The sequence below is a fragment of the Copadichromis virginalis genome, linkage group LG23 (genome assembly GCF_057382275.1).
Source record: "Copadichromis virginalis isolate Kocher_CV1m ecotype Utaka linkage group LG23, C_Virginalis_male_GT1.1, whole genome shotgun sequence".
NCBI classification, from domain to species: Eukaryota; Metazoa; Chordata; class Actinopteri; order Cichliformes; family Cichlidae; genus Copadichromis; species Copadichromis virginalis.
The window spans coordinates 14,872,045-14,944,133 of record NC_140639.1 but is presented as its reverse complement, the minus strand read 5'-3'; the positions used below and the strand labels follow the sequence as shown (position 1 = coordinate 14,944,133).

General features: G+C 40.0%; 3 protein-coding genes across 8 annotated transcripts; 1 reads left to right on the top strand and 2 right to left on the bottom strand.

Annotated features, from left to right (window-relative positions):
- Positions 1-16,298: 16,298 nt before the first annotated feature.
- Positions 16,299-22,837, bottom strand: lrrc8db (leucine rich repeat containing 8 VRAC subunit Db). 2 transcript variants are annotated; one of them, XM_085447766.1, is made up of 2 exons: positions 21,632-22,837; positions 16,299-20,535 (listed from the first exon to the last, which is right to left on the bottom strand). In XM_085447766.1, exon 2 carries the CDS (start codon positions 20,531-20,533, stop codon positions 17,978-17,980), a length of 2,556 nt encoding a protein of 851 aa, XP_085303892.1. In that variant the 5' UTR covers positions 20,534-20,535; positions 21,632-22,837; the 3' UTR covers positions 16,299-17,977. The 2 variants fall into 2 exon arrangements, with proteins under 2 accessions (XP_085303892.1, XP_085303891.1); XM_085447765.1 differs by lacking the exon at positions 21,632-22,837 and adding an exon at positions 20,668-21,604.
- A 75-nt stretch (positions 22,838-22,912) lies between these two features.
- lrrc8c (leucine rich repeat containing 8 VRAC subunit C) lies at positions 22,913-34,288 on the bottom strand. The gene is made up of 3 exons (XM_085447767.1): positions 34,141-34,288; positions 30,352-30,494; positions 22,913-25,896 (listed from the first exon to the last, which is right to left on the bottom strand). The coding sequence occupies exons 2-3, from the start codon at positions 30,487-30,489 to the stop codon at positions 23,650-23,652; spliced, it is 2,385 nt and encodes a 794-aa protein (XP_085303893.1). The 5' UTR covers positions 30,490-30,494; positions 34,141-34,288; the 3' UTR covers positions 22,913-23,649.
- Positions 34,289-38,605: 4,317 nt separating this feature from the next.
- Positions 38,606-48,189, top strand: LOC146680488 (kynurenine--oxoglutarate transaminase 3-like). Of its 5 annotated transcripts, none has more exons than XM_085448675.1 (14): positions 38,606-38,699; positions 39,838-39,928; positions 40,210-40,271; positions 40,440-40,584; positions 40,708-40,857; positions 40,957-41,043; positions 41,296-41,418; positions 41,516-41,636; positions 41,887-41,963; positions 42,049-42,138; positions 42,212-42,398; positions 46,984-47,057; positions 47,156-47,242; positions 47,348-48,189. In XM_085448675.1, the coding sequence occupies exons 2-14, from the start codon at positions 39,839-39,841 to the stop codon at positions 47,402-47,404; spliced, it is 1,350 nt and encodes a 449-aa protein (XP_085304801.1). In that variant the 5' UTR covers positions 38,606-38,699; position 39,838; the 3' UTR covers positions 47,405-48,189. The 5 variants fall into 5 exon arrangements, with proteins under 5 accessions (XP_085304801.1, XP_085304806.1, XP_085304802.1 ...); XM_085448680.1 differs by having other exon boundaries at positions 38,612-38,688; XM_085448676.1 differs by having other exon boundaries at positions 38,682-38,746.
- The last annotated feature ends 23,900 nt before the right edge of the window (positions 48,190-72,089 follow it).

Sequence of the window (72,089 nt, the reverse complement as noted above, 5' to 3'; positions counted from 1 at the left end):
ATCATCCCAAGTTTTTGGTTGAGGCTGTAATGTTGCTTGATTGATGATGAGATACAGAAGCTATACAATGCTGAATGAAAGGGCTGTCCTATATTATACATTCCCATTACATTAGTTGTGGTGATGCATTTAAACAACAGCAAAGCAACATGACTGACACCAGACACCATTACAAACAAAAGTCCCAGCTGATGTGTTTCAAGCTTTCCATCTAGAAGAAAGATAAACTTTGAACAGTGTAAAATAATTCTAGTAGGAAGCAGTATAAAGTCGTGATAGTTATTATGAGAACACCTACCATCGAAAAACATATGAAAAAGTTAATATTTTAATCTTACATAATGTTGCAATAGTCCATTTACTCCATGGAAAAACCTCTCATTTTGACCCCATCTTTAAAAATTTCGTTTTTTTCAAAGAAGAAGGTGATATTCACTCATTCCATGTTTTATTTTGGACTTCCCTTATACACATAGGACCTAAACATATTGGAGTTTTAATTTATCAATAATGCAGTAATAATCGTTTCTTATTGTGTAATAATGTCTGCACAGGCAATTGGCTGTGTGCACTGCCCATGTCTGTATAGATTCACTGCTAATTGGGTAACAGCAAAAGAAAGCAAAGTACTTTAAAAACTGTTGCCCACTTTTTCACACCATTGCACACAATTTCAAAGAAACCGTCTAAAAAGTTGCACAACATTTTCAGGTTTTAACATTCTCCAGATGTGTGCACATTCATATATATATATATATATATATATATATATATATATATATATATATATATATATGGAGAGAGAGAGAGAGAGATACCAGACAAAAAATATCATGCTATGTTTAAAAAAAAAGGTTAATCTCTGATTTAATAAGGTTATTTGCTTTAAAATATTCTAACAAACAGTAAGAGAATTAAAAGAAAATGGTATTATTAAAATTGAGTTTAAAAGTGTGCACACTTTTCCCATTTTTAACCTTTTGCTATTGAATATAATGAATTTAAAGAGGTTTTTTGTGGTTATTGTTATAATTACAGCTGCACTTTAAAGTCTTTAAACAGCGGCATTATGGGAAAGAAAAAATATTGGAGGATAATGAAGTTTGAAATAGAAATACATATAATGTGAAATAAGGCTAAAAAACACACTAGCTTTGTCTGTATGTCTGATTGATTAGACCAAGTTGAAGAAAAGGACGGATAAATATTGTATAAACGAATTTATTGTGTAATGTGAGCAATCAAATTAATTAAGGGGTCCACAGCTGTTGGAGGCGAATAAGGCCATAAATTTTTCAGTGCTACCACTTCTCCCTAAGATTTTACAATAAATATTTCTGGAGGTCTTGGATGAATTTTTCATGGCTGAGTGGGGGAGATGAAAGGCGAATGAGGGATCCAGGGGACGGGAGCTCTCTGCTGCTGACACACCACAGAGAGGTGCATCGGCTCCAATCTTTATCAATGAAACCCAACCGGCAGTATTGCTTTAATTACCCTCCTTTGTCAAGCATTCCACTATCAATAAAGAAAGGCTGGGCCGCGCGGACGGCTAAAGGAGGAGCAGGAGGGGGAGGAAGAGGATGAGAGGGGGTGATATCATGAGTTCCTCTTGTTTTCTTGCCCTCCCACTTTAAGAGAGGAAATGATGTAACTGAGCAGTGATTGAACAGACAAACCTAGACCACCTCGTCATGCCACTGCAATACAACTGCAACCTTTTTGTTTTGGTGAGATTTCCTTGCGGTCATTTAAATCCCAGCAGTGTGGTGTCAAAAACAGCAGCAACAACTTTAATTCAAGTCACAATCATTTATTTATCTATGATATCTTTACAGGAGACAAATCAATAAAGCATGCAATTGCCATATATAGTATACTGCTGTATACTCACTGTATACTTTATACCATAAATGAGTAACAGATGCCATTGATTTTCATGCTGTTGTCTAGGCATGAGGTATAGCCTGGATGAATAAATCAGAACTGGGCACAACTTGTATCTTCCCCCTCATTTGGTATTCAGCGAGGCTCCAGAGGTAACTAATTCAGGGGAGACATCTGTTTGGTGGGCAATACACCAGCAATATTCCACCTGGAATCGCATCCATAAACAGCATCCTCATTTTCCCCCTGAACTAAAATACGCAGAGCAGCATGTGGCGGTAGTGGCAACAGTGTAGATTATATCCATGTATGCCCAGGGTATGACACTTATACCAGGTTTTTTAAAAAAACAACAAAAAACCCATAGATTTTGAACATCTTTATGTGGAAGTAAAGGGGATGTCTGGTATCCAAGAACAGCAATTGGTGTTATTTATTATCATAAGTAACTACATTACAAATAGTACAGTACCTGCTGGAAATATGTTAAATCTTGTAGACTTTAGGTCATGAATATTTTTTCATAGTTTGAGCTTGGTGTCTTAGTCCCTGTTATGGGAAACTGCATTATTTGCTTACTTGGGGCTAAGTACGTGTTAGCAAACAATAGCCCTTTGTATGAGGCTATCAAGGAGAGAAACGTTAGCATTTTTTAGAGGCAACTTGAGTGAAAGATTCTTCAGTTATCTAGACTGCATATAAAAGATAGACAGAGCTGCCATGATAGCACCCTTTCATTTGTGGACAACCATGAGGCTTGGTTAGCAAGGTTCATCCATAAACTCTATGGTCACATCAAACAGATATAGATAAGTGCTAATTAGTGCTAAAAGGGCAACATTCAGTGCTAGAATGATACAAGTTCTGTAATCAGAAGTGAAGTAAATGTTGGATGGGCTATCACGGTTAACCCCGGTGTGAGCCTTTTAATCGTAGGGCAAAAATAATACAAACAAGAGGTCCAGATTAGTGACTCTTTTCCCAAGGTGATGCACATCAGATAGCTAGCAGTGCCTTCCTATTATTCAAAGCAACCATACCCCTCACTAATGTATAGCTTTGAGTCTCAATAAAATTTAACTAGGTGACCCAGGATATATGCATGTTGATTTGGTAAAGTTGGACATTTTAACATGGGAGACTATGGAGATTAACTCCTTTTTGGAGCGAGCCTCAAGCGGCCATAGCAGTAAATTAATGCTCTCTGTGTGAAGTTTGGATTTCCAAATACTTTCTAACACATACCAGTGTATGGAAATTATATGCCAATAAGGTGTTCTGTGTTCTACTTGCAATGGTGTTTTCTCTCCTATTAATAGAAAAGAAAGCAGGCTTACAGGCAGCTTCTTTCAGTAGCGAGGAGGACCGATTGTTTAATTCTGTTATATTCTCACCAATCAATGCATTCACTTCAAAGCGATGGGAAACGCTTGCATCCAAAGTAGATTGATCAGTTCTAATACAAGTCATTAACATACAAGTTGTTAACAAGTGAGGCCTCTGTACTGTATCTAGGAATCAAGAGAGTCATCGATAAAGCCAATTTAAGACTTTTAGCGTCTTAAAAGCGTGAGTACGCACTCCTCCACTCCACAACAGGATCAACCACTGTTAAACCGTTTTCTTCCTCTCTCGCTCTCCGTTTTTCTGTCTGTCCTTCGCTCACTCACTCAGCCTCAGCCACTTAGCTTGAAGCCTGTACTACTGCATGAGACCACTGGTATACTTTACTGATGTTAAATTTATAAGCCAAACTGAGGGGAAAGTATTAAACAACCTTGTGAATAGCCGGGGTGTGCTTTAACCGAGGCGGCGTATCTTTTTCATCAACAAAAATAACTCTTCAAAGGCAGTAAAAGCATGCTTAGAAAGTAAAAGGCCATTTTAGCAGACGAGTCCAGCAGTGGGAGGAGTGAAAACAGAAACAATTTAGTTCCTGATAGCCCCCCACACCCCCACTCCAGTCCTCCCTCCACTCCCTGCCATCCACAAACCCTGACCGCAGCACTAGCAACGCGGCACATATCCCACCCCTTAAAAAGCTAAATCAAGGCTTTGAAAAACATGCAGTGTCTTTAATAATTCAAGCATTGGTGGGTTTGAATAGCCTCTTTAGCATGGAAATATACAGACTCCTGATATAAGATCAGTCCCTCAGGGGGCTCCCTCACCATCTTACTGCATTGCGCCCTTTCTTAACTGCAACTACCTGTCTGATTACATTAAACAGAAAAATGTAAGATACGGGATTGTACGGAGTGTACCAGCAGTTTGAAAAATATATATTTTTAATGGGTGTACATAATTTTTTTTAAAGGAAAGCATTCTGAACTTGTATAACACTCTGAATGCATGAATCAAGCTCAAAGTTTTGCAGTAAGGCAATTATTGCAGTTGACTAGCATTTTTACTGGGGTTGTGGACTAACACAGGGTTGTAAATATTTAACTATCTTTGCACCCAATGCACATTCATATTTCATCAGGTTTCTCTCAGTTTATTCTCAAAGCAAAGTGTTGGACTGCATAATTATTTCAGTTTAGCCATTTTTTTCAACCTATTACTTCTATAAATACAGGAATTTGAGTTAAAGCTCCTCAGAGGGCTAATTTAAGAAAAGCATGCATTAATTAATACAACCTAGATGGAAAGGAAGAAATCCCTAAGTAAGTAAGCTGTTGGCAGATATCAAGGATGAGTTTTGCCTTCAAAGGAAATGGGGATGGATTTGAGAGGATGCAGAGGTTTAATCAATACTGTTGACTCTGGAGGTTGGCAGGTGTGGTTGGTGTGTAACTCTCAACAGAAGCATTTCCATCATCCAGGAAGAAAAACTCAACGTGGCCACTGCGGAAATCTACTCCCAACTTCCTAAGCCCCTCGGATGCCATTCAAAGTGTTTAATCTTAGTGTTTAATTTTGCCATTTTGCTGTGCGAAAACACGGTAAACTTGTTTATTCATATTCATTTTTGTCTTTGTCTTTACTGCAGTCACGTCAGGGTACAGACGAGCATGTGACCTTAAACCTTTTGTTGCACGCTTCCATTTGTGTGTATGTCCATTCTCACATCCGATGTGTGGAATAATGAAATAAATATCGAACTCTTAAATATTTTAGTGCATTCTAGGAGTAAAGTGGAAGTGTTTTTCTGACAGACCTTGCCTGCATCCCCACGCCCCCTCCTCTCTATTTCTCTTCACAAATGCATTGTGTGCACCGGCCGGCCCAATCCATCATTCAGCGTCTGGCGGGAGAAAAAGCACTTTCCCAGGGTGGGTGTTTTCTAGTTCTGCCAGCGCTGCTGTTTCAGTGGGCACCCCTGAGACCTCGCTGATGGACACTCTGGTCATCACTGGCAGGGTGCTTTGGGACTCTCTTCAACCTCGCATCCCTCCCTCTGCTTTCCCCCCTAGTCCCCCTTCTCTCTCTACCTCAGCCTGTTCCACTCACCTCGTGTTTTCACCAGCACCTTCCTTTGTCCCAGCAGTGTTGTGCACTCCCTTTTTGACAATGATGACTATTGTACCTGTCTGAATTCTCTCTTGCAAAGTGGTTCGGCCTTCAGAGACCAGCCACACTTTGTTCGAGGGCTCGGGCCTCTCAGGATGAGATTTTGACCGCATGAAAACAAATAAGCTATAATAATGTTAGCGGGGAGGTAAAGAACCCCATTTCACCACGTAATTGAAGTACTGTTTAATCAATCATTGCGTTTAAGTAGATGGTTCCATTCTGGAGGGATTCTCAGTGGTACAGCCGAGGTTCTGTACTCAACATCTCTCTCTCAGTGTCTCCCGTTCAGCCTCATTTTGCATCACAACCAGGCAGAATGCATAAAAAGAAGGTTTTGTGCATGCATGTGCTCAGAACAATTATGTAGAAATAAATCTATTCAAATTGAAGTCTGCTCCAGTTTTACTCCGACAAACTGAGATTTGATTTCCAAAATGCTCACTCGTCTCTTCTACACAAAGAAGCCAGCGGGGAGAGGGTGCAATCGCTGGAGAAAAGTGGGCTGGAAGGCAAATCTAGGTGATGCGTATGTTAGAGTGCCCCTGGGTCTTCCATGGGTAGGTAGGATCTGACAAAAGAGATCTGTACAGCAAAAAAATCCTCCACTCTGCTAGAGCATGGGAAATTAAGCCCAGATAAAGATTCTCTCTTAAACATACTCCCTTCTCTCTTTTCATCCCTCTTTTTCCCCCCTCCCTCTGCAGTGGCAGAAGAAATTACCCATTGTACCATTAGATAAACCCAAACAGCCCTCTCCGTAAGACCTCCAGTTCCTTGTGCAGTCCCAGCTTGGCGTCCCTCGGGTGTTTGTTCAAAAGGAAAACTCCGCGGTGCCTCCGGGGGATGTTTAACTCATTGCAGTGGCAAGTATTTAGAGAAAACTCAACAAGTTTGAGGCTGTCAAAGCTAGAATCCAACTGTCAGGCTGAATTATGTCTCCAAGGCGTCTGATGTGAGGTAATGACCAATTGCATCATTTTGACAAACCCACCATCGATGAGAACTAGGGCAGACGGCGATTGCTTTTGCACAAGTGTTTCATTTGAATTTGAACTGCTGCTGCTAAGTGCATTAAATGATGCTGATTAACTAAGATTACGGCTGCAGCAGGGATGTGATTTCTGTTTTGATACGGAGCATAAATTGAGGCAGAGCAAACAGTTTTTTGAGTGGCTGATGAATAATTGAAAGTCAGCAGAGGGTACATCAATAAAGTGGTAATGAGGCGTATTTGTGTGAAATTTCTAATTCTCAAACTCTGTCCCTCTTCTAGCAGTCTAGTACTTCCATTATTACTGCTACTGTAACTGCTGCTACAGCAAATTATGACTGCTTATTGTTAGTGTTGTTATTAATTGCTACCTGTCTCTCGTGTCCGTGAGGTATTTTTAAAAAACATTCTATGTTTTCATATCTTTTCAAGACTAACCCAAAATAAATTGCAATAATTTAAATATCTTATGCAAGGTAGCTGTTTCTTCCATAATTAACTATCTCACATTTTCATTATCACAAATTAATTATTTCACCGTGCCATGGATATTATTCATCAAATGTAGGATATTTTGGACCTTAACCACTAATTCCCACTATTCCCAAACACTGTTTCATGCCCTGTGCCCATTTCTACCCCCCCAAAATAATGGTGCCGACTGCGGTTGCATACCTGCAATGATGCGTATCTATTTAAATAAATCCAAAATATATCCTGAATCCTACTTTGGTATCAGTTTTTCATCATATCGGTTGTCATGTCATGTTACTATCTCATCCTAAAACAGAATATTTCCAAACCCCAGCCTACACCCTCACCCCTATTGTTACTATCATTAATTGACACATGGTTCCTGTCGTGTCATGCAGCCATTTTATCCAGTGCTGAATTATTCTTGAACCTTGTCCTAGACTCTCTAACATATCCCTAAATCTGACAAGTGATGTCTCAGTAGAGGTATTTTTTCATGCCCAGTACCTGTTTCACCCCCAAATAGAAGAAATTTTAGTTCTTAACCAGGGTTAGTATTATGATTGTAATCATGATTTTTGTCATGTCATACACCCATTTTTTTTTTATCATGACTTCTCCCAGTCTTCTATCCTGTTATTATTAGTAATAATATTTTTTAAAGCTTATAACAGAGCTGTTTTGTCATGCCGTTTAACTATCTTAATCAAAAACAGAGCTGCCACATTGCTTCAGCTATTTGAGCTGAACTTGTGCCGATTCAGATGCATTTTGTCCTTTGATATTGTCCGGTATATAATTTGTGTTCATGTAATTTAAAAGCTAATCCAGGAGTGAGTATTGAAAGCTAGCCTAGGCAGTAAATGCTGCAGCATTTCTTGTTCATGCAACATAATTCTGTCAATAAAGATATTTTCTAAAATATATAAATTGCAGATATCTTATTTTCACATACACCAAAGCTATTTTGTTGTTATAGATTTCATTCAAAACAGATTCTATCCTAAACCCGACCCCTATTACTATATTTGTAGTAGCAATGATAGTAGCATCAGTACAATTAAACCTGTTTCTTTTTCAGTTTACACAACCATTTCATTCAGACTACATTTCTTTATTGTAACCCTAAGTCTGGCTTAAGGGTTAAGGAGCTATTACAAAATTAAAATAGACACTAACCTTTAGGTACACAAAGCACTTCAGATTCTCTGTGTTACGTCTGACTGGCAGGCTTTCAAAAAGTGAGCCTGTGGTGCCCTCTATCTTTGAGTGAAAGTAGAAAAGAAAGGATTACTGGTCAAATGGAAGCAATTATTTCTTGACAGTTTAATTCGGTTGCAGTCATTTGCACTTCACTTAAATTTTTATGACAAGCAGGCACTAATCTACGATTAATATTAAACCGAATAAGAGATTATTTTCCCCACAAAGAGGTTTCTATGTATAACTATGTATAACTGATGCTGAATAATTTGCTTTGAGAAAATGACAAAAGCAACACTTTGAATGTTTTTATTTACAACAGTGTCTACGGGTCACTTTCTTTGGAGTAAAACTGTTCCTTTGTTCTGCCTTTTTCTAACACAGTTGTGGCATGTTGTGTCCACCTGGAGTACTGTTGACCTTCTGCGAGGCAGCTAGCTAGTTAAAGAAGTCCATTTTCAAGGCTGTTCTTGCTCATATCAAAACTCCATTATAGATTTTACCTCCAGGGGAACCCAGGGCTCACAAGGTCCTTGGCAATTTTACCTGAGGAAGAAGCTAAAAGGATTTGAATCTCCAAGGATGGGTGAGGAGGAGGAGGGTGTGAGGACGAGAGTGAGGGTGGGATGCGCACCCCAGGACCCGAGCCCCTAATCTTTCTCTGCCAAGCAGGGAGCAAAGCAGAGCAAAAATGGAGATTTGGAGATGGTTCAGTGACACTGAACCCTGAACATCAGGGCCTCCAGAATTGGTGGAGGAGGCAGACAAACCTTGGAAAAACAAGAGGTGGAAAAGAAGAGCTGAGAGATTGTTGTCGAGGGATTGCCAGGGGAGCTGGTTTCTGCTCCCAGAAACAGAGCATCCAATACATTTAACATATATGAAAGAACAACAGCTCTCTCCTCACACCATCCTTAAGTATGTGTACTAACAAGACAGATGGAGGCCAAAGATGCAGACAGATCACATCAGGACATCTGTCACTTTATGGCAACAGCCTCCTTAATAAGTGACAAGGCTTCCTCACCCGTGGGCAGATGATGGGGGGAGGCGGGGGTTAGTGTCTGAGCAGTGGCTGTGGAAAGCAGCCGTCAAAGTCATGCAGTGCCCCCTTTTTTTTTAAACAACTTGTTCCAATTACAGCCAATCACATGCGATATGTGCCCTTGATTATCATCCTGGGCAATAGACATCAAAGCTGCCTTCTATGGGTGCTGACATGTGGCTGTGCAGTAATTAGTGGACTTCACTGGAGAGAGTTTCATCACCAAATGTTTTCAATATACTGAATGTCTTAATTTGCAGGGAGGAGGGGGGATAGAGGGGTGCATTCATGTTGGGAGAAAATAATGCCCCACAGAAATAATTAAAGCATAATTACAGCTCATCAGCTGTGCAAGTGCTCACAAAGTGCCGTCGCTGAAGATCTGCCGCTTTCCTCGGGCTATCAGACAAGGAGCAGGCCACATTCACATCCAAAACTCACAGCACAGCCCCAGTTGGACCAAATAGATCCTTGTGTCTTATTACCAGAAATACCACCAGGAAAATGACATAACAACCCAAATTCAAATTAATTTATCTTGCTGTTACACTGGTGCTTATTATCCTCAATAAACACCTGCTATTGCTGAGAATATGTTGTCTGCCAAGGACAAACCAGGCAGCATGCATCAAACCAGGAAGCCCAGAATGCATAGCAGGTCGTTAAAGCAATAACTTGTCTCCTCGGCTGACGTGTCAAACTCTATGCTCTGTGCAAGACGGAGATGCACAGATTGAGGAGCCAGTCAACCTTTTAAATTGACATCATGTTAGCTCTGTCCCCAGGATGAAGCATGGCTATGTCCCGTGATGACCACTTCATACAAATATGGCTGGCAGTGCAGTCATGTAAGGAGCAAAGTGCACGCTATGTGTTTGTGACGAGTACTAAGGCCATTGCTTGATCCCAAGGAAGTAATGAAGGCGGGACTGTAGGCCATGTGTTTTCTCCATCCACCTGATGGCAGACTTATAACAACCCGGGTGTCAGGCCGACTTAAAGTCATGCATCCTCTCTCTGCTGCTGCGCTCAGAGTTATCGTGACATATGTTTACCCCTCCCAGCCCAGAGCTGAGGATCCAAATGGCACAATGGTTGCCTTCAAGTCTGCTCTGATGATGTTACCCGCCCTCTATGTAAATCTGTGTTCATGTGTGAGTGTGTTTGTTTGCATGTGTGCATGATCTGTACGAATGCCAGGATAAAAACAGATCGCCCTCTAGAGGTGAAATACATGCAGAATGAACCATAAAATCACCATAATGATGCTGCTTCAAAAAAGAACATAATGGTAAACTGAAACTCTGCTGTTAAAATGAAAATTTACATATAACACATAATATGTTGTAATAACATGTTTATTATACATTATTTACATACATTTTTACGTTTTTAGTATATGCATCATAACATAATAAGTCGATGAGCACACCAAGAAACAGTTAAATCACAAATCACAACAATAGTCACCCCAAGAACCTTTATATTGTAAGGAAAATGCCCTACAATAATAAAGAGAGAACCCCAACATTCAGAAAACCCCCTATGAGCAAGCACTTGGTGACAGTGGAAAGGAAAAACTCAATTTTAACAGGAAGTAAACTCCAGCAGAACCAGGCTCAGGAAGGGGCGGCCATCTGCCATAATCGGTTGAGGGTGAGGCGAGTAAGACAGGACAAAAGACAAACTATGGTAGCGAGCAAGGAATGAATAATAACTAATGATTTAATGCAGAATGTGGTATAAATACAGAAGAAAAACTCATTGCGGCACACCATTAGAAGCAGCCGATGCCTTCTGTTTACTAAATCCAAATTAGGACGTGGTTCCACAGAAGTGGGGCCTGAAAGCTGAACTGAAAATATGTGTTAATTTACCTGTTATTGGTTTAGTTAAATAAATGCATTCAGCTTATATCTAATTACCTGTTATGGCATCAAACATTCAGGAACTTTTTGTAAAGAATGTTGTATAGTACATATATGACAAATGCAAGAAAAACAAAACGCCCCTTTGTCATCATGTAATAACCCCTTAGTGATTCACTATATCTATATTATATCATTCAAGAGCATGCTGTTAAACAGTGTCACCAGTTAGTAAAGGTATTAACTGGGACAGTGACCAGCTTTCAGCAAGAACCTGTGTTGTTTTCTGTTTCAGTTTTGATTAGTGATACAATGCTTCACATTGGTATCGATATTAATACTGATATTGGTATCAGTCCATTACATGACAAAATTACAAGTTTGGATATCAGAAGTAAAACGGTATAATCAAACAAAGATCAGGGTAATCAAAGATAATCAAATAAACTTTGAATGCACTAATGGAAGCTGCATCTCAGGCACAGAATATAAATGATGCTTGGAGCACAGATGTCTAACTCATAAACCATAAATAAAAGCTGGATGTTACACAGAGAGATTTTCTGATTACTTGAAGCCTCAAAGACAGTATCTCTATCATTATGTTTTAAAGTCAGGTGTGATTAAATGGTAAATGGCCTGTATTTATATAGCGCTTTACTCAGTCCCTAAGGACCCCAAAGCGCTTTACACAACATTCAGTCATCCACCCATTCACACACACTGGTGATGGCAAGCTACATTGCAGCCACAGCTGCCCTGGGACGCACTGACAGAGGCGAGACTGCCGGACACTGGTGCCACCGGGCCCTCTGACCACCACCAGCAACAGGTGAAGTGTCTTGCCCAAGGACACGACGAAGGAGACTGTCGAAGCCGGGGCTCGAACCAGCAACCTTCCGATTACAAGACGAACTGCCAACTCTTTGAGGGCTTTGAGGGCCCCACTGCATGGTCATAGGCCTGCACTAAACCCTACTTTACGATCTTGGGAATCATAATTTACAAATTAAAAATAATGCTGGATTGAGTAAGAGTTGAAACTAGTGACTGAGACCATGAACTCATCAGGATACTATTTACTTTACTGTACAGTCAGCCTGTGTTGGTCATTAGAAAGAACATTTGTTTAGGGCACTTTCACGTTGCTATCACTTTTCAGACCCAAACGATGCAATCATGTTTATTTCTATTTTCACAGTCTATAGTTGTGTCCACACACAACTATATCAACAGCTTAGCTCTTTAAGGGAGGGGGGAAACAATGTATTGATTGTGTATTTGCATTTGCAGATGTTCAAGGTTGTGATATCAGTACCAACAGACATGAAAAGGGGGGTGTCGAGCCAGCTGTAGTATAAATAAACCTTCATATATCAACATATATCCACAATGGGATGCTTCCTCATCTGAAGGTTTTTTTTTAAATATTTTTAGTTATATTGTAGGAGGCTATATTTTTGGATTTATATTCCATATACTACCCTGTAGCATTGCCCTGCTTTCATGACTTTTTGGAACTGACACAAGTTGCACATCTTAAGTAGAAAGCAAAATTAGGCAATTAATTTTGTATGCCTTAAACATGAGAGTCGTGCCTTATTGGTGCTCTAGAAAGACAAGCTGAATGTCAGGAAAAATAAAACTTAAAAATATAACATGTATAAGATAAAACTGCATATTAATATAAAATAATAAAATGGGCATGGAGCATTGTCATCGTAGCACAATGATCTGTGGCAGTGTGACATGATATAGTTCTGTGATATAAGAAGGTCTGTTTAACAGAGATGCTGAACTCATTTAGCTGGACCACCTACAATCCTATTTAATTTCAACTGGACTGGACCAGGAAAATACTGAATGATGACTTCTAAAGTTTGTTTTTAACCCTCTTAATCAGGGGCGCCACTAAGGGGGGCCCAAAACTTGCTGGCCCTACCAGTGCCGCCCAGTTACACAATTTAGAGATGATAAATGACACAGTTTTTGTTATTTATTAGTAAATTAAGTGCAAATCACTACAGTTTAATTTAACTGGTCCATGTTATTGTCTGATAAACATCTTAGAATAATAAGATAAGATGGATGTTTGAAAGCATATCCAATGTAGTAAATACTACTTGGAAAACAAAAACACACGTAGGAACAAATTATTTCCACAAGGGGGCAACACTACACAAGAAATGTATTATTATGTAGTTTCAGAAAGTCTTCCACATTTACAATGTTTCTTTATAGTATGAAGTGTATCACGTTTGACACCAAATTAAATATTACAGATAGATAGATAGATAGATAGATAGATAGATAGATAGATAGATAGATAGATAGATAGATAGATAGATAGATAGATCTATTTCATTACAGTTTTTTCTGAATGCTTAAACCCTAACTGTGATTCCTGTAGCACAATCTCTAAAACTATTCAGACTTATAGCAAAACCACTCACTGAGTGTGCAAAACTAAAAGCACAAAAACTGCTTTGCACTCAGTTTGCAATTTTGTAACACACACTTTGCAAAACTGTAGGCACAATTCACTGCACAACACTCAATTACCAAATTTCCAACACACTCCTAGCAAAAGTATACACATGTATGGCTATCATTAACACTAATTTGCCAACTGTCTGGCACACTTTCACATGTGAAAACTTTTTTAGATAATTAGTTCACTTTGCAATCAGCCTAAGCACTATAATACAGGTAAGCTGTGTGTGCGGAGTACAATGGAGGGAGCAGAAAGAGTGAGAAGTAGAGGAGGCCGAGGAAGAGGACGTGGAGGTGAAGAAGTAGGATGAAGAGGACGACAAGGACAAGGAGGAGCAAGAGGTTGACGAGGAGGGGGCAGAGGAAGATGAGGAGGGGGGAGAGGAAGGGTAGGAAGAGTAAGAAATAGAATTGCTGATGACATCAGAGCTACAATAGTGGACCATGTAATCAACCGTGGAATGACCCTGAGGGTAGCTGGCCAACGGGTCCAGCCTAACTCGAGCCGCTACACTGTAGCAAGCACCATAAGGACATCTTGAAATGAGAATCGGTTAGTACAGTCACTTCGCACAAAGATTTGTAGCACTGCCATATGCCAATGAGAAACACACCAATACCATTGATGTAAAAATACGGAAATTGTTATTTTACAGAATTGCTAGATGACCAGATGCTGGGGCAGAGGAAGCATGTTCACTGCAGACCAAGTAACCCATATAGTCATTATGGCGATTGCAAATAATCCTATACTTGGAAATAAACACTTGTGTTTGTTTTGATGTGTGTGAATAAACACCGGTACTTGAAGTTTGGATTCCTCTATGCTTATGGATCTATGACAGAAGTAGCTCAAACTGACATAGCCTACCTTGTGCACAGAGGAAGCAAAAGCCAGATGTGTTTTGTATTCATACCATCAGTGTGCAGTTGGCGCATTGTGTGCTTAGTAGATGATGGCTTGTGTGTACTGTTTGATACGGAAACACCATTTTTACGAAGGTGTGAAGAGTTAATCTAGCTGTGTTTGCTTTTGCAAGAGAACTACAATGTTTTGATGATTGGGTGACAGGTTTTCTTATTTGTGTGAAGAGTTTTGCAAAATTAGCCAATAGTTACAATAAATGTGCTTACAGTTTTTACCGAATGCCTAAACACTAACTGTGAATCCTGTAGCACAATTTCTAAAACTAGTCAGACTTATAGCAAAACCACTCACTGAGTGTGCAAAACTAAAAGCACAAAAACTGCTTTGCACTCAGTTTGCAATTTTGTAACACACACTTTGCAAGACTGTAGGCACAATTCACTGCACAACACTCAATTTCCAAATTTCCAACACACTCCTAGCAAAAGTATACACATGTATGGCTATCATTAACACTAATTTGCCAACTGTCTGGCACACTTTCACATGTGAAAACTTTCTTAGATAATTAGTTCACTTTGCAATCAGCCTAAGCACTATAATACAGGTAAGCTGTGTGTGCGGAGTACAATGGTGGGAGCAGAAAGAGTGAGAAGTAGAGGAGGCCGAGGAAGAGGACGTGGAGGTGAAGAAGTAGGATGAAGAGGACGACAAGGACAAGGAGGAGCAAGAGGAAGACGAGGAGGGGGGAGAGGAAGATGAGGAGGGGGCAGAGGAAGCATGTTCACTGCAGACCACGTAACCCATATAGTCATTATGGCGATTGCAAATAATCCTATACTTGGAAATAAACACTTGTGTTTGTTTTGATGTGTTTGACTAAACACCAGTACTTGAAGTTTGGATCCCTCCATGCTTATGGATCTATGACAGAAGTATGAGCTCAAACTGACATAGCCTACCTTGTGCACAGGGAAGGCAAACGCCAGATGTGTTTTGTATTCATACCATCGGTGTGCAGTTGGCGCATTGTGTGCTTAGTAGATGATGGCTTGTGTGTACTGTTTGATACGGAAACACCATTTTTACGAAGGTGTGAAGAGTTAATCTAGCTGTGTTTGCTTTTGCAAGAGAACTACAATGTTTTGATGATTGGGTGACAGGTTTTCTTATTTGTGTGAAGAGTTTTGCAAAATTAGCCAATAGTTACAAAAAATGTGCTTAAGCAATCAGAAAAAACTGTAAGCAATCAGAAAAAACTGTAATTTCATCCTGGATAGCTTTGGCATGTTCTTCCTGTTATGAATCCTCTCCGCCTTAGCTTCCTCCCACAGTCCAAAAATATGTCTATTAGGTTAAATGCTCATTCTAAATGGGCTGTAGGTATGAATTTGAATGTGTGAGACTCTTTCTGTGTTGACCCTGCAATAAACTGGTGATGAATGTAGTACAGGGGTGGCCAATTCCAGGCCTCGAGGGCCGGTGTCCTGCAGGTTTTAGTTCTCACCTTGTGTCAACACACCTGAATCACATGATTAGTTCGTTACCAGGCCTCTGGAGAACTTCAGGACATGTTGAGGAGCTAAATTAGCCATTTAAATCAGCTGTGTTGGTTCAAGGACACATATAAAACTTGCAGGGACACCGGCCCTCGAGGCCTGGAGTTGCCCACCCCTGATGTAGTACATAGGCATTACTGGTTTTAACAGAAACTCTGTTAAAAAGCAGAAGGTTGTCAGGTAAAATGTGACTGTTGCATTTTTTCATGTAGCCCAGGTGTGTGCAGGTGTCTGGTAAAACAACATGTCAGCAGTTTTCTTACTGGTGGATGAGGAGAAAAACCTGTTCTGGCTAAGCAAAGAACAAACAAACAAAAAGAACAGTGAGATATGAGACATCAAGGCTTTCACAACACAAATATACAGAATAATTTCACATTTTTGTGCATAAAAGTATTGCAGTGCAATTTTATTATAATTTCTAGCATTTCATAATAGCAATAATAACTGTATAGCATTCCTTTATTATGTAACATAGCGCATTTTAGAAACAGGTTTACAAAGTGCTGTGCAGAAAAACACAGAAAACACAATGTAAGTACACAAAAAATACATGAGAAATATACTGATCAGAACAGTACAACATAACTAGACATAACAGTTAAAGTAAAAACAATAATTAAACAAAGCATCTTTGTGATTTGGCTGAAAGGAATATGGTGTCTATTGATTAAAAAAGAAAAAAAAAGATTAAAGACTGAAGCAGTAGCAAAAGAGGTTAATGGAAATTTCAACATATAGGTGTACATCTTCAAAATGCACGATAAGCCTAAAGAAGGTGGAATACGCTTAATGAGAATATACAGTTAATTGTGGTTTATTGGTTAGTGGTAGTACATGAGGAGGGTGAATAACAGTGAAGGTAAAGACTCAGCTTGTTGTGCATGAGAAGTGAGGTTCCTGACACTAACAGTTTTGAAATGTTTATAATAACAATATAGATGAAGTTGAGATTTTTAAAGGATTCAAATCACATCCTCATTTACAGTCTCCATGATAGATTTGGTTTTGTAGTTTTAAGCACATCTCTGTAATTGTAACTGAAATGCATTGAAAAAAATCCAAAAAGCGATGCCACTTCCCATACACGGCACCCTGTTATCGCTCGTACAGATTCGATTTGAAAGTAGAGATAAAGTGCTTGATAAAAACAGTAAAACCAGTGAGCTCTGTTTATTATCCAGGAAAATGACAACATTGCTTCTGGAAAGAGATGCTTCTGTTAACTTTAAGTATTAAATATAAAATGTTTGTTAAAAGGGAAAACAGCAAAAACAACAGAAAATAAATAAGGCACACACAAAAACAAAGAAACTAACGTTATCTGATTAAAGTGCTGCCATTTTTGAGAAATAATACTTTTTTTGTGAGAGTTACATGAAAAGATTGATAGAACGTATTCATGCTAAATATAGAGCTACAGTTAGCTGAGCTCAACATTAAAGATTAAAAATACAGAGAAACCACTTTATTTTGTTCAACAAACAAGCTGAATACTGTATGCTACTTATTTAACTTTAAATATGCATGGATTTAATTTCATGGTCAGTTCACAGATTGTAGCGGTTTCCCCATTTTTCCAATCTTTTTGCTAAGCTACGCTAAGCTAATCATCTCCAGGTTGCAGCTTTATACTTCATTGTCAGATCTGGCTGGAGATACATGCAGGCATCAATCCTTTTAATCTCACTCTTTACACAAAATACTCATAATAAAGTTAATCTTAAAAAAACTAACAAATTAAGTCACAGCAGTAAAAGGGGTACACTTTCAATAATATATTTTTTCCCATTAATCTACTATAGATGTTTGTGAATACTATGATTAAGAAGTATAAGGTGTTTGAGGTGCTGCTATGCATTTACAGTAACTAAAAATAAAAGGAAAGGGGAAAAAATCAAGACAAGACACAAGCCATGACATTTCCAGTGGTACCAACCCTGTATTTGCTATGTTTACTGTGTATAACCCTAAAAGCCCAACATGTGCACTAGCTGTTTTCTAGCACTAATGCACTTAAAAAACAAAGACTTGAGAGAAAATGGCCAACATTTGATGTCATATAGGATGTAACTACCGTCCATCACTTAAACATTTACATCCATTAGCAAAAGAAACACTGGTTTCCTGATTGATGCTCTCTTTTACTTCAATTGGAAGTGAGTCAAAGAGATGATCCTCCACAATCAGGCAGCTCCTGCGAAGGAGGGAACACTGACCGAGCTGAGCTGGGAGACGCTCCAGACAGTTTCCCTTCAATTCCAGATGTGTGAGCTGAGAAAGTTGGCCAATTTTCTCTGGAACAGAGGAGATACAGTTGTGGCCAAAGCATAAAGTCCTTAGTTTGGTGCATTTGAACAGTTGCTTGGGAAGTGCCTCGACTTTGTTACCGGTAATGGCAAAGTATAGGAGGTTCTGGAGAAAGCCCACCTCTGGTGGGATTACCACTATAGAATTATGGCTAACATCGAGGTGCCGCAACTTGAGAAGTGTGAATAATGGTGAAGGCAGAGATTCCAGCTTGTTGTGTGAGAGATAGAGCGACTCCAGGTTTTTAACATGGCTGATTGACAGTGGAATAGTGATGATCTTATTGTGCCAAAGTTTGAGACACGTTAGTCTTTTCAGGTGCTGAAAGCTGATGACCTCTTCAATGGTGCGAATGTTGTTGGATTTGAGATCAAGTTCCTGAAGGTTGTTCAAACTGAAGATGGCGTGAGGGATTCGTTCCAGTTCACAGTTATGCAGTTCCAGTTCTGCAAGGTTCATCATTTTCTTCAAACTGTTCAGCACTAAGAGCTTTGTACCATCATTATGAATAACCAACTTTAACAGATGTGGTGACAGATCGGTTATGTTTGTAGGGATCTTTGTCAGGTTGCTTTTGAGGTGCAGAATCTTTAGGTGCCTGAGATCTCGCAGAGACTCAAGTCCAATCAGTTTGTTGTTTTCGGAGTTCAGGTTACCCACCAAATAGAGTTCCCTTAAATTTTTCAACATGTATACCCAGCTAGGAATCTCTGCAACATCTGTGAATTTGACATGAAGGCATCGGAGGTGATCACGAAGGAAAATGAAAGCTGTCTGCTCAACTTTGGCAGGACAGTGGTAGAAGTGCAGGTCCTGAAGGTTTATCATTTGTGAGATCTTCGCTGTTATTTTGGCTTCTGGGATTAATTCTAGTTTCAGAATTTCCAAGTCAGTGAGATCAAACACAGCATCCGGAACTCCAGATAGCATGAAAAGATGAAGTTCCAACTTATCTTGAGGATTGCGCGTCACATGCTGGCGTAACTTGTCAAAGGTCCATTCATGGTTCAGGCTGATTTCGCGAAGTTTATTCTCACTCACCTCAGAGAGAAAAACCCCAAAACGCTTTGAATACAGCTGGTCGTATTGATCAACCATGTGGAGGAGGAATGCAAAGTCATTTTTAACATCAGGAATGTCACTGAAGCTGCTCTCCTCTCTGACCTTTTCAAAGGAATACTCTTTGAGTGGTCGCCGAAAAAGCCAGAACAGTGTGTATATGCAGATCACGCCATAAACGCATATGAGAGCAATATAACTAACAAGGAGCTTGTTTAACATAAATGCCATGTTATGTGTACAATGGAACTTGGTATATCCAGTCAAATGCTTTATTTCAGGCTCACACACATGGTCAAAATCTATATAAGCAACAAACGTCATTGTGTAGCACAGGATCAGAATAAATTTCACAGTTTTGATAACTGTCTGTATGGCATAGAGTCTATAAATCAAATCACTGTCTTCCACATGAGCACGGAATTTCCGAACTTTCTCAAACAGGGCCTTCGCTTGCTCGCCATCTTTCTTGTCCAGTATAGTCATGGAGGGAATTTCACTCACAAGCTTTTCAGCAGAAAAGGTAACCCCAGATTTAGTCAGCACCGGAGCGGACTGGTTCGGACTTCCCTCCTCGCTACTTGTGGACAGATGTTTCAGGAGAGAGGAGGCCCTGGCCAGCCTCTGCTTGTTCTCTGACGAATCCTCGCACGCAGTCTCAGACAGAGCTTTGGTAGTCCAAGGTGATTCAAAACACTTTCCCAGTATGGAAACAAAATGTTCTACTTTTGAGCTTGTTTTGGGGTATTTGAACCAGAAGTTGCTACTGACCATCAACACAATAGTGTGAATTAGGGCAAGGTATGGGAAATATTTTGAATACCAAGGTAGGGCGACATGGTAGCACATCTGGTTGACAAAAACATACTGCTGAAAATCCAGCTTGGTCCTGACGCCTGTAGGATAGGGCTGTCCGATGGTAGCTGGCTGTGTGAAGTGAATGGTAGGCGTGACGCTATCGGGAGGCCTTTTAGCCATGAGAGGAGCAGCTTGCTCCCCAATGGCACTCTCTTTGTTCCAAAAGCCATTGGTTGGCTCTGGTGCTTCAGGTTCCAAGAAACCCCCGGACCGCTCTGGAGTTTGCTCCAGAATGGGAAGACAAACCACTTGGTCCTTAGTTAACTGCATCGTTCCAGAAAATATGGCCAACATCAACATGACAATACCAAGATAATCCATGAAGACATCCCACCATGGCTTCAGTATTCTGTAAGTTGGCTGGATGTCATTCAGGGAGGCTACTTCTGTGAGCGTGAACATTCCTGCAACAGAAAACAACTTTAGTAAGAAAATGTGCATAGAATTATATAACAGTTGATGTTTTTGTACTGAATTGTTTTCACATAATGTCTCGGTCCATAATAAACCCACACATGAAGGAGTCTTAGATGTACCTTGTAAGCTGTTTACAGATATCCTCATCCCAATGGTACTCTGTAAAAGCGTTCCCTGACTTAAAGAATTAAAGAAATTGGGGAGGTGACATGTTGTAGATGTCACGCTGTAATGGACAATTGCAATTTAACTGGTCCAAGTGCAACCTTCTAACCGTTAATCCTGCCTTTTGTTCACTTACATTAAATTGACTCCACTGCAATCACATTTATTCTCGTAAAGCTGGATCCATTAGGGGTTTAGTGAAAAAATGCACAGCTAGTATCCCTGTCTCAAATTTCAGCTACAGCTACATTTCTCAGGAACATTTAGAGCAGACTCAGAGAAGACAGCCTCTTGGGATTGTAGCTTTAGAGAGGAGCCAACACTTGAACTGACACATGATCTGAGATGTCAGTGTGCAAAACAAACGGTGCTGTCTGCAGAGCAGCTGTAAATCCTAAGCATCTATTGCGTCTCTTTTCTGTGCCTGGTTTTCTCTGCACTTTACTCCGTGACACTGTCATAGTGGCTCTAGAGAGGCTCAACATGCTGAATACTGTTTGAGCACTGAAAACACGTGATACACAAACAGCTGCTTCGGTGTTGCTATTTAAAGAAAAAAAAAACTAAATATAATCGTTTACCCCTACGAATAAATCTGTTGTGGTTAAAGCATGAAGGTCACTGTTTTCCATGGGGCTGCAGAGCAGGCTGAGACCGGCTCCAGCAGCAAGACGCATCCATGCACTCAAAACAAGGGGTGGGGGATGTACGTGACGCCTTTAAACGCAGCACAAAAAATCTTCGGCTGCAGAAAATCACCTTCACATTAAAACAGTACACTCCGTGCAGGTTTAATTCTCTGTCCAGCTCCACTAAATTTTATAACACCATACAGCCTGCTAACGTTATTGAGCCAACGCACTGCGGCTACATTTAAAGACCTTAGATGATTTACACTCAAAACAGCCGCATACTCACCTTCAGGGAGTCTGATCCGGTTTTGCGGATGCCAGCAGTACCGAACAACGCCTCTTCTCACTTGCCATGTTTCCCTGATGAGATGAATCCGTCCATTCTTCGCACTAGTTCAACCGTGGGCCTGCCGGCAGAGCTGTAAGCAGCTTATCTGACTACCCCTACTCGGCTTCAGATGGTACGGTCCTCTGCCCCTGACTGGGCGAAACAGCCCGGCACGGCAGCACCAGCTGCTGGAGGTGAACACCGTTTGTTTGATATGCTCGTTCACCGGGGCCGGACCACCTCAGGACTTTGCACCAGGTCCGCGAAACTGTGCATTTTTTATGCGCAGGTGAAATCTTCCCTAATATTGCGCATGTTTTCTGTTCCACATCAGGACCTGATACGACGGCACAGAGCGTTTTGAAGCCCTTGTTTCAATTGACAGCAAGTGCAGGATGACCCACTGAAGTTAGGGACCGTGGCAAAAGTGCAAATGCCACATTTAAAACTGGTTTACCAGAAAAGTGCAAGAAAACACTCAATTTTCTGATTGTCAGCCTTCACTTTCAAACGGGAACATGCGAGCCCTTTTTTATTACACCTTTTAATTAATAAAAAAATCTTTACTGACAGCTGCAACCAAGCCCCCTTTGTTTACAAAGGCACATTGCATTCACCAAAAGGAAAAAACATGTGACCACATCTTGTAATTACAGCTTACAATTTATGGGTAGAAGATTTCATGGGCTTGTAATTACTAAATACCATGTGATAACTGTGAGATAAGATTTCTTTCATTTTCCTTTTTTTGTAGATGCAAAGCATTTTCATAATTGCTGAATCAAATAACATTACTTTAAAAAATCTTACTGAGCTTGGATGTTTTTCCGAGATAACCATCGAAATTATTTTGTAGACACTTCATACCAAATACATATTTTTTTTATCCGAGGCCCTGTGCAATTTCAATAATAATCTTCTTTACAGTTATTAATCCTCAACAGCCAGCAGGTGATGCTTCATCCAACAACACAGTTGAATACAGGACATTGTCCTTTGTGCTGTTTCCTCTTTTAGACGCTTTAGATTTTGCATCACTGGTCAGTAAACCAATAAAATCAAAACTGTATTGCATTTTATTTGCAATATTCTGACATTTAAAAATTCCAAATGACATTTTTTTAAAAACTCAAATTTTATTGGTCAATGACATAAAAATACTGTTCATGAAAATGCATATTTCTTACGCTGCATATTTTTTGCTCACACTTAGAGACAAAGACAAAGACTAGTGTGACATCATCCTTCAGGCTTTTAATGCACTTTAAAATGACAGCTTCCTACAATAGAGAACTGTTTAATTCTAGTTTCATTCTAAGTTTCTAGATTCTATGTATATTCCATAAGAACTTTCCTCTTTTCCTGTGATCCATGTGAAGTAACAGTCTCTTAGATCTAAATATATACAGTACAGCCTAAGGCTACTGGCCTACACATAAATGTGTGGTCATGAATGTGAAGATTTACATTCAGTCATGACGCAGTGACTGGAAATAGGCTTTGCAGAAAGGCTTTAACAATATGGGAAATAAGCTTCTTCCTTCTCCACAGATAAAAGAGAAAAATCAATATCACTTTATGTATATAAAGCTAGAGGCAGCAGAGAGTTATTTTATCAGAGACTTCAGGGAGAAAGAGCTGACCTGGCTGTATCAGTGACTACTGATTAATAGACAGATGTGAGACTAAAATAAAACTTTTCTTAAAACTTTTAGAAAGAAAAGGAACACTTTCTCATAACGCGGAACTCTCTCTTTAAGATTGAGTAGTGGCCGTATAAAGTGTCCCTGCAGCAGCCACACTCAATGTGACAATAGATGAATATGTCATTTTCCTTCAGTTAATAAAACAAAAGAACAAAAAGATATCTCTAGCATGTTTATAATGCTTAAATATAACAATGACTTCATATTAAACAAATGCTCTGAATTGATAGACAGAACAAACAGCAGGCACTACGGCTACAGTAAGGCATCTCACTCAGCCTTCATTTGATCCCTGACATCTGAAGGCAGAGTTTCAAACAGTGTCTCCTCAACTATAAGGCCACTGCGCTTCAAAGCGCGACAGAAAGCAAGCTCCTGTGGCAGGAACTCAAAGTGGTTGCCTTTGAGCTCCAGGTAGGTCAGAAGAGCTAGATAGGATATTTTTGGCGAGAGTTTGGACAGCGAGTTCTTGCCAAGCTTTAGCGTTTTCAGCTTTTTGCAAAAGAACAGTTCATCTGGTAGATTTTCAATTTTGTTGCAAGAGACAGAAAGGTACTGCAGGCTCTGAAGAACTCCGATTTCTGGAGGAATGAAACGGATGTCATTGTTGGATAGGTCCAGGTAGCGCAGCTTGTTGCACAAGAACAGGTGTGAGGGCAATATCTCAATCTTGTTGTGGCTGAAGTAGAGGTGCTCTAAGCTGCCGAGTTTTTTGATATGCTCTGGGATGTACATGATGCTGTTGTACCAGAGTTTGAGGCAAGTGAGCTTCCGCAGATGCTGGAAGCTGACAATTTCCTCTATCGAACGAAGGTTATTCTCTTTCAGGTCAAGCTTTTGCAGACTTGTTAGGCTAAAGACTGCATGCGGAATGCGCTCCAGATCACAGCGTACTAGCTCCAGCTCTATTAGATTGGTCATCTTTTTCAGGTTGTTGAGCATTACTAGCTTAGTGCCATCGTTGTGTAAATAGAGTTGCTGCAGATGGCTGGAAACATCCACAATCGACTGGGGTATCTTGGTTAAGCTGCTCTTAAGGGAGAGTATTTTGAGACACTTCATTTCCCGCAGAGACTCAAGAACTATATTCTTGGAGGCATCAGAGCTGAGGGACCCAGTAAGATAGAGCTCCTCTAAATTTCGCAGGCCATACATCCAGTTTGGAAGTTCTCTGTTGTCATCGAACTTCACACGAAGCACTTTCAGGTTCTCTTTGAGGAAGGACGTAGCAGTTGTGTGCAACTTTAAAGAGCACTGGTAAAGAGACAGCTCCTGAAGATCTTGCAGCTGTGAGATTGAGGCAGGGATGGTGACATTGTTGATTAGTTCCAGCTTGAGTGACTGCAGCTCTGTCAGTTCAAAGACAGTGTCGGGTAAACCAGAGAACATGAACAGCTGTAGTTCAAGTTTGTTGTTGGAGTTGGTCTGGAGTCTCTGACGCAGTTTCTCTGCAGTCCACTCATGGTTGAGACTGAGCTGTTTCAGTTTGTTCTCACTGACTTCGGAGAGAAAAACTGCAAATCGTTTGGAATACAGTGGGTCATACTGATCAATCATGTGAAGCATGAAAGCAAAGTCATTCTTGACATCTGGGATGTCACTGATGCCCGTTTCCTGTCGCACATACTCGAATGAGTATTCTTTCAGTGAGCGGTAAAACAGCCAGTAGGAGGTGTAGAGGCTTGTTAATCCATAGACAGACACCAAGAACAGGTAACAGCAAGACAACTTAGAAAAGAGATGAGCCATGGTGTGATTGCATTCAAAGACTTTGTAGCCTGTCATGTTCTGGATCTCCTCGATACCGTTGCAACGTACTGTGTTATTTACGTTATTTACTAGAGCGCTGTTATAAGCAATGATCACAAGGAATTTAAACACCTTGAATACAGTCTGGCAAACATACATGAGGTAAAGGATATCTCCTTCCTCAACATGCAAACGGAACTTCTTCACCTTTTCGAACAGAGCTTTAGCTTGTTCACCCTCCTTTTTATCAAGAACACTTGCTGATGGCTGGTCAACAACAATCTTTTCGGCAATAGAACGCAGGGACTGCGTCTTCTCGAGGCTGCCTTCCCCCGGAGACATAGGAATGTTAGACCTAGAAGCGGTGCCCTTTTTATGATCCTGTTCTTCTGGATTTTCTCCAGACACTTCCGACAAAGCTCGTGTGGTCCAGGGAGAGTCGAAGCACTTGCCAAGCATAGAGATAAAATGCTCTATTTTAGAGCTTGAGCCAGGGAATTTGAACCAGAAGTTGCTACACACCATGAAAACTAAAGTGTGCATGAGCACCAAATAGGGAAAGTATTTGGCATACCAATGCAAGGCATTCTCATAGCACATTTGGTTGATGAAACTGTACTGTTGAAGATCTAGATTGGTCTTCAGGCCTGTTGGTACAGTTGAGGTGTTGGACTGCAGATGTAATGGTGACTTCAACCCTACTTCACTGCTGTTGTCTGAAGGCAATGATATTCTCTGAGGAAGGCATATAATTTTATCGTGCATTACCTAAAATGAAATAAAAAAAAAATATATATATATATTAGAAAGAAGAAATGCATAATAAGGCTCAGTCAGACACAGAAATTAGTGTTTTTCAGATTTCATGCAATGAAGGGTCCACAGTTAAGCTTTTGTTAACTTAAAGGTGAGCCTTTGAAGGAACTACCAATGAAAGCAAAGGACACTGCTGATTGACGTGTGATAAATACCATTAGAACACTAGAATGTCCCCTAGCAATCAACCGTCAGGTACAATCAATGAGCAACAAGCCTTTGTGGCTTAAAGTGCTAAATTGTTTCTCAGTTACGTTTCAAGGGTAATTTGCTTTCCCGAAAATAATTCACAAGAACATTTATAATGAGCACATTTTGACATTTATATCCTTGCAGGTTTCAGCAAACCAGCCATAGGGCCAAAACTGGTAACCCCGGAAACGGAGGATTAATCATAGGGTGGCTACAGTTGTCAAACTGCCTATTGGGTCTGTTGTAACCTAAACCATGATCTTTTATAACCTATGCAAACCTAAACTCGGTAGTTTTAATGGCTGAGCAAGAAAACATTTCTCAAGAGTTAAAATATTTTATGCAAGAAATAAAATAGTGGTGCCAACCCTCGACTCAAGGACATATGATCCTAAGACAGCATCATATGTTTGTCCTGAAGCAAGTATTACAGTATTTTTTTTGCAGGGAATATGTGTTGAATTAGAACATGCACTGCCTCAACCCAGGAGACATTACGCAATTAAGTAGTTTAGAGCATAATGGTCACTGTGATTGCTTTCCAGATCTGATAAGCCTTCAGTATCATAGATCTTTTCCTCAAACTGAATGTCCCATATCACGTGAAATAACAAAATGCTACCCTGCATCTTCCATGTTTTGCTGGCTGTTACTGGTCTGAATGTTCGCATGGATAAACACTGCTTCTCCAGAAAAAGAGAAGCAAAGTCTTTATGGCATTTCCCATCTTTGATTAGACAGGAATCGATGTCTGATCAAAACACCACACTCACTCCATTAGCTTGAATAACACCAAACCCTCCCCCGCATCCTCTGATGTCTCCTTCCTCAACGAGCTCAACAACTTTTATGCTCGTTTTGAGCGAGGGAACCCCACAACCACAACCAAAGCAGACATGACGCCAGACCACCAACCTATGACTCTCTCCCCCACCGATGTAGGAGCGGTGCTGAGCAGGATCAATGTCCACAAGGCTGCAGGCCCTGATGGCATCCCCGGGCGTGTTCTCAGAGCGTGTTCTGGGGAGCTTGCAGGAGTGCTCACAGACATATTCAATCTGTCCTTGGCCCACGCTGTGGTACCGGCCTGCTTCAAATCCACCTCCATCGTCCCGATACCCAAAAACTCCAACCCATCTTGCCTCAATGATTACCGCCCAGTAGCACTCACCCCCATCATCACTAAGTGCTTAGAGCGACTGGTCCTAGCACACTTCAAATCCTGTCTCCCCCCCACCCTGGACCCCCACCAATTCGCATACCGCCGGAACAGGAGCACAGAGGATGCAGTCTCCATCGCAATGCACTCTGTCCTCTCACACCTGGACAACAACAACACCTACGCCAGAATGCTGTTTATAGACTTCAGTTCAGCATTCAATACAATCCACCCCTCACAACTCATCAGGAAACTGACAGACCTGGGCATCAGTTCCCTCATCTGCAAATGGTTACTGGACTTCCTGACCAACCGCCCCCAACATGTCCGGCTGGATAACCGCTGCTCATCTACCATCACAATGAACACCGGTGTACCACAAGGCTGTGTGATGAGCCCTTTCCTCTACTCCCTCTTCACCCACGACTGCAGACCTGCTGATGGTTCCAACACCATCATTAAGTTTGCAGATGACACCACGGTGATTGGCCTCATCAGTGACAACGATGAGGCCGCCTACAGGGAGGAGGTGGATCGTCTGGCTGAGTGGTGCGACAGAAACAACCTGCTGCTTAACACCGAGAAGACCAAGGAGCTCATCGTGGACTACAGGAGGAATGCTGACCCACATCCACCCATCCACATTAAGGGGACGGCTGTGGAGCGTGTGAGCAGCTTCAAGTTCCTGGGAGTCCACATCTCCGAGGATCTCACCTGGACGACCAACTGCTCCAAGCTGGTCAAGAAGGCTCACCAGCGCCTCTTCTTCTTGAGGACTCTGAGGAAGAACCACCTGTCCTCAGACATCCTGGTGAACTTCTATCGCTGCACCATCGAGAGCATCCTGACCAACTGTATAACAGTCTGGTACGGGAACTGCTCTGCCTCGGACCGGAAGGCGTTGCAGAGGGTCGTGAAAACTGCCCAGCGCATCACCGGAGCACCACTTCCTGCCATAAAAGACATCTACAGGAAGCGGTGTCTGAAAAGGGCTGGGAAAATCATCAAAGACCCCAGTCACCCATCACATGGACTCTTCACCCTCCTGCCCTCTGGGAGGCGCCACAGGAGCCTCCGGACTAAGACCACCAGGTACCGGAACAGCTTCTTCCCCACAGCTGTCAGACTCCTGAACTCTGCCTCCTGACATCTGACCCACGTTAAACTCATGGACTGAACATACACACACCCACAATGGACAACTGTACCCTCAAACACAATAATAACATGGACTGAACCACCACTCACAACCACTAGCACTTTATATAGCCTCTGTAGAAACTATCTACACCCTCACTTATCTTAACTGCACTACTGTATAGTTCTGTGTAAATAATCATTCTGTACATTCGATAATCTTTAATCCTACAACTGTTTACAACTTGCATAGTTCCCATTTCTGTATAGCTGTATATCCCAGATTCTGTAAAGTTATTTATTTCATATTCTGTATAGTTTTTCATATTTATATCCTGTTCATATCCTGTACATAGCTTGTACTCACTACAGCCTGTACATACTTATAGTTATAGAATATTCACAACATACTTCATACCGTGTACATTATAACATACCATAATAGACCCATTTCTGTAATATACTCACATATCTATATTATTGCTAATATATATTGTAATATATCTATATCACTAAAGCACTTCTGGATGGATGCAAACTGCATTTCGTTGCCCTGTACCTGTGCATGTGCAATGACAATAAAGTTGAATTCTATTCTATTCTATTCTATAAGGAGGTCAAAACGAGTCAGTATTGACTGCTAAAGGTTGAACTATTTGTTAAAAATCAGACACATTTGCACTGTAAGGAGAGCCCTCTTCTGACTGCACCTGTAACACAGATACAAAAAATCCAGTACATCCCAGATACACTGCTGTTTTGATTTCTGTTTTTCTACCATTTAGCCTTGCTACTTTGTGCATTTTCACTAAGAGAGAGCCGTGCATGGATTTCAGTAAGCCACAAAAAGTTACCACATTATTACAGTGCATATAAAGCATTCTCTCATTAACTTTACTTGGGTGCTCTACGTAACCTGATTGCATGTAAACACACTGAGCGCTATCCACCAAATGGCATCAGTAAAAAACAAATGCCTTAGGCGTTTACTTGTAATGTAAATAATGAAAAACAGCTGCTTGACTAAGAGATGCTAATGACAGGAAATGGGGCTCAGAAGAGGAGATGTTATGTGGACTCTGTTTACCTGTTTAAAACTCAGATTCTCGACCCATTTTAGTGAGAAGTGAGGACATAAAATTAATCACTATAGTAAGCAATGCAGTTGCGCTGCAGATATCACAGACAGCAATGCAAAGTCAAGTCAGTGAAAGTCTCTGAAGACTGACTGATTGATCTGCAGAATTTTAAAAACTCAAACTATACAGTAAGTGACGAGATTTCTGTGTCAGGCAGCGTAATACGTTTACATAACTGACTTATAAACTAAACTTGGCTACAAAAAGAATTGTTCACTCAATTTACAACCAATCAGATCACGTCCAAACACTGTAATGGTGAGAATGGGAAACAATGGCAGCTTCCAGCCTGATAAATTTCCTGTTAACATTTTTCTTAAACTGTTTTGGTATCATTTCCAGGATTTACACTAAAGAGTTGTTCAACATTAAAAAAAAAGTCCCTATTTCACACAGAGAGTGAAGTCAAGTAGCGCCTCAGGAGTTAGGAGTCTTCTGTTTACTAAAAGTGGCTGGGCGGTTAAAGTTTCCACTGGTACACTCCTGATGGGCTGAATGCCTCCCTTGCTTTACACAGGCTGGGTTGTAAAAGCACATAATTAGTGCTTTTTTGAGCTGGTTCCAAAGCAGAAAGCAAAGCAGTAATGTTGCCATCTGGGAGAGTATAGACTTTCTCTGAGTCTAATTATTGTTAAATTTAATGAGAAAACTGTAGAAAAACTTCTCTTATCACATAAACAGAATGTTTGAATCCAAACTTGTGGGTTACTGTGTATTAGCTACACTTCCATTAGTCTCTTTCTTCAAGTAAATACATCACGGTGAGTCAGTCTTACTGACCTGAAGAGTACATCCAAAGACGCCAATCATGAGCATCATTACAGACAGATAGTCAGTGAACACATCCCACCACGGCTTCAGGACTCTGAACGCTGTCTGCTGTTCAGAAAACTGCCGGAATTCCATCACAGGAATCATGGTGCCTGTTACAAAACAATGGAAAAGAACACCACATAACTCTTAGAGAGTACAATTGGGAAATGTATTAGCCTCAGAGAGAACAATGACATTATTAAATTCACAGGGGATTCCTTTTTAAAGCCACTCACCACCAGTGACTTTTATGATGCATCTTACATCCCTTTTGTTGTTGTTGTTTGAACACTGTCACATCTTTAATGTTTGGCTAACCATTTTAATTTGGCTTTTGAGTATTCTGCTTTTTGCTTATCAGTCAAAGCAGTTACTTTCCTTTCAAAGCTGCCAAAAATGTTCATTTCTTAGGTTCCATTAAAGCTCCCAAACATTTTTACCAAATATCAAGCCATTTTTCCATTGTTTTCTTTTTAGCCTTGAAATATCAAAGCTTTCAACAATATTCCAGGACCAAGCCCACAGGCCTGGGCATTCATGTCATCATAAAGTAGGGTGGAGAAACTGTTAAAGGACACAATATGTGGACTGCAGCCCAACGTTGTGGGGTAATCAAGGCAATCTACAAACTTGGTCCACATCAAGGGACTGAAACATTAAATGTCAAGGATTTGTGGTAACATAACTGGGTGTGGAGGCTTCCTTCAAAGTCATTATACTTTGACTAACATTTCAATTAACAATGTTAACACTTCACATTAGCTTAATACAAAAATACTGAAGTAAAATTACCAATTTAAACAATCTGCATTCACTAAAAGAAGATTAACCACTAAATAAAAGTATCTGGATATAGATGAGTTTCTTTTGTGCTTCCAGTGTTAACTATTGGCCATACCGGTATGGTATTGGTCCAGAATTTCACAATCAAAACCCTGTATTTTCCTACTTCCCACAATCCAGATAGACTAGTTTTGAACCCTGAACTTTCTCTCTTTGCCCAAACCTCATCTCAAGTGGAACTCTGACATTGTGCAAATGCCCATCTCAAATGTAATTTATTAAGAGCCATTCTATACATTGGACTATAAACATTACTCATTCTGACAAGTGTTTAGACATGAATTTCACAGTCCAAAAGCCCACTGGTTTTGCAGAGTCGGTTCACACCTGGCAACACGATGACTAACAAAACTGATCATAACCAATCACAGCACTTAGCTTGTATACACAACAGCAAGTTGTTGGAGCTATTAATCTCTTTACAGGCTATTTAAAGATTAATTTTGTTAAAACCAGTAGCATGAAAAAGAGCAGTCCCTCACACTGTCATTATGTGGTCACCTTCTTTAAAGTACTGCAGCTGCAGGATCCTGTTTCCAGTGTCTGTCTGGCAGTAGCTTGGTTACACTGTCATTTAAACTGAAGAGGCATGTGACAAACACTCTCCACACTGATTTCTGTAGTAAAACATTCCAGTGTGAACTATATAGTACATAGCATGTCTCTACAACCGGAAAATGACTGAACGATCTAAATAGTCGTCAGATTATAAAGTGCAACATTTGATCATATGCAGCTCCACAGTGGTAAATAGCTACGGTCAATAAAACCTTGTCTTGCATTATTAATAAGTTTAGCCGTAAGGTATTCTTGAACATGTTGCTAAAAGACTGAAGCTTTTAGAGACGTCATGTTTTTCATAGTTCAATTAAGTTTTTTCACCTGGAGTGCCTTTATCGATTCTTCCATTTCACAATCATAACAACAGGAAGGAGTGAGAGAAGCTCTTCAGGAGATGTTTATACGAAACCGTGGCAGGCTTTAAAGGGTCGGTTAGGTCACACAGCAAAAATTATCTTTTCTCACTTAGCTCCAAATAACAATGCAAATAAGTGTAAGTTTCAGTGTTTTGAGATATCCATCTCAATGGAATTTTGTTTATTGCATTTTTTTTTATTTGTCTTTAAAGAATTCTAGCAGCTACATTTTTAACTCTGGTTTGGCCACATTTCTACTCATAAAGAAGTTTATGATGTTGACAATTTAATCGATGCTAAATTTACTCAAGTACTGCATGTAAGTAGCTTCTAGAGTCAGCGTAATATGAAACTGTCATTTATACTATGTCGCTATTTGTGGAGGAGTTTTAGAATTCCTGTTTCAGATCCATGGCGTTCTGGCTGGACTGCAAACTGGTAGAAGACTGATTCCATCTTATTGCTGTTTTATTGCCATCTTGCCACAATAAAGTCACTTTGAAGACTGCAACTTATTAAATTTCTGTTTACGTGTAAGGACTCTGGTTCCGGGATACTGAACAAGCTGAAGTCATCCTACTAACAAATGTATAATCCAGCAAACAGAGTGTTAGAATAGTCTAATGTGCTTGATACGAATGCACGGACAACTTTCTCAGAGTCAGTTTGAGATAAGAAACTTCTGATCTATATTTTTAAAGTGATAGAAAGCAGTTCTAGTGACTGTCAAAACTAAGACCATTCACCAAAACAGATTCCTGACTTGCTCGCTGTATTTCAGAGCAAGGGATGATAAATATGAACACATTTTCTGTCTGACTTTTTTGGACCACCAGCAAATATTACCGTCTGGTCTGTGTTCAGTTCTAAAAAGTTTCGAGACATCCAACAATTAATGTCATCGGTTCAGCTCATTAATTTGTGAAGAGAGGTTAGATCATCAAAGTAAACCATGTACAACTGTGTATCATCTGTGTAAGTATGATAGAATATATTAGGATTCTTTATGAAAGCACCAACTGGGAGTATGTAAAAGTTAAAGAGTTATCGACCAAGAACAGACCCCTGATGGACCTGCATGTGTGTGTGCAGAAACACAATGACATCATTCCCCGCAAACAACAAACTGAATGTGTGTAAAACCAGCAGCACATCCCTAATTTTATAATATGAATTTCAGGGATGAATTTCACTGCTGTCCTAAAAGAAAAAGTTTGGCCTAAACAAATGTATTTACAAGTAAATTCAACTCAGCTGATAACAAGTAATTTGATGATCATTTGAAAACATGTAATTTGATGTAACTAATTTCTTAATAAATTATTTTACATAAGCACTGAATTTTATGGTGTTTTGGGTTTGTTTTTTTTCTAGACCCTGAGGGCCTCCATAGTTTAATGGGGTGGGGGGAGGGTTGAACGGGCTTCTGTGAAGCCTACACTGTGTTAGGTAAAGGAAAAATACTGTCTTGGTACTGGATGAGTCAGCCATTGAATTGAACTGACCAGGCCATATCCTTGTCCCTTCCTGACAGGAAACTTGTCTGAATCCCAGATATCCAAAAACAGACATGTTTGGAACACACCCAGCCACAGGCATACAACAAGTCCTGTCTCATTAAGGACATGGGGGGAAAAAAACCCGCCCGCACTGCGGGACTGGATTTCTCTTTTCTAAGGAGCTACTTTCAAGTCTTTAGACTTTAATGTAAAACGGAAGCGCCGGGAAAACCTTAAAACGTTTTTAGTGGAGATTCAGTGGTGCTCTCTTACAGCGGTGATGTCCACTTTCCTGTAGGCAGATTGCTCTGTAGCATATTCAGACCCTATTTATATAACCGGGACGTAAAGTAACGGTAATCGGGATAACTTGTAATTTGAGAGGCGCTCCGCCGAATATAACTGCGTTATTGTAGCTCCGCTGCGCGTTTGGACAGTGAAAATCCGTCTATCGCGTCGGTTCAACATCACTGACAGTGTTAACGGTAAATATTTACCTTCTCTGAGATGCGAGCTGGACTCGAAGATCTGAGTTGTCGGGTTTCAAGCGATGAAGTCTCCGATCATGATGTGCGTGGCCGCCTTTTCTCCTCTGCCTCTGACCGCCAACCTTCCTAGATCCTCTGCCAGAGCATGCAGGCATGTATACTGTGAGCCACAGGGGCGTGGACATCTCAGGAAACCCCAGCAGATGTTTGTAATGCATGGAAACTGCAGCTGGCTGCTAGTATTGATGACAATAGTACTAACATTAAGGCTTATTAAAAATGTATGCATTTATTTGACTTTCAATACAGCTGAAAAGTAAAATTCCTTTATTAAAACTCATCAGTATACTCTCAGAGTATCGGTCTCAAACAGTCAAGTTTTTTTTTCTTTACTCAACTGATTTGATCAGTCTTTTGTTGGATGTTTGTTACATTGCAGATCACAATTAAACAAAGTGTGTTTACAGCAACAACATTAAACTGTTCACGCAAGAGCAAATATGCCAAATTTAATTGATCAAAAATGAGATATGTTTTAACACGGGCCTTTCTAATGAATGCATGGTAAGTATGTAAGTAACATAATATAAGGACTGGCAGTAAAGTTTTTTTTTTTAAACTCCATAAAGTATTAAATGAAAGGTGCTCAGTATGCAAAAAAAAAAAAAAAAAAAAAAATCCTTAAAGATGCAAAAACTTTACTTTATGATTCTGCTTTATTTCCATCTGAAATGTAAGTATAGCAACAAAACTGAGGCGACAGTACAAATACATCAAATCCATCCCCCCCAACTGATGAGAAAATGTTGAACGTTTAAATTAACCTTGTTGCACTAAAATCAAGCTGAACAGCAGCAGCAGTTTCATCATTTGCCTTGAGATTCACTTTAAAAGTGCAGTCTCATATTGATTCTTTTATTTTTTTTGTTTGAGAGGTTCTTTGTAGGACATCAGATCAGGAACCAAATTGCTATTCATGCCGTAGGCTAAAAGGGACGGTAGACTTAAAGTGAGAGGAGTTAAAACAGCTCTTTTCAGGCACAGGGTGAACTGAGGAACTCTGAGTCATGCAGCCGTGTAACAGCCCGCGGTTGCTTTACTCTGTTGCCCTTGAATAATTTAACAGTATTTTTATGCTAACTAATACGTGCAGGCCCATGCTCCTGACTGGTGCTTGCATATGCCCATCATCCTGCCTTCCTCACCTGTCTGCTCCTTATGAATTATACCTGCTGCCAGTTTCATTGGTCTGGTGCCTGGTAACATGCTGTTAATCAGGGCAGCTGTGATTTAAAATAAAAAGTCTGACCCATGCCTTTGTTGTTTACTGTTTTATTCCACTGCACTGCACCGCCTCCACCACCTCCCTACAAAATTCAAATAAAGTACTTAACTCTAACCCTTTTCATTCTGTTATTTAAAGTCACTCCTCCTCCCCTCCTCCCAGTGAGCTGAGGTCGTAACAAGAGGACTCCAAGAACAAAAACATGAATTTGAGGAAATGAGCACAACGGATCCCCATTATGTAAAAGCAGTGTAAAAATGAACCAGTTTGCCTTTGAAAAGCAATTAAGCAAAACACAGATTAGTGAAAGTATTTAAAAGTTCTGTAGCTTCCACCACTGAATTCCACTTTAGGAATTAGAGACTCTTTGTGCTATACTTCTGTTATCTTGCAGGAAAGCTTTTAAGTTGTTTTGAACACTGTTAGCTTTTGTGGCTGTTGCAGACATCAACTAACAAGTATTACAAATACTGCCTCTGTTTCCTGCTGCACAGACTGATAGTGCAGTTCGAGTGAGCTGTTACTATAATGTAAAATATTAGAGTGCCATTAAGACATCGCCTCGTACTTCCCACTGCCATCAATTTTAGTCCAGCAGCACTTCCACTGCATCTTGTAGAGAACTTAAAGAGCAGATGCTACCCGATACCATCTTCTTGAAGGCTAATCTATTCACTTAGTGAATCACTTTGCAGCTTCCAAACCAGTATACACCAGTAATATTTTAATTGTTTTGTATTTTCAAGCACATACTCTTCTCAGTTTAGGTCCAGTTAATGCAGTGTAAAACAATTGGCATGATCTATGAGATAGATCATTTATCACGAGGGAATACATAGCTCAGAATAGTTTTAATTTTCATTACTTGAGGTGTTTTGTGTAGTTTATATCAGTGAGAGTACTGTTTTCATATCCACATAACCAATATGACGCTTTTTCATCATCCACTGTGAAATGTTGGTTTCTCTAAAGTGCTTGGCCTTCTTCCAGTCCTTGTGTATTGACACTAATGCTTTAGGACCTCTATAGATCTTTTTTGACAGGAGCTTTTATGGTTGGAACTTTCTGTTCTTTATTTTATAAAATTACATCTGTGATGAAGTTTCTTTTCTCTCTTTCTCTGGGAACAAAGCTTGATATAGTGATGTTGTGATGGTGTCCTAACATTTGATTTGTTTTTCAGCTCTATGCAGTGTCCCCTTAGAAACATTCAGTGTAGCCATGATTTAAAGTCGAGAAAGCCCCTCTTTGGTTAGAATAACATTACGACTTTTATCACTTTGACTTATTTCTGGTGCCACCTTTCCCACTCTCCCACTGCTACTTAACAAGAATTGCTATGTTGGAAACTTGAAGCACAGCCATATTTGGGTGAACAAAGGCTGCAAGTTTATTTACCTGACGATTTGATCTAATCCACGTCCACATTTCATCTGAAAGCTGTTTCCATGGAAGCATACAGCTCAGACAACCTTACCCTTGTACAAAGGAGTTTGGTTGCTAAATAAAAAATATTGCAAATTTGGAATTTATTTAAATCTGGGAAAAAAAGTTACTACATTTTTAATGAGGTCATTTAGCATATTTAGTTCTACACAAACTTTTTGTATTTTGAAATTTGAATTGGCAGAATTTATTCAAAATGCAATGAAGGAATAAAAAAATGGAAATATATTTGCACATCTTTCTTTTGATAATTTGGTTATGTATTCCTGATTAAATGTAATCCATTTGAAGACAACTCAGTCTATGGGTTTATTAGGAAAGAAATAGTTGGAAATAAATCCATGAAAATCAGTGGGGTTGAGATTTAAAAGTGATGTAACACAAAGTTTACTGTAACTGTAAAAATCATATAAAGCAATAAAAATCTGATCCGAAGGCAACGTGCTGTTGAAAGTGCTTTCTTGGCAGGTTTCTCAGAAAGGCGGTCAGATATTTAATGTCTTCAAATATCCCTACGGACATATGATTGAAAATTCAATAGGGATAAGCCAGAGAAAAGCTCTGGCAAGGCATCCCATATTCCTCTGTGTTTTCCTACCTTGATTTAATATAAAATATAGAAAATAATGTTGTTTTTCCAAATAATAACAGCAGTAAATAAACACTCATTTACTAAAATTTACAGAATTAAAGTATTACAGCCCTCATTATTTTATATTTTCCTAGGAAAATGTAAAATAGGTGCACAGGTTTAGTTGAACATCTGCAAACATACAAAGAAATACAGAATGTAAGGCAAAAACTGCATTTGTACAAATTTAATGAGCTTAAAAGTCTATATATGGTATGACCACGTTTATTCTTCATCATAGCCTGACCTCTTAGACAAGCTTTCCGGTAATTTCCTCAGGAATAGTTCTCCAGGCTTCTTGCAGGACATTCAGAGCTCTTGTTTCGATGTTAGCTACATTTTGTTCCACTTTCTGTCCAGATGATCATAGACTGCTTCAATAATGTGAGGTCCTGGATCCAGGGTGGCCAACCCATGCCTGATTGTCTTCAGTTGTATGGTTTTCTATCTATGTATGCTTTTAGTGCATTGGCAGCGTGTTTGGGACCATTTTCATAAGGAACAAATTAAACTACTGCCAATCAGATGCTTTCCAGATAGTACTGCATGGTCGATGCTCAAAATGCCAACAATTTTGACAAGATCCAGAAGACCACTGGCTGACATGTAGCCCCAAACTGCATTTATTGTCCAATTCACCCAGAAATGTTCGATAACCTTGTTTCCAAATACAACCCTGCATATCTTGTTACACATTGCCACGGCACAGACTCATAAACAATCCACCCAGGACTGTTTAATTGGATGTGGTGGCTGTTTTGTTAAACGTGACATTAACAGCATCAACTGGCTTATAGATGCCGACTCATTTAATAATGAACTAATGGACAGAGTAAAAAAAGTGACCGCAAAGACTACTTAGGTGAAATCATTATTTGTTACCCCACACGTGACACAAACGTCACCTCACAGGCCTGTGTGGTAGTAAAGTGCTGCCTTCACGTCCGTTACGTAAACAAATAATTGAAGACGAAACGTGAACTTAGGAGTTTTAACGGTCCTCATGCTGTTAAGTGTTAAGTGACTTTCGTTGGATTTCTAAAAATTAAATAAAGTGTGTATTGCTTTTCCTCATGAGTCGAGCCATTTACTCATATCACTAAGTGTCGCTAAGAGTTAAAACTCGCAAATTTCCGGTAGCTTTAAACGCAGCAGCAGTGACGTCTCCTCCTCCTCCTGACCGCTGGACCTGTTTGTAAGTGTTAAGTAAGTTCTGATCGCAGAGCCAGTGCCTTAACGTCTACGACTGCATGGTATGTGATGTGTGAAGAAGGGCTGATAGCATTGGTTGTCAGCAGAGGGTTATATAGCAAGGCGAAGTTAACGGAGCAGCTAATCCCTAAATCAGCATTTTTGCTACCGTTAGCTTCAGCCAGCTGGTGCTGTGTATTCATCTGCAGCCCACGATAGCACATGACTCAGATGTTTCACTGAGAACATCCACGTTTATGTCAGCCAGCAGAGCTGCATAAACCGACTGAGGGAAAATCAGCAGGTGAAACCGGTTCATGGGTTTTCAGCGTCTCCCTACCGGATAATATCTCCCCGGTATTGCCCAGCAGTACCCGTGATGGGACAGTGGGCTGAAGTGAAGAACATCTGCGCCACCTACTGTTGCAGCTGTAGGCAGTTAGTTTTTTTATTGCAATGTATTGACCATAGTGCAGAAAATATCAAAGCCCTAAGTTGAAAGTTTGAAAATGAACTTTAAGAAGAATGTAAAGATCCGAGATAACCACGCAGATGTCTTGCTAAACTTAATGTGTATGAAACAAATGCAAAAGAGCAAGTGTTTTTAAAATTGTCCTTTTATTAATTTTGTTATGAATGTATTGAATTGATTTGTTAAAGAATAATTCTCCTGTTACAAATTTAAAAAGTATTACATTGAGTGCATTAATAGTTGTTACCACATTTGAAGATTGCCCGATCCAGTTACAGATAATTAATCTTATAATTAAATCTGTCTTGCCACATTTTTGGCTGCACTTCTTTGCATTGAAATCCTGAGGTTATTTTTTTCTTTTTAAAGTGATCTGATGAAAGTAAATTCACCAAAAGGCACAAAGCAAAAACAGCGTTTAACAGTTAATTTGCCAGACTACATTCTTCAGTTTGGGGTGTCGGTGATAACTGATGTCTTGTTTAAAAAATAAAAGAAGAAAAAAGCAGGACTTTGTCCTTTACTAGAACGATAAAACCACAGTTCATCCATGTGGAGGCATCTAACTCAGCACAAAGTCATAGTCACAGCAGCAAAGGTATTGCACAAAGCTACAGGTTATACTGGGAAAGCAGAAGTAAACTATCTCACTTTCTTTTAATTGCCTTTCTTTTTGTGCAGCATGAGCATTGCACGACAGGTCCTGAACTGCTCCAGGTTTACATGTCGATCAGCTCACGTAACCTGCAGAAAGACATTTACTACTTCACAGGTAACAGCACTTTAAAAAGATTTGAACTGAGCCACAGAGGGTATGTGATATGTGGTTGTTAATCGGCAGGATGCACTGATTGAACTGATTTGTTAGCGATGTTTGTAGATGTATAACTGGAGAAGCTACACAGCCACCGAGCAAAGTCCTGAAACGTTGATGTTTTCTCAAGATCGAGCTAGTTAACGATTATTTTACCACCACCCCAATTTCTTCTATGTTGGGTGACTGGAAATGATTAAGTAGTGGAACCTGTCATACTGTTTTGTATTTTGTTGCAGCACGTAATGATGTCACGGCACACACATGCCAAAAGAATTGAAGGACTGGACAAGAACGTCTGGTGAGTAAAGCATTTGTATGTCTTTGTAAGAGACGGCAGGAGTTCTGTTAACAGACCACTTTTGTACCACTTTCAAATATGAAAATATGCCCTTTGTTTGCCCGTTGGTCAGAAATATGTACTAATTTCTGTTGTTTCTAGTGAAGCTTTATTCCTGTGTTACTTTAGGGTGGCTTTCACGGCACTGGCAGCCGACCCATCTGTTGTTAACCTGGGCCAGGGCTTTCCAGACATTCCTCCACCTTCTTATGTCAAGGAAGCGCTAGCGAAGGCCGCATCAGTTGACAGGATGAACCAGTACACCAGAGGCTTTGTATGTCTTTGTGGATCACAATCTGCAGAGTTTCGTGTGTTAAAACTCCCATACCATCTTAATGAATACTGCATTATTATGGTTTTTCTGTTCTTTCACTTATGCTCTGTGTTTATTGAAAAGGGGCATCCATCATTGGTGAAGGCCCTCTCTCAGGTGTATGGGAAGGCCTATGGACGTCAGATTGATCCCTTAAAAGAAATTCTGGTCACGGTTGGTGGTTATGGTTCCTTATTTAGCGCCATCCAAGCTCTAGTGGAAGAAGGGGATGAGGTGAGGACTTCGCTCCCGTGCTTCATATTCACAAACGTTCATATTTACATCCATAAATGTTCTCCCAGCGCATTCACTGTGTAATTTCCCTTCTTCCAGGTCATCATTATTGAACCTTTCTTTGATTGTTATGTACCTATGGTTCGTATGGCCGGGGGCAAGCCTGTGTTGATACCGCTAAGACTTGTAAGTATGGCCATGTGTTTAGTTTGCATCCCCAAATACAACTTAAAACAACCTGCAAAAAAGAATATAACCTATTCTGTACAACATATAATTAAACTATTAACATGAGAAAAGAGAAAATTCACTGTTAGAAAGATGTGCTGTGCTGTAAAGAGTTCATCTGAATTCAGTGCATGGAGCACTGTCTACCTGCTGCTCCGGCCTGAGGATGTTAGCAGATGTCAGTACCTTTAACACAAATCAACATTTCAGAAGTCTGGAAAGAAGACGATCACAAGCGCTGACTGGTTTCTGGACCCAGATGAGCTCGCAGGTAAATTCAACTCTAAGACAAAGGCCATCATCATCAACACTCCCAACAATCCCATTGGAAAGGTAAGCACACAGCTAAGTTATCTGTCACTGTGTTTGAAAAAGCCACTGAGACGATGACCGTTGCTCTGACCAGTTCGTTCCTGTCTTCTTCCTGCAGGTTTTCACCAAAGACGAGTTGCAGATGATCGCAGACCTCTGCATTAAACATGACACTCTGTGCTTCAGTGATGAGGTTTATGAGTGGCTCGTCTACAGGGGACACCAGCATGTCAAAATTGGTATGTGTATTGGTCAACAGGCATTTCTCCAGCTACAAACATGAAATGTAGTTAGGAGCGACGGCCATGTCCAGCTCGAAGAACGTAATCAAGATTGTGCATCAAAATGACGTTTTTTCACAAACTGGCGCCTGCTCCTATGTGTTTTTAAATTATTAATTCTACCTTTATGACTGTGAACCAAATTGTTGAAGCACATAATTACTTTTTACTTTGTATTTGACATTTCAACATTGTTTTCTCTCTGCAGCAACTCTGCCTGGAATGTGGGATAGAACTGTTACTATTGGCAGTGCAGGAAAGACGTTTAGTGTGACTGGATGGAAGGTAAGTCGTGTTAAGCCATGTTATTATTTAACGATGACTTATTTAATCACTAATCTGACCTTGTTGTGACATTTGTATCTTCTAGCTTGGTTGGTCTATTGGACCTGAGCAGTTGATGAAGCATCTTCAGACAGTCATGCAGAATTCCCTGTACACCTGTCCCACACCTCTGCAGGCGAGTCCACCAAACATCCCAGTTATGCTGGCTCTTGATTGTACTTCAGTTCTAAAGTTGTTTTTCTTGTCAGGAGGCAGTGGCACAAGGTTTACTCCTAAACTATGAGCTGATGGATCAGCCTGAGTGTTATTTCACTTCACTGGCAGATGAACTTGAAGGAAAGAGGGACCGCCTGGCTGCCATTGTGGAGGAGGCTGGCATGACTCCCGTAATCCCAGAGGGAGGCTACTTCATGCTCGTGGATGTCACAGCTCTTAGTGAGTTACTGCAATTTTAAACTGACATCGCAAAACACTTAGTTATATGTGACTTGTGTTTCTTACAGTTTGGTATTGTGTTCTAACTTCAGCTGGGTCTAGTTAACAATTTTCTGTTTTCATATTTATACTGTGTGCTTTGGGGTGGCTGTAGCTCAGGAGGTAGAGCAGTTCTTCTGCTAACTGGAAGGATGGTGCTTCAATTCCTGGCTGCGCCAGTCTGTATGCCAAACATGTGAATTTTAGATATAAAGAACCTCTATAGGAAAAAGTGTCTGTATGAATAGGTGTGGATGGGTAAATGAGGCTAGTTGTATAAAGCACTTTGAGTATCCAGGCAGAGCAGAAAAGTGCCTTATAAGAACCAGTCCATTTACCATTTCCTTTAACTCAAAAAAGAAAGTAATCTCAACCAACGGTTGCTATTGATGTAACAAAGACAGTTACATCATTAACCCTAAAAAATATCTTCCCCCAAAGGAGTTTTTAATATGCAGTGAGCTCAGTGAGTGACTCAAACGAAACTTCACACAACGAATGTCATGTACACCGTTTGTTTTTTGGTGTCCCCAAGTGACCAGAAAATCTATTACTGCAAGTTTGATAAAGTATGCATATGCAGGGATCGACGGGTGCTTGAAACCCTTAAAAATGCTTGAATTTTAATGTTGTCTTTTCAAGGTTTGAAAAGTGCTTGAATTTCAGATGTGGTGCTTAAAAGTACTTGAAACTGTATTTCATTTACCACAAAAAAACTGACCGAATAGTTTTCTTATCAGTTAGAGAAATAAAATAAGTCACAAAGTCTAAAAGTAAAATTTCTCCGCCTGGGCTGCCTAGCACCTCTCCATGTCAGTCTGTTTCAATGTGTGACCCCGCCCCTCCCCCCGGACAGTCGGGGATGAGTGCGCTAACGTGCCTGGAGATTGCTGTTTAAATGAGTGTTTGATGGAAACGACAATGGCGGAGTTTGCGCTCTTGAGTCACATGATAGGTTAGTCCTAGTAAATAATTTTTGAGAATGTGTACATAACACATGCAAATTTTCAAAACTATTACTATTATTTTGCTAGCTATCAAACTTGCTGGAGAAATGATTGAAATGCACTGAGTGTGATGCAGTACGTCAGCGCTGTTATGGCAGTTAGTTATGGCATGGTGATTTATGGAATATGCTGTAAATTTAGCTAACATTACTTAGTAGTAACAGTAATGTGAGTTCACTCAAGTAAAAGGTTTAAACATTAGTCCGATACTTAATTAACCAACTTAAGGCTTAAGGAAATAATGTAATAAGAGGGACTGATCCATATGGGCACAAAGAATAGCCACTTTTTTTGTGCTACCAAATTTCCCTGGTGGTGCAGTTTTCTATGTTTTAACAAACGGGAACAAAGGACATTTTTAAATAACATTTTTTGTTTTAATTTTTACATGGCCTTACTGAGGTGATGCTAAGTTAAACATGCATTCTTTTTTTGGTAATGTGCTGGAAAAGCTTGAAAATGGACATTGAAAGTGCTTAAAAAGTGCTTGAATTTGACCCTGTAAAATGCGTATGAACCCTGCATATGTAGACCGTCATGTGGATAACTTATGAATACTAGATCGAACAGATTCCCATGCCTGTGTGACAAAACCAGCCCAAACGCCATCCCATGAATTAGCCGGTAGGCATAGTTGGTAAGGCCAGACAGGTACAGTGGTTGGAGAGTATTACAACATGTTTTGTGTGTACTTGATCACCTGCAATCAGTTAAGTGAGATTTGAGTATAAATATATTATTCATTAAATGTAATTTTCATAAGAAATAGGCTGGAAAAACCCCCAAGCTGCAGCAACTAGGGCTGAACGATATATCGCATTTGCGATAATATCGCGACATGATCAAGTGCAATTTTCTAACCGCAAAGGCTGCGATTATACTCTGGACATGTCCAAATTCATGGGCTGCATCCTCCTGAGGCCGCATTTGTAGACCGATTACGTCACAGCGACGCGCCGAAGGCTGTCCAAATTACTACCATATCCCAGAATTCATAGCGCGGCCCAGCCAAACTCCAGTTTCCAGCAATGGCGGCCGCTACTAAGTTTTAAAATTACTCATACTAATCTTTCTGGGTCACAAAATAAACTTTTAATATATTTTCAGGCGAGAAAGTAGTAGTGTAAACTAGGGCTGGGCCATATTATACCGTTCACGGTAATACCGGTATAATGTTAGGCAACGATAGGAAAATGAAATATCGCGATAGAATGGGAGTAAAACGCGCATGCGCAGTGCCTTTGTTTTCATACGCACATGGCCGATTGTTGAGTGAAACAGATGAACCAGAATTGGTTTGTAAAAATGGTGCAACTTCAGTGATGTGGAACTGGTTTGGTGTTTGTCCGTCAGATACACAACAAAGCACATTTTTTTGCAGAACATGCAAGCGGCCGTTGTTATTGTCATATTTGTCGGACTAAGATGCTCTTAAATCTGGGAGTAATCTGGGTCCTAAACTCCGTATTCTTCAGGTCAAACAACACTGCAGCATCACTTAGAGTTAAAAACTGTCTAAATTCTTTCATCTTTAATAAAACGATCAGCATTGCTGCTTTACCAGGTGTAACTATAAAGTTTAACTTCCAGGCATCCATGAAAACAAAAGTTATTACATTTAACGGAGTTAGAAGTTAGCAGGAAGCTAGCGGAAGTTAGCTCGCTAGTTTCGCTAGTTACCTAAGCATGATATTGCATGTTCTGACTGAGAGATTTCTGAAAAAAAATCAAACGTACAGCTCTGCTATCACTTCCAACATAAATGAAGACAGGAAACTAAACAGCAGTGACGTTTGTAGGGTTACTGAAGTTGGGCTAGCTGGTATATAATGATGTGCTACGTGATCGCTAGCGACACAGCTATGTTAGCATAACATAAACAGTGAAGCTGGAGGACCAACACTAACACTTTTCCACTTATAAAAGTTAACGTGAAGGTTCTTCATGGTTAGAGACAAATGCAATCGCATGGCAGGATGCTGTAAACGGACCAAACTTCAGTCAGGAGAACAACTGAGACAATCCATCCACAATACGAGGTTAGTCATTAATATACTGCAGCAACATGGGAATAGAGCAGCTGCCAGAGAATTCAACATTAATGAATCAATGGTACAGAAGTGGAGGAAGCAAGAAGAATGAGTTTAATAAAGTTTGATTTATCGGACTGCTTTGTTTCGCTTAATGTGCCTTATAATCCTGTGCACCTTATGGTCCGAAAAATACGTACTGCACACTGCAGTTTAATGTTGCAAAGCACCTCTTTTTAACTTCAGTGGATATTATACATGGTTATGCTCAGGATATGTCAGCCCATTTCTACTGGAAATGCCTTTTGGTTAAACTTTCAGCAAGGAATTTGCATTTGCACTGTTACAATGCTTTAATGTACATAAAAACCAGCTTCTTGTTTAAGTGAAAATAAATGGAAGGTTGTCTTTTTGCGCTAGTAATGTTGTGGAGTTGTATTTTGTCTCGCATCAATTATATCGTCGGTTATATCGTTATCGCAAATTTTCAAATATATATCGTGATAAATATTTTTGGCCATATCGCCCTGCTCTAGTGTAAACATCAAATATCTGCTCGGTTTATCAAGATATCCCATATTTGCAAAAGTGCTTCGACGTTTTCAGAGGCGTCTGCTACCCACCAGCTCGACAGCTAGCCGGGAGCTCGAGGGTTACTGATGCGGCCGAGAACGGCACAACTCCCGGCACATCATTTTCAGATCACCGCGGAGTTTCGCTGCTCGGGTTAAACGTAATATATAAGTCACTTAGACAACCTAAAAATGTTATTGTTGGGCTTTTTTCAGTGTTTTGTTTGTTCGTGAGTAAATCGGTTTGGCTGAGATTAAAGTTATTAGATTAGATAAAATAAAACTTTATTAATCCCCCGGGTGGGTTCCTCCTTGGTTTTCACACAGCTGACTAAACGTCAAACAGAAAACTTATTAAACAGAAGTATGAGACAGTCGAGAATTTACACCAGTGTCTGGTTATATTTTAGATAGCAAGAAGCAGACGGCCGAGTTTATTAAACTCCACCGAGACAGCGGTGACGCTAATCAGAAGGCTAGACCGTCCAATTTCACGCCTTTAAATTTTAAAGGCGTGTTTGTGTGTGTGTTTATACAATTGCTATTATGTTTGCACTTTATGTGTAATGTTACTGACTGCAGAGATCAGTAAGATGTGTGTATTTTTTATTTATTAGTTTTATTTATTTAATATTATTTTTTAATTGAATGACTGTCTAGTAGTTCACAGATGTCGAAAAACTGAGTGTGGTAAAGCCACATTGCTTGTCTTTGTTTAATAATACAGAAGACAAAGACCTTAAAAAATAATCGCATATCGCATCGCAATCGCAATATTGGGGCAAAAAATCGCAATTAGATTATTTTCCATAATCGTTCAGCCCTAGCAGCAACACCTCAAAAATAACCCAGTAAGGATCTGCTGACCTGACGACTGGTCAGTGAGACTGTTCCTTACCCTTAAAATGTATATCCCCCCTCTCTGTGTTCATTATAGATCAGGACCTTTCACATATGGATGAGGATGAAGCCTATGACTACAAGTTTGTGAAGTGGATGATTAAAGAAAAGGTAAATATTTCTTCATTCTACTATATTGGAAGCAACATGTTTTTAAAATGTTGGGTTTTTTTGTTGTTTTTTTAAATGGAAATATATATTTTACACAGAAACTAGCAGCCATTCCAGTTACAGCATTTGTTGGAGAAGAGTCTACGAAAGACTTTGAGAAATATATTCGCCTTTGCTTCATTAAGGTAAACACACAAAGTGTCAATAAACGCAGTACCTCTAAAATTATCCAGTGAAGATGAATCTTGGCTGAGGTGCAGTTTTTATTTTTCCTCCGTTTCTCTTAACAGCAAGATAGTACTCTCGACGCAGCGCGGAGCATCTTGAAGAGCTGGACGAAGGTTTAACGGGAGGTGCTTCGGAAGACTTCTACACTAACTGGAAATTAGCCAAATGTATTAGAAGAGTTGAATATAGAGTACATAATTTGAACTGTACAGTGTGTTAGGAGAAAGGAAACCCAAATATTGAATAGATGAAAAAACCTTAGTCAGTCATTCTGTTTTTGGCTGTTATTTGTAGAGGGTTAAATCGTGAAACACAACAGAACAGGAAGAAAGAATCTGCTGTAACTGTGCCTTTTCTGTGTCCTTTCCACTAAAGTCTTTCCACTAAAACTATGGGACTGGTTTGTTAAAACTTTATTGTTATCAAATGTTTTGTAAAATTTTAGTGCTAATCATTGGATTAACAGCAATCTGCTGGTACCAAACATCCATAAAGGTTTAAGACTCCTTTTAAAAAGTACAGTTATTAAATGTATTGACAAGGATGCTGAAGATGTAGCTCCCAGGCAGGAGGAAATGGGAACGATATCAAAGGAAGGAGATACATGAATATAGTGAATGAGGACGTGCAGAGGGGTTGATTTATTAGAAGTGGATGTTAGGGATGGAGTGAGCTGAAGGCCGATGATGCACAGTGGCGATCCCTAAAGGGAGCATCCCAAAGAAGCTTGAGAATTAATGTATTGACAAAATTTGGTGTTATTTTGTTTTCTGTTTCTCTGCTTAAATCATTTGATTTGTTCTCATTGGTGCAGTTTGTTTTGCAGTGCAGGCATGCTCACTGTGAAAAAGAACACATTAAGACATTACTAAAAAATAAATAAATAAAATACAGTTAAAAGCTTTATGGAATACATAGAATTCAGTTAACTAAAGTACAGTAAAACCACTCAGAGGGAAAACCAGTTAAATTTTTTGAACCCGTACCAACATCAGCTTTAATGATCCAGGAACAACACCAACACAGGGATACGTTCTTACCTTTTACTCCTAGTTTTGGATGTGAGATAACATTTGAGGACTGTTTTCAACTGTTGGATTAGAAATTCTTTTTGTAATGTATGGGAACAAGTGAATCTCTAAATAATCCTGGCCAAAAACAAAAGGTCTCATACAGCATTGTGATACCACTTGCCTTTGGCATCACAACCATTCAGGTGAGTTCATAACTATCTAGGAGCCAGAAAGAAAAAAGAAGTCCAATTAGGACTCCCTCTTAGTGAAGCTTTTAGTGAAGTCTTATAAGATTTTTTTTGCAGTCATTTTCTCATTTCAGCGTAATGGACTGAGATTTTAATTTTGTAAAAACGGACAGAAATGAGATTGCATGTCAAACTGCTATTCATGCCACGTGACTGTAATCGTGTTGCTAGCCGTGTAGCTGTGTTACGTGGCTGCTAAGCTACAACTTCAGCCCTCAATTGACAAAAGTTCAGTGTCAGCTTGAATACTTATAAAAATGTGACGTCCTGTGTCGTTTTAAAGCTGTTAATGCAGAGACCGTGTACGCAAACTTATATAAAATGCTTAAAAAAATTTCCGGGATCCCCATGAATGCAACATTTATTGCCATGCTCCTCAGCACCAAAACGAATTGCACTCAAATGCACTTGGGGAAAACACCTGCTCAGCCACCACCTTTATCCTACTCTATAATCCGCTTTCAACATTTTTACTCACCCCTCTTTTCTTTCTCTACTTATTTCTCAACAACCAGTCCTTTCTCATCTCTGCTTCCTGCCTTTATTACATCCTCTTAGCTAACACCAACAACAATCCCATTCCCTCATATTCTAGTTCTTCTACATTTTTTTTTGTCTACCCTTACATCATATCTTTGGCTCTAGTAGTGTCACCTTCTGCTATGACATGGAACTACATCAACTTGACAACAAATACTTCCTGGTCATTGCAACCCCAACAGGTTCACTTTTTTCCTTTCATTTACAACTGCTTTTAATTCCATTTTTCATTCTTTAGCAGTTGAAATTACAAGTTACAGTGCGCTGGACCTGGATGTGAACCAGCAGGCTGCTTCACAAAAAGGATACCCCTGTAAGCGGGCAATACAGTTTTATACCACAACAAAAACAAGTATTCTTATGACTCTCTTCTTCTGGGTAGCGACGTGGAAGTCCTGCCATTTCCCCCTGGGGATCTTCTGCTCCACTCCATCCACGTGTAAGCTTGTCTGAATCTGTTCCTTTCCTGGAAAAAAGACAGAAAGAAAAACACCCCCTAGCCTAACCTGGATTATTAATATTATCTAGCAATTCTTAGCCTGCTATTTTCTGCTTTTTATCTTAAAAAAATAAATAAATAAATATCAGCCTGACTCTAACTCCACATATGATATGTATGTAGGTATTGTTAAGGTTCAAAATATTGGGGATGGAGACAAGAGAAAAACCACAATAACAACACTGGTCCGGTCGGGTTGAGTCAAACGATGATTTAATGATCACACACGTGGGAGATGGACACTGATGCAGACAGCCTCAAAATCTCAAAATGGTGGAGCATTGCTCAAACTTTTATAGCCTCTGGTGCCTCCACCTTATCATACAAAGCCTAAACATTCACATGCTTTCTCTCACACAGCGCCTAAGCTACGACCTTGGCTCCCTGTTTATCTGCTCCTGCTGAAATGGGGCAGAAAACTCCAGCACACTCTGTTCTCTTCTACTCAGACAAATTAGATTTCTTATAACTCAGCAGTATAATGCATCATAAAACAATATCATTCATTCACAACAAGTCAGCAGTTTAATGTAATGCAAATCAGTTTAACTAATGCAATAGTTATCAGCTTCTTCTAATTCAGGAGAATAATGCAAACTAAAACTACATATTAATTCACAATCTTTAATTAGGGGTATAACATGGCATAAAATAATATTATAATCTAACAATTCCCCCTGATGAGGTCATTAGAATAATGACCTCACAAACACCCTGTAGCCCAGTGTGGCCGGGTTCATCTCTTCTCACTCCTGAGGTCCTTTGTCCCCCTGACGGGCAAACCATATGTAAGATGACCTCTGTGTTTGCGCAAGTCAGGTGCAAGACAAACTATTACTACAAGGATAGCAGGTCCAGATGACACTCCCCTGTTCTCCCACAGCTTTATTTGGTGTTCCCTTATACCATTCAGACGTAGACTAGAACCTCTGTCCGAAGAGCTCTTAACCTTTATTTTATTGCTGCAGCTACCAGTGTCGTCCAGTTGCGTGATCCTCTGTTCTTCTTACTTCAACCTCAGGGGTTAGACAACCCTTCAGTCGTGACACAGATCAGGGGATTATTCTGCCCCTATTTCAAACAACGATCTGTGTATCCTCGGGTCCTGTGTCTCCCGTGTATCCTCCAGAAAAGAACAGGAAGGCGTCCCCCTTTTGCCCAAGAGCCCCTCGAACCTCGTTGGTCTGGTGTTTCCGGATTTCCGTCAACCCCTTCATGGTTATTGCTGTATTTATGGGATTCATCCTTTTGAAGTGACTAGCTGGAGCCCAAACGCCATGACCCTTGGACCCAGTTGGTGTCTCGGCAGTCACTGTATCTGTCTCTGCTGCGAAGGACCCTCGTATCTCTGTGGCCTCGTCTGGTGTCTGTTCCTTTCTCTGTAAGAGACAGAAAACCAAAACACCTCTCTTCCTAACCCTAATAATCTAATGTTGTTATCTACTGACCTTCTAGTGATTCAAAATTGGTCTAAAACATTCAGAATGTCCCAGGGACTTATTCTAATCATATCTTATGTGTGTGTAAGCGTGTTTGCATTTAGCCCTCTGCACTCAAGGCGTTTCCTACACTTTATCAGTCCGGACAGTCACGCCGAACGAAGCTTCTGACCTTCAAAAGGCCGAGTGCCAACTCGTTATAAGCACATTTGCAAGGTGTGTCTGAAAATTATTGAAACCCCTCTTTTTAACAAAAGACAAAGAAATTAACAAATCTTCTAAGCGCTATTCAGTTCATTTCAATGAGTAATAATTAAACATGAAAGTGATAGTTTATGCTTTTTTACTGATTCTCTAAAAGGTCCGTCTTCTCGGACCGCTATTAGCTTAAGCTTTACCATTCCTAAATTATTAAAGACACAAATGAAGTTATAAATTGTTCAAATAATCCTTGTTTTATGTTAAAGCTCAACCTTCCCCCCCTTTTTTGACACATTCCAATGTGTCAAATCAACGGAGCTAGAACATTCAAAAAAAAAGTTAGGCAGCTACAAAGTTTCCCAGACTCTTAAGGTGATCCGCGTGTAACGTTCTGACTCAGGTATTTAATATTTTAATAACGTTTAATTAACTGCCACTATTTAAACTAACCTTAAAGACATAATTGAAGAAAAGATCACAAAGAATAACATGATATAAATGTTATGTAAGCGCGTGTGGCCTTCTATGCTCGAAGCCTTTCCCCTCAATAGATCAGTCAGACATTCGCGCTGACTGTAGCTTTTAACCCTTATTAACTTGAGCACAACTCTACAATGAGCAACAAGTTGCAATATGTATGAAAATGATCATGGTTACACCTGCAATGAAAAATTATATCATTATCCTAACACCTGTAAATAGAAGATTCATCAAAAGTTATAACAATCACAGGAACACAGATGTTAGTATAAGGTCAAAAGCTTCAATAAATGATCATCGATGCAATGCTTGTTGCATGATTCTCGTACAATAATAATGCTGACATTGAAATAACAGTAAAACACCCCCTTTTCTCCCGTTTCACTTGACACCTAAACGTTTATAAATGCCTCTTTTATTCTTGATTTTATTTCCCCCTTTTCTCCCCTTACTGACCACAGCAGGGGGATCTTAGTTTTGAATCAGCCATGAATCCAGCTCACCTGATTCATCAGTGAGCTCCACCATCACTGGCGTCTGACAGGGTGGCGCTGCATATTCTTCCTTTAATGTCACTATTTTCAACCTGTTAATTAGAGTGTTTAAACCTGAAGTCGACTACGTCCACAACAAGTCAATACAGCTGTAAATGTGGCCAATTATCAATCTATTACCAATCAATAACAACAGATAACTTCTATTTTATGCATGCTTTTAAGCAACCACTCACCCAGAGGATCTCCAATCCCAGGAAATGCCTTCTCCTCCTTTAATGAGTCTGTCCTCCTTCCATGCCCTGGTCACTGGTCCATCCAGAGCCATATGATCTCAAATATACATACGACAAGCCAAACCACACCTTGGTCACACCAACCCCTTTCCACCCCCAAGATGTCCAATGCCATCCTAGTATGGACTGTCAAATGTGGCTTTAACGCTGACTGTTCTGACAATCCATTTTATAACGTTCCTGGTCAGATTTGCCAATCTCTGCACCAGAGTTTTAAACGTTTCGCCATTTTCATTAGGTTTTATTTAGTTTCGACTCCAGATTTTCAATTTTTTGCCAGTTGTAATTAGTTTTTACCAATTCTTTGCTAGTTTGGTCTAGTTTTTATTTTCTGAAAATCCTTAGTTTCAATTTAGTTTTATTTGTGTTTTGCACAAGTTAAGTGTAACAAACTCTCAGTTCCATCATATCAATCATGCTCTTCTGCTTATCCTTGGGTGTTGAGACTAATAGCTATTAATTCTTGCCGCACCGAGTGTTCCTAATTTTGGTTGAAGTCAATTGATAACCTTTTCCATGCGATTGTTTCACACCTTTATTTAGATGTCCCAGTCCTGTTGTCTCGGGATGCATCACGCTGCCTTATCTGGGGTTAGCTGTTTTCTTGGAATGCGAGTTAAGTGGGTGAGCTCTTCAAAGAGGGGGAGTGTGCTCCCCCTGATGAGGTCTTCTAGGTAAGCTAGGTTAACCTTCTTGTGTGAGCTTTTCAAGTGCACTTTTAAGGTTTGTGGGATTTTTTTTTTTTTTTTTTAATAAATGTCCCTCAAGACCCCCTGATGGCCCAGTAATTCATTTTTTGCGCACTGTAGTACACATTTAGTTTTTTGCTTGTAGCTCTCATACTCTACTTGCCACTCCTCTAAGTCCTGATGTTTCTTGGAGAGGACAACAGTACCTTTAAAATTATGTCACATGTGTGGGGGTGTGGCCTTGCCAATTGTTTTTCCCACCTTTTCAAAATGGCTGGCGTGCCCACAAGCACATTTTATGGAAGAGAGAAAGGTAAGCTTGATATTTACATTTAAAATGTTTTGTTAAACTCAGATTCTTATTTTATTCAAAAAATAAACATCTAGTAAATAATTTCAGGGGTCTTTAAGAATTAGGCTCATTTACTTTCACAGGGAACATGACTAATTTATTAATGTGTGCTCTACACATTGGGACTTTATATTTATATTTATTTCACTTTTTCCTAATACCCAACTTTTGACCAAGGCGGAGAGAATTCTTAACACAATTATTAAGGGAGATTCAAACATAGATTTTTCAAAATATGAGAGGGTCAGGACCCACTAGAAGCCACACAAAGATTATCGAGATGCAGTGGCAGATGTAATAGAGAAAGACACAGGGCCACCTGAAATCTGTCATCCTATCTGGTGCAAAACCAACATGTAGTAGAATCTGGAATTTTGATTTTGAGTTAAAACTAAAATATGGGTAAAATGCAGAAATCTTTTCCAGTAAAGTAAAAAATAAGAGTCACAATTATAGCTGAATCCATGACACCTAATTGCTTCTACGAGATCACGTCGTTGCTGAGAGTTATCAGTGATCTCAATGTGTGAAAAGAACTCACAGTATCTGGGGTTTAAGCTCCTCTTAGCTGAGAAACCTGGGACAAACATGTGAACAAGACCTGAATAATACCAGTAATGAAGACTTCTCTCCAAAGATCAATAAAAGGAAGCCCCAATCTGATGAGAGTCTAGCAAAATATGGTTCACTCCACTTGCCTGAAATGGTTAGCAGTCCAAGGCATTTCAGTTGTAGAATGATTGGGTACAACAATGAAACAGATGTGAGATGAGGGAAGTGCCAAATGTTCCTTTGTGTCTCCAAATAAAATCAGTACTTCCTCAGATATCCTAAATAAATTGACTTTTGTGAAATAGAAAGTTCAGTGCCATCACTTATTCCTAAACCAATAGTTTACAGCTAGTGAAGTGTCAGTGACTTCTGGGTTGGTCCCTGATCTTCATCTTATGAGATTGTTATTTTAATAACACTTGATTCATTTAAAAGAAAAAAGAAAAAAAAAAGAAAAAAGAAAAAACGAAAATATTTTCTCCCTGTTTTTTCTTATTCTCTGGGTCTCAGGAGGACATTACGTCCCTCTCCACTACAAGACTCTTGTTATGTCTACAAAACAGTCATATTAAAATCATCCTCAATTCTATTCTGGCGCTGTCTCCCGACTTTTCCTGACCTGATTCTGCGCGTGGACGGAGCAGCAACACAGACGACTCGACTAACGTACTACCTTAATTTCACTACAGCAGGGCACGCACACATCAATGCAACCAAACACATTTTGCTATAAATCCAGTTAATTTTAGTTAGTTTTGTGAACATTCAGTACAGTTTTAGTTAGTATTCCTTTTTGTTTTGATTTTATTACCGTTAACGCAAATTCTTTCCACTTCTACTTTTCGTTATTTCATTTGTTGTCTTTAATAATAATAATCTCCTCTGCACCCTTGAATAAACACCATTAACATGATCAACCTTTTGCTGCTTGTTTTTTCACCATCTTATTGAATCAAATACTTCATGCTTATGTGGTTTACGACATTATATTTATCTAAATCTCCACTTTGTGTCTAAATGTTTGAAGAATTTTTGAGGGTCAAATTTTGAGAATTTGACCATAGTGAAAGTTATGGCGTTATCACCCCCTTTGGGGATTACCTTTTTCCAGTTTTGATGATATTCCTCCCCGTTCTTTATTTTTTTGCAAGTACCCCTCTTCGGTGGCGAGAAACCGTTGGTGTGATCAAGCGGGTGCTGTAAAAACAAAAGCTCAGGACAGAACAGTCACCAGTCATGTACTTCATTCAAAATTAACAAATATCAAGCTTCATATTGATCCTCTGAGTGTAATGGTACATTTTAATTTGCACTTCTCAAAACTAAAAACAATATTTTCTTTATTTTACTCTTGTTCTTGTGCAGCACCACCCCTCAGCACATGCCCCTGTTATTTTATCTTACTTTTAAAATGTTGACTACTTCAAGAAAGCGCCCAAAAGACGGGGACCAGTGTTTATCATTACATATCTCCATTTTGAGTGTGGCTGTCTATCATTCCCCTCTTATTCATAGACCTCGGTGGAGGGTTTTTTGTTTGTTTTTTCTTTATTTCTCTAAAATTAATTCACTCTCTACATTGACCCACTATGGTTAATAATAACATGCTCAGTCATGAGTGGGATCAAACCTTTTCTTCACTTTAGCATTTAATATTCCCAACAATATAATGTGATACCTTAATTAAAACACAACTACTAAAACACAATTTCCTTAATGCAAACATCAGTAGCTCAAAATTAGCAACCAAAGGGTTCAGTCTACATTTCACACTGCTGTGAAGCTACAGCTCTTTAGTCTCTGTCATTCTTCTGTTCTTGCAGACAAAACAAAGCAAAACAAAACATCCACCCTTCTTTTACAGGCTGGGTGAATTGTCTGTGGACATTTAATAATCCTAAAGTCGGCACCGTTTTTGTCTCAGTACCAAGTCAGTTAAAACTTTTAGTCGTCAGTCCGTCACAGTCCAGTCACATGCATACATTCACACACATTCATACCAGATATTGCTGATAATGGAGTCTCACGCGCAACCTATTCGAGGCTCCATCACCAGCAAGATGACGTCATCATTTTAAAGGAAACAGCTCCTTGTTTGTTTTTCCTTCTTTGGACTGGATTGACTCGCTGCAATCCTTTTAGGCTTCAGGATCAGTGTCCCATATAAGTGAATTTTCTCCCAAGCTCATTATAATCATGGAGAAAAATACTTCGCGACTGTTTTCAGTAAGAATATTTTATAACACTTTAAAATTCACTCTCTCAGGCCTGGATTAAGGAGCCGATTTGTTAAATCAGGAGCTCACAAAATACCAAAATATCACCACCGGTGGATCACACCTCTCAGATGTTCTTATCTCAGTGCACTGTAACGAAAGCAAAAACAAACGTAACCAATAAAACACTCATATAATAACAGATACTGGGGCCCATTACAAACATGCCCAAGCATAAAACCATCCTTTTCTCTCTCAGAGAAAGAAAACAATCCAAACCTCACTGATAGAATCAACCTAGTATCAAACAAAACCCAAAGATCAACCAAAACTCCTTTTTGCACCAACAAAACATGTTGGATTTACTTGACTCAATAGTGGACACTAGTTACACACCAACTCTTTACCTTGGCAAAAACGTAAACAACTAAGTTGAATCAACACAACCTTTTCATAATCTCTTCGAAATAAAACTCACACCATTCATTCATCATTTTCGCTCTGTACCACTGCTCCTTGTTAGACTGTGTGAAGCACAGTAAACAATTCAGTGGAGGCTTTGAGCCATAAACAGACATCACGCACAGACATTGTTTTCATTATCAAAGTGCTTCAGACCATGTCCTCTAAATCTACACAAATGCCCTCTGCGTGGCATGAAATACATTTAAGCAATAAATAATCAATCAGTTCTTGCTGTTGTAACCAACTCCGTATTTGGATGTTTGTGTGCAGCATTTGTTAGTAAAGCATTCTTCATTGCATCAGTGTGTGTGTGTGTGGATCACTTCTCAGTTCATTGAATCAACATTTTAATTTGTGTGTGTGTGTGTGTGTCATTTCTCCCTCAATCAACGAGTGCATATGTTCATATGTATGTTTCTTTTCACTCTGAGTCGGTGCATGTAGATGTGTGTGTTTGTGTGGGTGTTTGTGTTCATCACTTTCCTGTTGTAGTGTTCTGGGTAAACCACGGCCTGAAGCGTGCCCTGGGTCCTGCCCTCCTCCTTTTCAGTCTGTTTGCATCCATTGGTGCTGCTGCTCAGAGTTCTGTCCATACTGGTTCTGGCCCCAATTGAGGCAGTCCTTTTCTCCAGTGTCCAGCATCTTCTCCTTATTTCGCTCCTCCTTAACTTGACCCTTTTGCTTCGGTCTTCCTTCAGGGTTTTGATACGCAGCTCAATTGTCTGGATGTCCGTTTGTTGCTTGCAGAAGTGCGACTGCTGTCCGTTTGTTTGCAGGTGGAACGGCTGACATCCAGAAGGTGTATAGGAGAGTCTGCAGCTTCCACCTCCCCAGTGGAAGACCTCAATCTTTGTTCTGTTAGTTTAACACAGGCCTCAAGGCTCTCTGGGATCCCTGCTTGCACTTTCAAGCCCACGGCTCAGGTCGTAGTCGTGGTCCCATTCCAGGGGAATGGAGTCCATGGTTGTTTGGGTGTCTCGGCCCGAGCGTTCAGTCCGGAGCTGGGCAGCCCAGGACGCTGAACGATCGGAGGACGGCAGAGGCGACAGGAAGCCATCCCCCTAACGTTTGCTCCATAGCAGACCGGACAAATCACACTGCTCATCTAGCTCCAGGATGCTCCGGCCTGATTTCAAGTCCGGTGTCTTGGACTCCAAGCCTGATGGGTTCGATTTTCAGCTAGCTCCTCCTGGGCCATGCTCAGTTTCTGCTCTGATGCCTCGAGGTCTTATTGAGGGCAGAAACCTCAGAGTCTTTCCCGTAGAAATCAGATTAAAGTCCATTGATGTTTTCCTTGCTTTGCTCCACGGCCTTTTGCGGCTCTGCTGTTCGGCTCTTCTCAGAGGTCAGCTCCTGGCCGAGCCCCGACACCTGTGCCTTCAGCTTATTTTCTCCTGGTGTTTTGTCCATTCTGAGGTGCCTCCTGACCTCAGTTACTCCTCCTGTCTCTGGCACGCCCTTTTTGCTGCCCGATGGTCATTGTTGGTCCGTCACTGTCCTGCACAGTTTTAATGCAGAGTGGTTAAGGTCAGCATGGTTTTGCTCGGCCTCACTTTTCATCTGGGCTTAATGGGCGTCTCGTCACAGCTCTGTCAGCTGAAGCTGTCTTTTTCCATATGGCAAGAGTGTGAAGAGTGTGTGAGAGGGGTGTGTCCGATCAGGCACAATGCTGGTGACTTTGCGAGTGCCTCGTTTTCCAAATCCAGATGTTTATTTGTCACGTACACAGCAACAGAGAGAACAGTCTGTTGTTGGGATGGCTGAGGTCTTTCACGATCTTCCTGGTCTTGGTCCAGCACCGCCTGCTGTAGATTGAGTGCAGGTCAGGGAGCTCGGAGCGGATGGTGCGCTCAGCTGATTGCACAACCCTCTGTAGAGCTTGTCTGTCCGGCATGGTGCTGTTCCCGAACCAGACAGTGATATAGCTGCTCAGGATGCTCTCAATAATTCCTTTATATAAGGTGGTCAGAATCAGTGGTGGGAGCCGGGCCTTTCTCAGTCTTCTCAGAAAGAAAAGACGCTGACGGAAATCTCCCCGTGTAGTGAAACGGGCCTTGGATTTAACTCTCTCCGTCTCTGCTGCCTGAGATCGTTTTCCTGCAGCACTGTTGACAGTTTCAAGTTGTTGTGGGTCCAGCTGCTTTAGCATTTGGTCAGAGTCACATCGAAGATGGTAGAGGAGAGAGCAAAGATGGTAGAGGGGAGAGCAGGAGTCCAGGGTCAGCCTCGGCTTTTCCGGGCCGACAAAGCAGCCTGTAATCAAGCATAAAGAGAAAAAACAAAACAAAACAAAAACAAAAACAAACGAACAGGAAAATCATGTTGTATTGGCTGTGTTACTCAGAGAGGGGAAAAACAACGGGACCAGGCCCTGTGTCAGCCTTCTCTCCCCCTTTTTTTGTTTTTTCTCACCATATAATCCTCTCATAACCCACCAAGCTGACAGGACAACACAGGTACATGTTAAAATTCTTAAGATCATGTTTAAAGCACAAAAATGGAATTTTCTTTCATTCAGTAATCACTTGTATTAATCAATCAGAAGAAAACATGTCACAATTTGACTTTTATTAACCACTAAATTTGTCGTGTTATCACTGGTTGTGATTTTTTTTTTAAGTTAAGTTGTTGTCCTGCAACCCAGAGGGTTTATTTGTTAGTAGTGGATAAACTTTATTGTGTAACGGCGGGTGTATGTTAAGCTTCACTGCTTTAAAGTTGCTGGAAAATCTTCACATGTTCATGGGTGTAAGCTGTTTCTTCATTGCGTGTATGTGCGTTTGTACATGGGCTAATTTAACGTTTTTTCTCAAACGAGGCATTTCTCTAGCACGTGCCTCTCTCTCACATTTCTCTGCTTGTGTGTGTTTTTATTTCACCTTTTTGTTGTGATGCTCCAGGCGCCTTCCCAACCTCCACAAGTCTGTTGGCCGCAATTTTATGTGTTAAAACTTCTCTTAATTTCTCCTTTAATTCTCTGCTAGCTGCTGTCTTTTCCACAGTTGCTGATTCTTGCTGAGTTTGGTTTCCATTACTATAATTTTGCTTCGGCCGCCGTGCTTGTGGGGGCAGTTGGTCCAGCCCCATAGCCACCTGTATCAACACACTGAGAGATTTATTTAATATCATTTTCATCACTGTTAAATAGACTAGCAGGCAAGACGCCCACCTTTGCACTGCAGACTACATGCCAGTCTCCCAACACACTCCTCTCTGAGTTTCAACATTCTCTGTTACTTCTGGGAACAGTTTCATATTTCTTCAACTTCATTAAATACTCTTAAGCAACTTTAACTGCATAACACACGGTGATTCTCATCAAAATCAAAACAGACACTCTACCAGTAATTTCAGTGACTAGACTTTAATTTAGTCATATCCAATTTGGCACATTTTGGAAATAATTCAACAGGTAGTGCCTTACCTTTAGATAAGCCGGCTTTTGTCCACTCAAATCAGACCACTGGCTCGTGCCTGTCCGTTCGACAACCTCGGACCGTCCAAACTTTTAAATTCCACCCCAATACCACAGGACGAGCCCCCAAAATGTTAAGGTTCAAAATATTGGGGATGGAGACAAGAGAAAAACCACAATAACAACACTGGTCCGGTCGGGTTGAGTCAAACGATGATTTAATGATCACACACGTGGGAGATGGACACTGATGCAGACAGCCTCAAAATCTCAAAATGGTGGAGCATTGCTCAAACTTTTATAGCCTCTGGTGCCTCCACCTTATCATACAAAGCCTAAACATTCACATGCTTTCTCTCACACAGCGCCTAAGCTACGACCTTGGCTCCCTGTTTATCTGCTCCTGCTGAAATGGGGCAGAAAACTCCAGCACACTCTGTTCTCTTCTACTCAGACAAATTAGATTTCTTATAACTCAGCAGTATAATGCATCATAAAACAATATCATTCATTCACAACAAGTCAGCAGTTTAATGTAATGCAAATCAGTTTAACTAATGCAATAGTTATCAGCTTCTTCTAATTCAGGAGAATAATGCAAACTAAAACTACATATTAATTCACAATCTTTAATTAGGGGTATAACATGGCATAAAATAATATTATAATCTAACATCTTTTGGATGTGAGATAACATTTGAGGACTGTTTTCAACTGTTGGATTAGAAATTCTTTTTGTAATGTATGGGAACAAGTGAATCTCTAAATAATCCTGGCCAAAAACAAAAGGTCTCATACAGCATTGTGATACCACTTGCCTTTGGCATCACAACCATTCAGGTGAGTTCATAACTATCTAGGAGCCAGAAAGAAAAAAGAAGTCCAATTAGGACTCCCTCTTAGTGAAGCTTTTAGTGAAGTCTTATAAGATTTTTTTTGCAGTCATTTTCTCATTTCAGCGTAATGGACTGAGATTTTAATTTTGTAAAAACGGACAGAAATGAGATTGCATGTCAAACTGCTATTCATGCCACGTGACTGTAATCGTGTTGCTAGCCGTGTAGCTGTGTTACGTGGCTGCTAAGCTACAACTTCAGCCCTCAATTGACAAAAGTTCAGTGTCAGCTTGAATACTTATAAAAATGTGACGTCCTGTGTCGTTTTAAAGCTGTTAATGCAGAGACCGTGTACGCAAACTTATATAAAATGCTTAAAAAAATTTCCGGGATCCCCATGAATGCAACATTTATTGCCATGCTCCTCAGCACCAAAACGAATTGCACTCAAATGCACTTGGGGAAAACACCTGCTCAGCCACCACCTTTATCCTACTCTATAATCCGCTTTCAACATTTTTACTCACCCCTCTTTTCTTTCTCTACTTATTTCTCAACAACCAGTCCTTTCTCATCTCTGCTTCCTGCCTTTATTACATCCTCTTAGCTAACACCAACAACAATCCCATTCCCTCATATTCTAGTTCTTCTACATTTTTTTTGTCTACCCTTACATCATATCTTTGGCTCTAGTAGTGTCACCTTCTGCTATGACATGGAACTACATCAACTTGACAACAAATACTTCCTGGTCATTGCAACCCCAACAGGTTCACTTTTTTCCTTTCATTTACAACTGCTTTTAATTCCATTTTTCATTCTTTAGCAGTTGAAATTACAAGTTACAGTGCGCTGGACCTGGATGTGAACCAGCAGGCTGCTTCACAAAAAGGATACCCCTGTAAGCGGGCAATACAGTTTTATACCACAACAAAAACAAGTATTCTTATGACTCTCTTCTTCTGGGTAGCGACGTGGAAGTCCTGCCATTTCCCCCTGGGGATCTTCTGCTCCACTCCATCCACGTGTAAGCTTGTCTGAATCTGTTCCTTTCCTGGAAAAAAGACAGAAAGAAAAACACCCCCTAGCCTAACCTGGATTATTAATATTATCTAGCAATTCTTAGCCTGCTATTTTCTGCTTTTTATCTTAAAAAAATAAATAAATAAATATCAGCCTGACTCTAACTCCACATATGATATGTATGTAGGTATGTATGTTTTCAGTGGTTTCATTTATACTGACACCTCTATTTTATGTATTTAAGTTTCACCAGTTGTTACTTTAGTACCCTTGCTGTGTATGATGCACTCTTGAGTATGTTTGGTGACTCATAATGTGTAACGGTAATCTTCTGCACATGTATTGGGCTTGAGCTTCCTTATGCAGGTAATCTGGAGATGCCATTATAGCACACGTTTTTGAACAGGCTACCCATATACTGAAATGCTACAGGGTTTGAGTCCGTACCAGATCACTCCCCCCTGCTTTCTCCCTCCTGCCCTGTCTACTCTCTACTGTCCCTGTCCATAGCTATAAACGTACAGTTAAACAAAAAGGGGAAACTAATTATTAGAATTACCATTCAGATATTTTAACTTCTCAAAGGTGTAGTAATCATGACTTTCATGAAACAATTCCACGAAAAGATATAAGCATGCAATCATGTTAGTGATACAGCAAGAAATGTCACAGCTTAATTGTTTAAATAATAAAACAAGTGCTGTACATACATTGTTGATACAGCAAAAGTAGTTAAAAATGTGAAATATCTAAAGGCTGCTTGCAACATGGAAACTGTTACCAAAAATGCAATTCCTAGATAATGATGTAGTAATTTTGTATTAAAAGTAGTGGATAAATAGTTAAATAGATATCTATAGTAATTAGAGTAGTTAAGAAAATAATCAAGCTCAAATTTTTTTTATATATAATTAATAGTTAAATGACATGAATTTGATCATAGTTTAATCTATATATTTATTTATAACATTACAAGAAAATGAAGCACTGCTGTGAACCACTTGGGGGAGACAAAGTACATCAGACTGAAAGAAAAATCCACTTTTAATGTGATATTTAGTGTTTTGGATTCCCCTGTAACATGAGTGATGCAAGGGAAAAAATGGCTCAGTTAAAGAAATAAACCTGTCTTTGATTTTAAATTGATTGTTTTTAAAAACGACTTCTGCTTTTACAGGATGGAAATAACAGAGAGTTCAAAATGATTCATGATCTTTGAAGAGTGTTGGTATTTTTACTTATGTACTCTGGGATTTCCTGCTATAGTGTGAGGTTTTTGAGTGGGAGATGTTGCGTGTAAGCATGATTGGTCTGCATATAGTCATACTAATGAGTCTTTTTTAAGGGTCTTACTTAACAGAATGTTATAAGACTGGTCATTTATTTAACTAAAAGTATTTTGTATTTGTTGTTGAGTAAATGAAACCCTACTTCAAAAGTGTTTTTAATCACAGTTCTGGGCTTTTTTCTTTGGTAGAATGTGAGCTGTTCTGTAGCGAACAGGCAAAACCTTGAATGTTATAATGTGAACCATCTTGTAAGAAGTCAAAATGCAAGTAAATTACTGAGTTTACCTAAATTATTGAATCTAACTGTCTAATAATCACACAACAATGAATTTCATCATTGTGGATACTAAACATTTGATGTACTCCAAATATTAGCTGCATAACCAATACACCCGGTGAGGAGGCTGCGGTATCTTTCCTTTAAATATTTGGAGTAGCATGATGGTACCTGGACAAATGATGGCATTCCATGCTTAAAACATGTCTCTGTGTGCTCTGCAAATTGTGCACCATAAATACTGAACTTAAAGCCATTTCCAGCTGTCGTAGCCAACAGGGCTGTGCCTGCATTTAATGTCGTGGAGGAATCATTATCTGATGAAATGCTTTTAATTGTAGCCTCAGAGTTAATAGTTAACGTTCCAAGCTACTTGGCATGAAATTGTGCTGTTGGTAGGGATGAAGGTGCTCTGTTCTGCTAGGCAAACAAGAGGGCTGTGATGAGCCTCCCCCCCTTCGACCTCTAGATTAACATCAACACACCGTGACTGTGTGAACCTTTCAGTGTATGTAGCTGATGATGTTATGGAAACTAGCAGCCAGTTTTTTACATAATCACACACAAAAAAATTACACCTGCCTCTTGAACAAAAGATCCCTTTCCTGTGCTTATACCCTCCTGTCACTGAGGCCTGACTCAGTGTCCACAGCCTCATGGTCATAAAATGTCAGCAGTAATTTGATCCCTGGGTCTGTGCTGCTTTACCCATGAAGAAATCATGAGGTTGTCCCTAATAACCTGCTGTGATTTGACTACAGTGAATAAAAGCTAAAAGGATTTAATGTGTTTGAAACTTGGCAACAGATGGCACATGTTTATCAGTAATATTAATTACTTAGACCACATGACTTTTCAAGTGATTTCGGGACAGTTTTTGCTAAAGTAAAGCAGGCACTACCAGCATGTTGATCATTTACTGTACAATGTGTATGTGTTGATCTATTAAATTCAGTTCTGTGTTTAGTTTGCTATGTAGCTATGTAACAGTATTTTTTGTATGTTTGTGTTACCTAAGACAAACCTAAGGCGATCCTTTGGTTCCTCTGTCACAGAAACTAGTACAAATGTACATTAGCATCGTAACACCAGTGTGTGAGGTGTAGTAAGATCAGTGCAAATAAATTAGATGGGTAACATCAGTATTCACTGCTCCACCAAATTTCTATTCTTGAATGAATTTATTAGTTACATTTTAACCAGGAATATCATCAGGTCTATAATAAAAATAAATATGAAATGGCCTGAAATAACATGAATGCACAGGCTTCTATTAAGTCAGGTAGCACAAACTCATTACCTTAACTGTATGTGCAACACTTAAGTGCATCAATATTCACCAAAGCAGGAGAAACATTGTATTGAAGTTGTGTGAACATTGGCACTAATCTCAAAATAAATCTGGTTGTTAAAAATAGTAACCATACAACTCTACCAGATCTCTTATCATGGCAAAGTCTACAGCTTTGTGTAGACCGTCACCCCCTTCGTATACTATGAAGGTACGGAAAGAGGACTGTTAATGTAAATATGTTTTATTTTTTAAAAAGAGAGAGTTGAACGTGTTTTAAAATTCTTTCAAGACTTTACAATTTTAAATAGACAGGAATATCTAATCTTACAAGACACACCTTTTGAACTTTTATGTGATTCCTGTATGATAAGATGCACTTTAATGAATAAATCAAATGATGAGCCTTTTGCACATTTCTTATAAGCTTCTGTAGGATGAAGTCCTTCCACATCAGTTCAAAAATCAGGTTATTCTTTTGAAAGGACTTTTGATTAGCTTTTAAAATAACCATGAAACGTTTATTTTTAAAAAAAAAGAAACTAAAGAAAGCCACTGGGATTTAAAATTGCTTACTATTATTCTCTCATATCTCCTTACCATATACTCTTTATTTGACACTGGCTACCCTCTCACCAAGAGCTCAATGTCTTTAGATGTGAGCAGTCTTTTGAAACAGAGTATGGTAGGCACAAGTCACATGAGGTCATGTTGATTTTGTTCCATTTACTTCACTTTAAACTTCTGTTGGTTTCATACTGTGTGCCATATCAAGGAGAATTTTCAGTGCATAAGTATATGCAGTTATATCAATGTACTAAGCTTCACAGTGGTAATGCACTGTGAGAACTGGTGCTGGGAACGCAACAACTGCAGTTGAAAAACTGAATAGGATTATAATGCAGCCTGCTGTTGTCAGATATACTTAATGTGCAGTCACTAGATCCCTGTGGATTAGATGTCTGCTGGTATAATAACATCATAATTTATGTTAATTATGATTATTGTGTCAATAATCTAATGTCACAATCCCGTTATGGCGTAGGATTTGGGTTATTGCTGCCCTTAAAATGAGACCAGATGTTTGTGGTTTTCTGTGCTACCCCTAGGTGGCCATGTTGCTCATGTTCTGTAGTTTAAAGTTGCATTGCAATGATGAGGTCTGATTTAGCTGGCGCAGACGACGGTCTTCATGAGATAGGGGCTTGCATTTAAAATGTATGGCAAACACTTCATATGGATCAAATTAAGGGTCAAATTGTAAGTGCAGAGCAGAGATACTCTGGGTTTGAGTCTTTGGTTACAGGCTTTGGGTAAATCTCCAAAAATGCTGGATCCTACATATCCCATAATGCAACTCATAGGCATCTTTTTAGGTCCATTCCTCCCAGCCAGTTCATATCCTCCATCTCTACTTTGTGATACGTAAGGTTTTTTGTTTTTTTTAAGTTATTATAAATGCCTAGCCAAGGTAATCATACTGCCATCAATACGGCATCATGAAGACACACAAAAAAAGGTTCTTTTCACAAGCAGAAATGGGTGAATTTGAGTGAGTGTCCCTTTAATAATTCTTGCTGCAACAGTAGTTTGCCGAGTTCCAGGGAACAAAAGCTTTTATTTAGAGCAGCGTGCAGAAGTAATTTTCTACATAAATCCATCTCGCAGTAGAATTAAGCTTCCGACTGAAAGCAAAAAATGGCCCAAGAGATCACAGATGGATCAAAATAAAGCACCCATCATCCAAACAACAGTCATCAAAACATTTATATTGGACTAATTCTGCAGAATTTTCCCAGCATATGTCATATAGCCATTATGGCCGAGACATAAATATCTGTGAGAATTTAAAGGGTGTACCACTGCACCCTCCAAATGATGTCCGCTCTCACACAGGCCATATGGCAGTGTGTGCCCGGCTCTTAATGCCAGCCCCTGCTCTCTGCACATGGGCTAACAGCTTGGTGGACACATAATTAATTTGCTTAGGCGTCTGCCATTTATTTTCCAACCTAGATTTTGTTAATTGGACAGAGGAGGTTAAAATCAAATGAATGTTTCTGGGTATGTTAAGGCTACTAATTGCATGGAATTTACAAGATAACGCTTGCTTGTGGGAATACCGAGCCAGAGGGTTGAGGGTGGTGGTGGGGTGGCGGTATTGAGGAGGAATGCGGTGGAAACGTCATATGTTTTTACTAATGTGCTGAGCAGGGCTCCGACGGAAGTCTGCAGAGGACAAGAGATCAAAATTTGAATTATAATTTGGAAAACTGATGAAAGAAACTTAAGACAGGCATGGCCTACATGGGTTATATTATTGTAATGTGTATTTTTTTGTTGTTGTCCTGTGTTGTTTAAGCCTAACAGGACCTGACATAGCCTCCTCCCGCCTTTTTGTGTGTTGCGTCATTTTGCCCATGCTGCTTTTTTTAAATTCACTAAGCAATAACTGTCTGTGCAAGCAAAGTTGAATCAGACTTGGAATATGAATTTAATCAAGTTAATTGACTAGTAAATGCAAATGTTATTAGGAGGCGAATGTGCAGCATAAATCTCGGCGACGCCTGTTTTTTGTATTTTGTAAACATCAAAAGATGATGATGAAAGTTGTTATCTAAATGATCAGAGAGATAGAAAATGTGTATAAAGAGAAACCGTTAATTAGAAATCTTGAATATAAAATAGGTCTCTCATTGTGTTATGCTCTCATTCAATACAGTTCCTCCATACTGAATAATTAATACTGGCAGTATACTCGGATAGCAAATAATTAGCTGAGAAAGATTAGAAACATTTAGGAATGTCTCATTAAATGATATCAGGCGCAATGTATCAGCTGCTTTTTCATTTACTGCAACTTTTTAAAGTCAACATATCTTCTGCCTCAAAAGACGGGGTTTTTGAGGGTGGGTGTGGGCGCTGAATTGTGAGTTTTTAAGTGCTGAGGCATGGAGACTGTGCCGTACGGGTTAATGACGATACAAAAGCTTGAATTCATTCAGACTTTGGGGGATGATCCAGTTAGTCAGTGCCTGCAGCAGCTGTGTGGAAGGGGTGTTCGTATGGTGCCCCTGGAGCCGAGCGAAACAGGGCACGTTGTCCACGGTGGCAGTCCCTGCTGTTGTTAATCACCCAGCTACCCCCCCCACCCCGCCTCCTCTGATTCTTTCTCCCTCTCTTTCTCCTGCACTGATTTTCAAGCGCAGATTAATCAGAGCATGGGGGCCTTGATGAAATTTTGCTGTTATTGTTCCCAATTTTAGCAACATCTTTTATTGTCTTCATCATTCATTTACAGAGGAAAGGGGGGGGGGGGGGGGATGCTGTATCAATTATGCAAATGATGTTGCACACTTTTGCAGATTGCTTCATTCGGTTGCCGTTGTTTGTTAGATTTTAATTATTAAATATTATTATGCTCATGTTTCCTTCAATTTTCTGAAGCTTTGTTTCAGTTTGATCCCTCCTCCAGCTGCTCATCCCTCCGCTCTGAGCCAGAATCAAAGGAGCCTGGCACGCCAAAGCCAAACAAACTCTCTTCCATTTAATGATTTTGAAGTTAGTACCTCGCTCTCATCTGTGTGCTCAAAAGTGATTGGAAAAAGGCAGACCACATCCAGTTTAATGACCAGGAATTGAATTCAAGTTTATTCAGAATTGACATTCAATTATGTAGCACCTAATGATATTTTAATCTCTTTTCTTTAATTCCCAGGAATTGGCTTTTCAAAGGCTTTGTCTGGCAGCAACACAGACGGCCTGAATAAAGAATACAGATTGGTATTAGATCCCAATGATGATAGGGAAATTAAAGCTTTTATAGTTCACACACTCGGAGAAAAGGAAGTGTTCCCTTATTAGACATTTCAACCTGCTTTTCTCGAAGGCATCGCCGCCATCTTTCCTCTGTAGTGATAAGGTGGAAATTTAAATATTGCAATAGATTCAAGAAAGCATTAATCAATTTCTGCTTGGTCTCATTTGAGACTACATGATTATTTTAGATGGTAGATGGGCTGATTGTGATTCAATCAGACTGATTGATCCCTACAAGTTCTATCATTTGTCATATTAAGTCATAGCTTAAAATATATTTTGGTATGTTCCAGAGCAGAATTTGGTCAAAAAATAAAAACATATCTTGTAGAAACTGATGGATACAAGACTAAGGGTCTGCATGGATAGTTTGGTCTGACCAACTGACCATGTGACTGAGTGACCAACACCTCTGCCTTCTACAGTGTAAGGAGTTAGATGGTTGATACACAGATATCTGTCTAATACAGCCTGAAAAGTTTCGCCTTAGTTGTTAGCAGACTGTGAGAGAAGTAAGGCACTTGCAGAGTTCTGAGTGGAAATCAATCAGAAAGATCAGTAACTCGAGGTCTGCTCGCAAAAAACAATCAGTAGCTGAACCAGGAAATGGATTGCATTAGTTAATGTTACCAGACCTAGCATTCACAGGTGGAGATACTCATTCTGTTTCCCAAAAGCAAACATGCTTCTCCACATGTTGACCTGTCTTTGGACGAGATGCTGAACCCCAGACAAAGATGCAATCCTGTTTGTTTCCAGATGGATTTTATTAGCAAGTTTGAATTATCCCAAAACACCTCAGGTCAGCTTGTTGTGGTTACTCACAAGGGTGCATTTGTTGTGGTCTTTGAGAGCTAAGGGTAAACCATCTTGCAAAAATAGTCACCTGGCATCTTTCACGCTCAGTTTTAGTTAGTACAAAGTTGTTCTTACATTTCATTCAGTTGCATTAGAAAGGTTTAAAATTTTTAGTCTGCCTTCAGATGGGGCCCTTGCTCTTATTTTGAAACTTCAGTCACTAACTAGGTAGCCTTGGGCAGCACAGCAGTTAGCACTGCTGCCTCACTATAAGAAGTTCTCTTCCCCAAAATTTCTAATTTCATTTTGAATAATTAGAATACATGCATCAGTAAATTAAGTGGGTTTGTACGTTATCCAAGTTGCCAGACAGTCAACATACTAAACAGAATTTCACTGCATTTGTCAGCGCAACCTGGAAACACACAACCGGATTAAAGTCTGTGCAGTTAATCTGTGAGCAGACAGATCAGTTGGATACCAAATAAATGAGCTATTATAGGGATTTACTTGGAAAAACAAAAAGGCACATACTCCCTTATGTAAGCACAACACTCCTCAGCTTATTACATCTTTGTATGACCTTTTTACATAGTATTATAGTGCAAGATGGTGCAAACATGGTTAACCACAACAGTGGGCCACAAAGATACATTTGCTAACTTATGGGTTGTAGTGATTGTAAAAAAAACAAACAAATTGGGTGCACAGGGTGACTGGGTGGGGAGTCAGCCTAGTCCTGGCAGGCTGCTGGAATTATACACTGATGAAAGTGTGGCTTTCCTGGCAGCCCTTGATGCCATTCAGCCGCTTCCCCAGAGAAGATCTTTTTCACAAAAAAACTAAACAAAACTTCTATTCTTCATTCTTCTTTAGTAATGTGAGAACTACACCATCTCATATGAAGAACATTGCATTGGCCGATTTACTAAATGAAGATATTTTAGCTCCGTAACATGTTTCCTGCAGCTGGAATGTACTGCTAAATAACTTGTGTGCATGTTGCAGCTAAGTTAGAGAGTAGCAGTGAAAATTACACTTTTATTCTCCACTAAAACTAAAAAATCATTTCATTTTTAACAAATGTGGACCTACAATTTACTGTTTGGGTTCTGACTCTAGCTGAGAAGTCCTGAAGAATTCTTGCAGTTTGTGTGATCCACATGCCTTTTCTCACCGCAGGTTACTGGTAGAATTATATACCAGCTGCACCTTCGACTGCACCGACTTAAAGGGCAAGGACGGGATTATGAGTGCGCCCCATGAACAGTGTTATGAAGGAGATCGGCTGGTTCGCGGGGGGGTTGGAGGCTGGGTCTGGAAAAACATAAACCAAGGAGCACTTTCTCGCTGATTACTCATTGATGTTTTCCTGCCTTGTGGGATGCTTCTATTTCTGACAGTTGCTCCAGCAGTGGGTGTGTTCAGCAGCATGTCCGGCGCCACTCATCATGTTGGCCGTGGCTGTGGCTGGGAGGAACAGCTGTCTGTGTTAACGAGGCCATAGCCACGCAGACCAGTGAGGCGGTGGTGCTCGAGCACACCAGAGCACCACTTGGGCTTCAGAAGGCCCCGGGATACGTAAACAATGACTTAATGAGAATGCGTGCCATTACTGTAATTAACACAGCTCACGTCAAGCACTGTCAGCTTTCAAGAGTTTCAGGAAGGTCTTGCATTACATTGAAACGGCTGGCATGCAATGACTAGAGGCCCTTACTGCAACGTTCACAACCCATCCTGTACAGGATACAGTGGGGCAAAAAAGTATTTAGTCAGCCACCGATTGTGCAAGTTCCCCCACTTAAAATGATGACAGAGGTCAGTAATTTGCACCAGAGGTACACTTCAACTGTGAGAGACAGAATGTGAAAAAAAAATCCATGAATTCACATGGTAGGATTTGTAAAGAATTTATTCGTAAATTAGGGTGGAAAATAAGTATTTGGTCACCTCAAACAAGGAAAATCTCTGGCTCTCACAGACCTGTAACGTCTTCTGTAAGAAGCTTTTCTGTCCCCCACTCGTTACCTGTATGAATGGCACCTGTTTGAACTCATCATCTGTATAAAAGACACCTGTCCACAGCCTCAAACAGTCAGACTCCAAACTCCGCCATGGCCAAGACCAAAGAGCTTTCGAAGGACACCAGGAAAAGTATTGTAGACCTGCACCAGACTGGGAAGAGTGAATCTACAATAGGCAAGCAGCTTGGTGTGAAAAGATCAACTGTGGGAGCAATCATCAGAAAATGGAAGACATACAAGACCACTGATAATCTCCCACGATCTGGGGCTCCACGCAAGATCTCATCCCGTGGGGTCAAAATGATCATGAGAACGGTGAGCAAAGATCCCAGAACCACACGGGGGGACCTGGTGAATGACCTGCAGAGAGCTGGGACCAAAGTAACAAAGGTCACCATCAGTAACACACTACAACGGCAGGGAATCAAATCCCGCAGTGCCAGACGTGTTCCGCTGCTGAAGCCAGTGCATGTCCAGGCCCGTCTGAAGTTTGCCAGAGAGCACATGGATGATACAGCAGAGGATTGGGAGAATGTCATGTGGTC

What these genes read in the sequence shown, in the direction of transcription:
- lrrc8db (XM_085447765.1), bottom strand. Translation starts at nt 20,695, where the DNA reads ATGAGGATATCTGTAAACAGCTTACAAG. An exon ending in ATCTGTAAACAGCTTACAAG is followed by an intron (nt 20,536 to 20,667) that starts GTACATCTAAGA and finishes TTTCTGTTGCAG; the next exon opens with GAATGTTCACGCTCACAGAA.
- lrrc8c (XM_085447767.1), bottom strand. Translation starts at nt 30,489, where the DNA reads ATGATTCCTGTGATGGAATTCCGGCAGTTTTCTGAACAGCAGACAGCG. An exon ending in TCTTTGGATGTACTCTTCAG is followed by an intron (nt 25,897 to 30,351) that starts GTCAGTAAGACT and finishes ATTTCATTTTAG; the next exon opens with GTAATGCACGATAAAATTAT.
- LOC146680488 (XM_085448675.1), top strand. Translation starts at nt 39,839, where the DNA reads ATGAGCATTGCACGACAGGTCCTGAACTGCTCCAGGTTTACATGTCGA. An exon ending in CCAACAATCCCATTGGAAAG is followed by an intron (nt 41,419 to 41,515) that starts GTAAGCACACAG and finishes TTCTTCCTGCAG; the next exon opens with GTTTTCACCAAAGACGAGTT. An exon ending in ACACCAGCATGTCAAAATTG is followed by an intron (nt 41,637 to 41,886) that starts GTATGTGTATTG and finishes TTCTCTCTGCAG; the next exon opens with CAACTCTGCCTGGAATGTGG.